Raw genomic sequence first — 72,089 nt, 5'->3', positions numbered from 1 at the left:
CGGTATAGCATTGGATCATGTCCTTTGTCAAAATCAGAAAACAATAATAGCTAAGAATGTAATGCAGCGAAAAGTGTATCTCCATCCCAAATCACAAGTGTGTCTCAATTGAGGCTCAAGTCTCAAGAAGAAGTCCTCAATTTTCTTCACCTACATCAATGATTTGTCAACACATCCGAATCAAGGGCAAGTAGTAGTATATTATGTTGATATCATTCTAATTATCACTAATACTCGCTTTTATTCGTATTAAATAGAGCAGTAGAAGAATGCAAGCCACACTATCGATGAAATGATAAGTAGGACGAACACATTTGAATTACCTTCTCCGTAGCAAGGAACAATGATTGTCGTCGCTGGAATGCAATTTTTTATTCATAAGCAGCTCATAATATGCACATACGTTGAAAATCATTGCAATTAACACAAGAACTTTTCCCTGCACATTCTCTATTTCCTTCCAACAGGTTATTCCCTCTCGTAGATTCATTTTTCACTTGCACTTACTTTACCACTCATCAGATGTCGCCAGAGTCTAACCATGGTAAGTGTGAACGCATGCTACTTCTGACGTCATCTTACGCTGGTTGAGAATAATGGTAATGTGAGCGGGGCATTAACCCCTCGGAGCATTTGACTCACGTGCCGCCACTGATCTATACATAACCGTTGATGAAATATGAATTCACCACTAAACTAAAGAGACAAAAACAAAGGAATTATGAAAACGAACACGCTGAAAAGCAGGCGACCAAGACGGTGAAATGGGACCGGCTATGACATTATAGGACGCACGTGGAATAATCTACATCGATTACAGAGAGGAGGGGAAAGCGATAGCGAGGGAGAGTATTATGCATCGTTATCGGACTGGTTTTTGATAGAAACGAAGCAAGAGCATTCTCAGGGAAAAGAGAAAAAGTTCCTCCTCCTGCAAGGCACTTTTGCACACTTATGCAGTTTCATTTGCCAAAAAAACTGCGGAATTAAAGTTCCAATTATCACAAAATTATTCACCGTATTCAGAAAAATTGGCCCTCAATGACTTTTTCCCATTTTCCAACTCTCGAAGAAATATGGCTAACTTAGCAGACAAAGGTTTATGTGTAAGGAAGCAATAGGGTAAGGAAGCAATTCTTCATCAAAGAAAACGAAAGGCATTGATTGCGATTCGTTACCCACCATTAGTGTATTCATATTACACAAATTATTTCGTTTTAGAAATACCGGTTTAGACGAATGGCAATGGTCCATTTTTATCCTTATTTGAAAAGGGTCAGATTGGCGCCCATGCGATGCCACTCCACGTGACGTCACAGGGACCTAGTTTCTATACGAGTAGATAGGAGTTATACATCGTCTGAGGTTACCAATGCATGCATGAGGCGCAGAGCTCAGGGAAACATGTCATAATAATCACTTATTAAAACTGGCTAAGGTCGGAAAGTTTTCCTCGTTTGATAAGTTATTAATAATCCTTATTTAAGCCAAGCGCTACCAGCCAGCAGGGTACAGGGTACAGCAGGGCAGCGTTGATACGACGCTAAGCCTCGCCTCAAGGTCACCTTACAGGACGGCACCGGGGACCAGAAATACGTTGTACGGAGAAATTTCCCGGCATTCATACTTACGCGTCGCGTTTTCGCGCGCTTGAAATTTTTCACTTTTCTGCGAAAAATCCACAGAGAAAAAAATCATTCGCCTTGACCGGGATTCGAACCCGGATCCCTCGATTTCCGGCCGAGTGCTTTAGCCAGTTAAGCTACCGAGGCGTCATTCATCCCTGTGGAAATTTGTGGACTATACCTTGTCCGGTATAGTCCACAAATTTCCACAGGGATGAATGACGCCTCGGTAGCTTAACTGGCTAAAGCACTCGGCCGGAAATCGAGGGATCCGGGTTCGAATCCCGGTCAAGGCGAATGATTTTTTCTCTGTGGATTTTTCGCACAATTGTGCATTGCGGGTGACTCCCGTAAAAGTTATCACCGTGGCTAGTCCAGGTATACTTAAAAATTTTTCACTTTTCATTTAATCGCGAAAAAAAGATACCGTCATTTAAAAATCTAAATGCGTGAAATGTGTACTCCAGGAATAATAATCTTTCGATTTAGGCAATAAAGAAATTATAGGAAACCACCCTATTCTTCGCCCAAAATGATGCCTTTTTTGAGGAGATCCCGAAAATATACTTTCTGTGCGGTTAAAAATGTTTTAAAAAACGCTGATAAAATTTTAGAGAGCTGAAAAGAGACAAAGTTAAAAAATTGACCGCACATAATTTGCTTTTATACCTTTTTCGAAAGACTTGTTGAAACACCCTCGAATCTATCCATGAAGAGAATTCATCGCTGTGATTCGATGGATGACCTTGCATTTCGGCTATTTCTCTATTTTCTATCTGATTATACAATGCTCCTCATCCAATGAAGTTAGAATATCTTTAGAGCTTCTTAATTAATTATCCGTGAATTATGTTCGATAGAACCTTGCCAATGTCTGTGCAAAAATTCAATCTATTCAGCAAACCGCCGAATGTATATTACTAAAACTTGCGTCATACATTACAGAATATTTCTGATTCACGTCCTTTCGGGTACATGTCGTAATCAAAATAATTAGATCGCGTTCAATTACATAGTATTCGTGAGAATTGATGAGATTTGTGAAAATAAAAGGGGAAGTGTGTCATTAAATTTGAACCAAATCAATTTTATTGCCACGAAATGCCTAAATCGAAGTAAATTAATTTTAAATCGAGATAAAAACAATTGAATGACTGGAATACGTGAGAAAAACTTCCAGCAGTAAAAAGATATGTCACTTATCGTAAGTATAGAGACTAAAGCGATAGATACCGTAGCCGGACACGTTTACACAACAACGTTAGACTACAAAAATTAAGCGATTTAAGACGCTCCCGAGGATATCGCAGTAAGAAATCAAATACGTAAGGATGTAAAAATATCTTTAAATATATATTACGTTGCATCTACATGCGTGACAGATGCTTGGTTGAAATGAGCATTGGAGAAGGAGTGGTGAGGATCCTAATGGAGGCGTCGTATTCCTTCGTTAAAACTTTCGCGGGTGCTCGTCATTATGATTAGAAACTTATGGGCTATGTCGCCGCGTCAATTCTTTGGGTGGCCCCAACGTTTCCCGACAGATGCTGATCTCTTTTTCAAGGGATTATGAAGAGATGAGAGAATTTAAAATCTTTTATACATAGGTATCTGTGTCCGTTGGTGGAGGGAGGGGAGCGGGAGGTTGGGGGTGGGGTGGGTTGCTGATTGTTTTTCCCACTACGGGTTGCCAAGTACGGCTATTATTAATGCCGGCATCCCTGTTAAAATTGTTCTTTTCTTCCTTGGATATTTCAATAGCTTCTCGGACGAGTCTCTGTTTAAAACCTTAAACTTTTGCGAGGATTTTGACTGCCGTCTGGGGCACCGGAAGGCGCTTTAGAGGGCTAACAGACTTGGGTTGGGAGACTAGCATTCTCCGAAGGCGACAAATTGTCTTCTTTCTCCGGCGGGACGCGCTAGAGACTTGGGGCGGGCGACATTTCTCGCGAAAAGCGCTTCACGAATCTCCTCTCTCCCATTTTCGGAGAAAACAGAGTTACATACTTGCCCTCCTTCTCACCGTTGCAATGTGTTGAACCTTCCTCAAAGGAGGCAGCCATGAATGACCCAACAATTCTTTACCCCCTGCGTAATATCCTCTTTTTTGACCTTGTTGGTGATTCATCATGCTTTGTTGTTTGTACATGTTTACGAATTGGTTTATGGAGAGCGTGTTCGGGTGTCGTATTAGTCTTACTTGTCTTTTGTAATTCATTCGGGGCCGTCCTTTGCTTTCGAATCCTTCCAATAGGGTGGTTTCCTTCATCAAAGAAAACGAAAGGCATTGATTGCGATTCGTTACCCACCATTAGTGTATTCATAATATACAAATTATTTCGTTTTAGAAATACCGCTTTAGACGAATGGCAATGGTCCATTTTTATCCTCATTTGAAAAGGACCAGATTGGCGCCCATGCAATGCCACTCCACGTGACGTCACAGGGACCTAGTTTCTATAGGAGAAGATAGGAGTTATACATCGTCTGAGATTACCAATGCACGCATGAGGCGCAGACCTCAGGGAAACATGTCTTAATAATCACTTATTAAAACTGGCTAATGTCGGAAAGTTTTCTTGGTTTGATAAGGTATTAATTATTCTTATTTAAGCCAAGCGCTACCAGCCAGCAGGGTACAGGGTACAGCAGGGCAGCGTTGATACGACGCTAAGCCTCGCCTCAAGGTCACCTTACAGGACGGCACCGGGGACCAGAAATACGTTGTACGGAGAAATTTCCCGGCATTCATACTTACGCGTCGCGTTTTCGCGCGCTTGAAAATTTTCACTTTTCATTTAATCGCGAAAAATAGATACCGTCATTAAAAAATCTAAAAGCGCGAAATACGTACTCCAGGAGTAATAATCTTTCGATTTAGGCAACAAAAAAATAATAGGAAACCACCCTATTGTCATTCCACAGTTGTCTTCACTGGGACATCATACCTATTGATGTGTCTGAGGGTTTTTTTAGAATATTTCTATTTTCTCCAACTTTTATTTACACCTACTCGTTACTTACTAGGTCAACATGTTGTGCCGTCATCATTCCTAAGCTGCACAATATGTCAAATGCATTTACTCCTGAATTGGTATTTGGTACATTACTATAAAACGACCGTTGTCAGCAGGCCTTTAAATACGTATGAGAGGTTAGGAAGTGGAGGCCATTGATCATCGACGGCCCTTGCCTAGAAATAGAGTTTTATTTGTCAATAAAAGAATCCGTTTCCCTACTTGAAGCACGTGATTCACGTCCATTATCCGTCTGGGTAGTAGTGTATGGAATGCACTCAAAGAAAGGAAGCCTTTCATTGCACCTCTTGCAGTGCCCGGCGATTGCATAATAAGGTTTTGCGTCGATTTCGAGGTTTGGGCCAGCTTTTTTCGATTCTAGGCCACTGTCCGTCTGGGGGCCGTTTACCATTTACATCACGCGGCACAAACCCGTGTGTCTCTTTTCAATCACCGTAATCTAAGAAAGCTTTAATCAAGAAAAAACCGGAGGCAATTTATGTTAGTCGACGTGTAATTCATCTTCCCATTGCAAATAATTATGAATCCTTATAATCATTCCATTTTCAAAGCTTTGGCGACACGTAATAATTGAAACATAATTAGTATACTGTCTTGTATGCTATGTACTAATAAGGAATACAATTTTTTCACTGTGCTTGTGAAATATTTCTTTGGGAAAATTAATGCTATTTCTATGGTCTGCAATACAATAACATAACTGTAATTAATTTATTAAATTCTAGAAGAATTGCTGTAGAAGATTTTTCCGAACAACGTTTATTTGTGGAGTGAAGAGTGGAGACTCGAATTTAATCTGAGCAAATGCATGGCGGTACATTTCTTGCGGAATTCGTCCAACTCTAACCATGTGCATGCCGTGGATGGTATTTACATGAAGGCAACAGACGAAATGAAGTACCTGGGAGTTAAGATAACCTCGAACCTCAAATGGGGAACACATATAAAGAATATCTGCGACATAGCCCTGAAGAAATTAGGATTCGTCAAGCGTATTGTGGGAAGATTTTATCGGATGAGAAAAAAAAGAAAGGTGCTATTTCGCTCTCATCCGACAGCACCTTGAATATGCAGCGATATCAAATGTTATCCGGTGCAGAAATACTTAATCCGCGAACTGAATAAAATTCAAAGGAAGGCTGCGCGGTTAGTCAAAAAAACTGCTACAGGCGTGCATACAGTGCTACCCAGATGTTAAGTAAATTAATTAATTTAAAAGATAAATGAAGAAAATAAAGTCTCTAAAAAAAACTTCAAATGGGAGGCGAAGGAGTGTTACTTAAGATGGTATAACGTCTTTTTTCAGTAACACTATAAACGAAACCAATGCATGATGACGAATTTAGCTATTTTTACACTCAATTTACACTCACTTCAAAACAATCGATTTCGAGGTTTTGGCACGCTTTTTATACGATTCTAGTCCACTGTGCGTCTGGGGGCCATTTACCATTTACATCACGCGGCACACACCCGGGTGTCTCTCTTTAATCACCGTGAGCTAAGAAGGCTTTAATCAAGAAATTACCGGAGGCAATTTATAATAGTCGACGTGTAATTCATCTCTCCCTTGGAAATAATTATGAATCCTAATTACCCAAGGTTCTTAGAGTAAAGGTTGCCTCATTCGCGACTCGGGCTCCCATTGGCTTGACGTCACTGTAGACCCAACTCCTAGCGCCATTTCAAATTCTAGCCTTTCCGGGGGCGTAACTGCTTACCGCAGCGAGTTCTTGAAGTTACCCTCTATCGAACACTATAAGCCGAATTTTAAATTGAATGCCGATTTATAAATAGAAATTATGCTCGTTTTTATTCCTCGCCGGGCTTTTAAAATACGTACATAATTATATATCTTAAGATAAAGTAAATTATGCAAAAGGACATTGAAATCCTTTGCTTCAATGGGAAGAAAAAAAATAAGCATATAGAGTGATAAGAGTTGTAAATTTACCGTTATTACCATTTTCAAATCATTCGCAATAGGAATTCAAAGTGATAAATACGTTAAACAAAAAATCATACAGATGAAATGGGACTAACTTCAATATTACGCTGAGAGAAATAAGAATTCCCAGGTAAAATAATTCTAGAAATGGAAAATGAACCACCAACAATTTGCCGTTATCAAAACAGCACCATAGTTACCCGCTTGAGTGTAGAACAGCCTTCGAATCAAAGGACTCTTCTCTATCTTAAATCCCACAGAAAGTTTCCACTGTAGCCTTTGGTCAAAACACCTAAAAGAAAAATGTTTCATTGCACCAAAAAGCACTGCAGGAAGCAAATTCGATTATTTTCAGTGACAATTGCTCAAACAAAAACTTAAACTAATGCATATCAGCTATTTGGTCGATCATAAGTCTGTTGTAGAAATTTAGCTCCACCGTCAAGGTTCGTTTTGAAGAGGGTATAAATAATAAGACTCAAGAATTTATGTAAAAGGATTCACTGAACAATTTTTAAATCTTTTTAGTGGCACTACCAAAGTTGCTCTTCTATGTTGCATTTTTTTGTTCAAACATTTTATTCTTGGCGTAAAATTTAATAATTGCTTTGTCCAAGTTGGAGACACAGCACAGAACATTGGTAATTTGTCGCATTAGTCCTAATTAGAGGGTAGTGTGTACTTCATGACAGTTCGCAGGTAAATATAAACGCGAAGGAGTGCATAAAAATATTATATGGTTTGACTCAAGTCATCATTCATGAGTTTATATAGGCTATTCTTAACCAATTTACTAGTTCGAGAGAAAATATTATGATTAAAATTAACGCAATTTTCTTTTATGTGAACTACGATTTAACACTTGATTCCTGATAAATATATTCCTGATATATTTTATACACGCTAAAACTTATCTGCCCCTAAATTAATAAACAATTTTGCGATACCGTGGCCTCGAAAATTTGTCAATAGCTGTCAAAGGCATACGAAAGGACTCAAATTTACAGACTTAGTACTAGAAATTTGTTTACCTGATATCTTGCCAATGCCACACGATGTTACTCATAGTATACGAGGTAAACGATGAATTTACAAAAAATTCCCTGCATGAATGAGTGCGCAAAATATTAAGTTCAATTTGCATTAAAAGGGAATAATTCCTGATTTTCGAATGCAATAGGGGCATCTAAGTTCTTGATTACGAAATCTTTAGCATATCCACTTAGTTTGTCTGATTGATTCACGTTCACCACTTTTTTCACATGTGTGGGGGGCGAGACACGGTCAATCATTCGATTAGTTAATACATACAATAAAAAGATTTTTCAACTTAAGCATCCGCCTGTGATATGAGACATTCCGTCCAGCTTTCTTCGTTTTCGACAAGCTGTTGGAGCACGTTGCCACAGTACAACGGGAGCCTGGCATATCCAATGATTAAAGGCGCTCTTCACCCACAAAAAGTTCGTCTTATGAGTAGTGGATTACAAAGACGATTTCCAGTGAAATTGCAGGAAATGTGTTCAGATTCGCGTTAAACACAAGGCGGCACAATGTCTCAGGAACTTGTTCTCTCTCAATTTCTAGCGTGCAAACAATGAAATGGCTAGGATCAGCTGGGATACAGGGTCTACAGTGACGTAACGGGACTTCTGCTGGCGCATGCGCAGTTACGAATGAGGCAACCTTACAGTCTAAGAACCTTGCTTATTACCTATAATTCCATTTTCAAAGCTTTGACGACACGTAATAAATGAAACATAAATAGTATATACAGCGATATCAAATGGGATCCGGATCAGAAAGACATAATCCACGAACTGAATAAAATACAAAGGAAGGCTGCGCGTTTAGTCAAAAAAACTGCTACGGGCGTACAGACAGTGTAACCCTGATGTTAAGTTAATTAATTAATTTAAATGTTGATTGATGAAAAAAATCTTCAAAAACCCTTCAAATGGGAGGTGAAGGAGTGTTAGTTAAGATGGTGTAACATCTTTTTCCAATAACACTATTAACGAAACCAATGCATGATGACGAATTTAGCTATTTTTACAATCAATTTACGCTCACTTCAAAGCAATCGATTTTGATGTTTTGGCCAGCTTTTTAAACGATTCTAGCCCACCGTGCGTCTGGGCACACACGCACATTACATCGCACGGCACACGCGTCCTTGTGACTCACTTTTAATACTCACGGTAATATCTTTTTTTTACAAATCTTAGGATAAGCCTTTATTTTATCCTAAGAAACCTTTCACAACAATTGTAAAAATTTGTGCTATTAATCTTAAAATACCGCATTTCATCAAAAGTTTTGTCGAAAATTTAATTTTAATCAGAAACAGATGAAATATTTATGCAATTGGGCGTTGAAAACATCCTTCATTGTCCTGACTTTTTCCGTCGTTTGATGGATTACAGCAATCTATTTAGTTGATTAAATTTACGAGAACATATAATAAATATTGAATACAAATTGATTTGTGAATAACTAGCATGAAATGGCAAAAAACGTTTGGCATATAACCTAATGTATTGATTAATATTGATCTTCACCGATAGGTTAAAAAATGAACTTCAAAATTACAATATCATTTTTATTTATTTCAGGGTGAACAAATACAGCCGTCTTCCAGGAGTAAAAATATCGTGCGGTTATCTGAAGCAATAAGAAAGCTGACACAATCGATATGATACAGGATGTTTCTATGACAACGGAAGGCCTGTTTGCGGATGATGGATCTCCTATCAAGTAGAGGTTTTCAGTGATGAGCAGATGGTTGCTCATTGGTGAGGTTTTTCTTTATTATAATTCAGTGATTTCTGATTCATGCTGTTAATATACTGTGTCTTTCCCAACAGAATTCATCGGAAGAAAAGCTAATTAGCACTGTCATATGTACCGCGGTATGATGGTAAAATGAAGTCTCTCTCTTTGATGAGTGTAATTGAAGAGGGAACAGCTGGTATTATGAGGTATGAGTTGAATTCAGCTCTTGGTTAAAAATAGGATCCCATGAGGTTATTATATGGTTAGAGACCCATATTGTGAATGGGTCTTCTTATGAGAATTATCGTAAACAGAAAGTTCACAAAACCACACGGCGAAAATGGTGAAATATTAAAAAGGCGCCATAAACACAAAAGGTATCAAAAGTTGCAAATAAAATAGGCCTAAAATACAAAATCTAAGTAGGCAGGCATAAAGGTATATAAAGGTTAAGCATATTTTTGCGTGTGATTATGGTGTCTTTGTTTTGTTTTGTAATGTATTTCTTGGGTGACATCGAATGTGTATTTTTTACACATTTATTCACATTTACAAAAGGCGCCAAAAATACCAAAAGGTACCAAAGTGTGAAACAAACAAGGCCTAAAATACAAAAATAATAGCATGGTATAATATAAAATAGTTGGTATATACCGCGGTATGATGGTAACATGAGGACTCTCTATCATACTTGTTATAAGAGGGAACAGCTGGTATTATGAGGTATGAGTTGAATTCAGCTCTTGGTTCAAATCGGATCCCATGAGGTTATTATGTGGTTATGGACTCATATAGTGAATGGGTCTTATTATGAGAATTCTCGTTAACAGAAAGTTCACAAAACCACATGGTGAAAAGATAAAATTTTTAAAAGGCGCCATAAATACAAAAGGTATCAAAAGTTGCAAATGAAATAGGCCTAAAGTACAAAACTTAAGTTGGGACGGATAAAGGTACCATGTTGAGCATATTTATGTGTGTGATTATGATTTATTTGTTTTGCGATGCATTTTTTGGGTGACTTTGAATTGGTTTTTTATATACCTGTGCTCTAACCATCTTTATTCCAGGATGATGTACATATCAAGGTATGAAGGTTTCAATGTGGCCTCTCATTAATATTTGTAATAAGAGGGACGAACTGGTGTGATAGGGTATGAGTTGAATTCAGCTCTTGGTAAAATCAGATCAGATGAGGTTATGTGGTGTAGACTCGTAAAATAAATGAGTCTTGTGATGAAAAATCTCGTGAACAGAAAGTTCGCAAATGAACATGGTGAAAAAATTCACAGTTACAAAAGACACCAAAAATACCGAAAGGTACCAAAGTTTAAAACAAACGAGGCCTAAAGTACAAAAATAATAGCATGGTATAATCTAATATAATTGGTATATACCGCGGTATGATGGTAACATGAGGCGTCTCTTTGATATTTGTAATAAGAGGGACCAGCTGGTATTATGAGGTATGAGTTGAATTCAGCTCTTGGTTAAAATCGGATCCGATGACATTATTATTTGGTTATGGACTCACATAGTGAATGGGTTTTTTTATGAGAATTCTCATAAACAGAAAGTTTGGAAAAATACAAGGTGAAAAAATTCACATTTACAAAAGCCGTAAAAATACCATGAGTACCGTGTTGAGTAATTTATTGTGTGTGAATATGTTTTTCTTTTTGTTTTGAGATGCATTTTTGGGTGACATGTATACTTGTACTTATACTTTCATGCGCACTAATCAGCTCTGTTACAGGATGGAAGAGAGAATACTACGTTGAGATCTCGAAGAAAAAAGCGATACGACATGCGTGCGTACATTACGTTTTATCGGAATGCGTTGCGTAATTCAGCGAAAATTGCGTTTTGATCGTACGAGCGGCGAGTGGATTGGAGTCATTCGTGTGTCCTCCACATTTAGGAGGAGAAGAAAGAAGACAACAAAAGAAGAGGACATCGAGAAGAAGAAAACGAAGGAATTAGATTGGATTTTGGGCCTTTAGGGCCGTGATCATTGCATCGAGTAAGGCTAGGATCTTTAGCTTGCGTTAATTTTAGTTTTTTTGTGTCGAACCAAGGTTGAGCATGCGCTGTAAACCATTGCAGTGTAAGGGGATGAAACTGTGTCGCTTGGATGGAAAAGTGGTAATTTCCTCCTTGTGTCACGGTGACTTCCCGTTCATTGCAGTGGGGCGTATGCGATTCCTTGGGGGAAGGGTCATTTATTTTCCTTGTATGTACTCTATCCCTCTCTCCCCAGACTCTAGGTCATCAGAACTTCACGTGAAGAGGACCCCAGCTTCAAAACTAGGTTAGCTTTTGGGCCATTATGGCTATGAATCATAGCGTCGAGTAAGGCTAGGATTTTTAGCTTGCGTTAATTTTAGTTTTTTTGTGTCGAACCAAGGTTTTGCATGCGCCGTAAGCCATTGCAGTGTGAGGGGATGAAACTGTATCACTTGGATGGAAAAGTGGTAATTTCCTCCTTGCGTCACGGTGACTTCCCGTTCATTGCAGTGGGGCGTATGCGATTCCTTGGGGGAAGGGTCATTGATTTTCCTTGTATGTATTCCCTCCCTCTCTCCCCAGGCTATAGGTCATCAGAACTTCACGTGAAGAGGACCCCAGCTTCAAAACTAGGTTAGCTTTTGGGCCATTATGGCTATGAATCATAGCGTCGAGTAAGGCTAGGACTTTTAGCTTGCGTTAATTTTAGTTTTTTTTTGTGTCGAACCAAGGTTTTGCATTCGCTGTAAACCATTGCATTACGAGGGGATGAACTGTGTCACTTGGATGGAAAAGTGGTCATTTTCTCCTTGTGTCACGGTGATTTCCCGTGCATTGTAGTGGGGCGTATGCGATTCCTTGGGGGAAGGGTCATTGCTTTTCCTTGTATGTATTCCCTCCCTCTCTCCCCAGGCTATAGGTCATCAGAACTTCACGTGAAGAGGACCCCAGCTTCAAAACTAGGTTAGCTTTTGGGCCATTATGGCTATGAATCATAGCGTCGAGTAAGGCTAGGATTTTTAGCTTGCGTTAATTTTAGTTTTTTTGTGTCGAACCAAGGTTTTGCATTCGCTGTAAACCATTGCATTACGAGGGGATGAACTGTGTCACTTGGATGGAAAAGTGGTCATTTTCTCCTTGTGTCACGGTGATTTCCCGTGCATTGTAGTGGGGCGTATGCGATTCCTTGGGGGAAGGGTCATTGCTTTTCCTTGTATGTATTCCCTCCCTCTCTCCCCAGGCTATAGGTCATCAGAACTTCACGTGAAGAGGACCCCAGCTTCAAAACTAGGTTAGCTTTTGGGCCATTATGGCTATGAATCATAGCGTCGAGTAAGGCTAGGATTTTTAGCTTGCGTTAATTTTAGTTTTTTGTGTCGAACCAAGGTTTTGCATTCGCTGTAAACCATTGCATTACGAGAGGATGAAACTGTGTCACTTGGATGGAAAAGTGGTCATTTCCTCCTTGTGTCACGGTGATTTCCCGTGCATTGTAGTGGGGCGTATGCGATTCCTTTGGGGAAGGGTCATTTATTTTCCTTGTATGTACTCTCTCCCTCTCTCCCCAGGTTCTAGGTCATCAGAACTTCACGTGAAGAGGACCCCAGCTTCAAAACTAGGTTAGCTTTTGGGCCATTATGGCTATGAATCATAGCGTCGAGTAAGGCTAGGATTTTTACCTTGCTTTAATTTTAGTTTTTTTTGTGTCGAACCAAGGATTTGCATGCGCCGTAAGCCATTGCAGTGTGAGGGGATGAAACTGTATCACTTGGATGGAAAAGTGGTAATTTCCTCCTTGTGTCACGGTGATTTCCCGTGCATTGTAGTGGGGCGTATGCGATTCCTTTGGGGAAGGGTCATTTATTTTCCTTGTATGTACTCTCTCCCTCTCTCCCCAGGTTCTAGGTCATCAGAACTTCACGTGAAGAGGACCCCAGCTTCAAAACTAGGTTAGCTTTTGGGCCATTATGGCTATGAATCATTGCGTCGAGTAAGGCTAGGATTTTTAGCTTGCGTTAAATTTAGTCTTTTTGTGTCGAACCAAGGTTTTGCATGCGCTGTAAACCATTGCATTACACGGGGATGAAACTGTGTCACTTGGATGGAAAAGTGGTCATTTCCTCCTTGTGTCACGGTGATTTCCCGTGCATTGTAGTGGGGCGTATGCGATTCCTTGGGGGAAGGGTTTTTTACTATCCTTGTATGTACTAACCCGCTCTCTTCATAGGCTGAAAATATTCCCTTGGCCGAATATATGAAGACTGTTGAAGATTGGGACTATCAGTTAACTGAAAAATGATCTGAAGATAAATTAACCAGGAATTTCTTCTCATGGAAATTGGTAAGAATAAATTTTTAAATATGTTTCTCTATTTCTCTCTTAGATTGTGTTTGGGTTTTATATTTTATCTCATCGTTAGGTTAATATTATAATGTTTTGTGTACCAGTAATTATAATAATTTCTCCCATTAACTATTAAGATCCTCAAATTTGTTAAGTAATTCACATATGTGATCTCTCTCTTTTTTTTCAATTGAGTGCCAATTAAACATGATTGCCCCAAAAATCGACGCTAACATTACAAAAAGTTATGCAGCTGTACTCAATATGATTTGTCGAAACCTTTTACAATTTTCAAGTTTTATTGCTATTTTTATTAATCTGTGCAATCTTTTATTCATATTCGTGATTTATTTCCATTCCTCATTTATGAAATCGACTCTTTCCTTAAGAAATTCCAAAAATTTTTATTTTTCGGAGTATAAATTTTTTTATTTTTGTATTTGTATTTGAATACCTTTGTATTAAATCACTTTTGCATACATCGTTTCAATTTTCAATTTTTCCACGGATATTAAATCAATTCCCGTTTCTCTCTCATCAGCTACAAGTCATCGCAGATGATTATGGAGTGAGCTGGTGGAAAAATGGCGCTAATCTGGAATGTTATACTGTAATGACATCACGCCAAAAGGTAAGAAAATCATTCTATTACGCTTTTTCTGTGTGTCCGTTAATTATTTTAAAATTGTGCTATGTGAATATCTTTAACAAAGTGAAACAAGATACTTTTATTCTCGTTAAATGCAATGATATTATTTTTCTTACGCTTGCTCGTGGTGCTATATTGCAATTGATCATCTGCCTTTGGAATGAGACTTTAAGTGCTGCTGGCAATAACGGATTTTTATTCGGAGACCTAATCATTTCCTCAATTTTTGTCGTTTCTTTTAGAGTGCATGGAGAGGAGAATTAAATAATGAAGTATCAATATTTAAAAAATTAATCATTATTCCGATCTCTCCAACTTCTTTGCAGTATCCCTTACGCTTACCGTTAACTTCAGCATTTTTCATTCAGCCAGGGTGGATGTCCGAAATTCAGCCCAACATAAGTTTGGTAATAACTCTGTCAGTTGAATCAATTGCTGATGAAAATTAGCATTGAACCATGGAACGTACGAATTTTCATTAAAATGCTCTATTTTTTTCTCAGTTTTTTCCATACTTTTTTAAAAATAAGATCAGCAGCATTTACAAATATCTCATCCAGTTCGCTGCATGCTCTTCTGATATTTTTATATTTTCCCTTCGATGTTTCATAAATTTAAAAAAAGAATAATTTTCACAAAAACACTGTTGCAAGTGATGTTATAGCCGTCCCTCCTCCGTTTTCGGCAGAAGGTTATCAAATGTTTTCCAGTCGTACGAGTATTACTTCCATCTTTGTGAAATGAGAATGACAAAAAATGTATACGTGATTGTCATTTGATCTGGAGAATTGAAGTCTTTGGAATGCCCGACCGAAAAGTCTAGTTGTTATCGGAATAGAGAATTTGAGGTGCTCATGGATAGATTTTTGCTGTGGTTGAGAAAAAATTTCGTTGTAGCCATAAATGGACATAATTTCATGTATAAAAATGGGATGTCTCTATAAATTTTTGAAATCACATTACGGGAGCAGATACGATGTAACTGTAAATAACTTATAAAATTTAATGTTATTTCACAAAATATTGGACAGGAAAATATCTAACAACGCAAAATTTGAGAGTCAAATCCTTTTTTATTTACAATTATATTCTTATTCTTTACCATTTGGTTATTTCAAGAATTATAACTTTTGCGCCGTACAAGGTGACCTTGCTTTCTCATGGATGAGTACATTGGATAATTTGTTTAATCACCAGGGGGAGAAAGGGAGGCAGCCTGCAATCTTGGACATTGAAGAAGCAGCTTTAGGATTGAAATGAACGTGGAATGCCTCTACATTGACCAATTGAAGTGATTCAGGAACTCAGCAATTATGAAGAAGGAAACGAATTGTGTAGATCGTGAACTGAAGAACTGAAGAGTCAAGAGATGAAGACAATATAGGAACATATGACCCATTTGAAGATTCAAGAGATGAAGAATGGCGGCGATCCGAAGTCTGAAGATTTAGATTATATTTTGTTTTGTATTTCGATTGTATATGTGCCTATCGTATTTCTGGATGAATTTGATTCAATTTGTGCTTCAATGAGTGAATGATATTAAGTTTGTGTGTGATAATGAGATCAAGTGTGAATGTGAGAATGGTATTTAGTATACTTGTATGAGAGTAATTGAGTCAGTGTTCGTTAGAGAACGTGCTTAATGGAGAATGAGTGCGTGTTAATAATTGTGAATGGCGTTGTTACTTTGTGTGAAGTGCATTACTTCGTGAGAATGATGTATGCTCTTTCGTGTGATTGTGGAATATTATATGTAGTGTATTTAAGGTATGCTATTTCGTGTGAATGTTGAATGTTATGAGAAGTGAATTAGGTACCTATGCCATTTCGTATGAATGAGGTATGCTAATTCAAGTGAATGAGGCATGTTATTACGTGTGAATGTGAAATATTATACGATGTGTGTTAGGTATGCTATTTCGTGTGAATGATGTATGTTAATTCGCGCGATTGAGGTATTTTTTCGTGTGAATGAGCTATGTTTTTTTGTGTGAATGAAGTATGTTTTTCGCGTGAATGTGGAATGTTATATGATGTGAATGGTGTATGCTATTTCGTGTGAATGAGGGTATATCATTTAGTCTGAATGAGTATGTTATTTCGTGTGAATGACGGATCTTATTATATGTGTGAATGAAGTATGTTTTTCGTGTGAATTTGGAATGTTACATGATGTGAATGTTGTATGCTATTTCGTGTGAATGAGGTTATATGATTTAGTATGAATGATATATGTTATTTCGTGAGATTGATGTCTATTTTTTCGAGTGTATAAGGCTATATTATGTAGTCTGAATGAGGTATTTTATTCGTGTGAATGATGGTATGATATTTAGAGTGAATGAGGTATTTTATTCGTGTGAATGATGGTATGATATTTGGTGTGAATGTTATGTTTTTTGTGTGAATGAAGTGTGTTTATCGCATGAATGTGGAATGTTATACCATGTGAATGTTGTATGCTATATCGTGTGAATGAGGTATATTTTTTCGAATGATTAAGGGTATATTATGTAGTCTGAATGGGGTATTTTATTCGTGTGAATGAGATATTAATATAAGTGTGATTTTAGTTCGTAACTTTATAGTGTGAGTGAGGTTGTTATTGAGTGTGAATGAGAGAGGATTATTTATTATAATTAAGCGTTTATTATCGATATGTGTGTGAATGATGGTGTGATGTTTATATGGCGAATGACCTTGTGTTACGTAATGTGTGAATGAAGGTTTAATATATTTGGTGTGAATGAAAGTGCCATTTATTTTTCATTGGAGGAAGCTATGTTATGGGATGGCTGAAGTAGTGCTTGTTTTTTTTTATCGTAGATCTTGGGTAGCGTAGACAGTAGATGGTAGAGTAGTGCATGTCCCCCTCAAATCCAACTGCGTCCTCAACGTGGAGAGGGGGTGTAACAGCGGACAGTCATGTTTCAACTAGGTTACCATGGTGATTCAAAACAAACTCGAAATTTTGCTTGGCAGTTTTTCCTGCTAATTTTTCTTTCGCAGAACTTGCCGAATTCTTTGATTTCTTGCAAACTACATTCATGGTTTCAAAATGTAAAACCGGTGAACTAGTTTTTATACGCATGGCTTTCCGCTGGCTAATGCAGTTGGTGACTTTTGTATCGGAGTGTGTACGCATTTATTTCTATTGTTCACAATTGTATGCGGTTCAGATTTTTATATTTCAATTTAATTTCTTTCTGTTAATAATTTCTTATTCCACTTGTTAAATTAGCCCGTCACTTAATGTACTTCAATTCAATTTCCAACCAATTTTTTTATGTAAACCTTGAAAATTCCAATAAAATATATGATTTACTATAATATTTCACTTCGAGAGTTTCTTTACTTCATTCGCTTCAGCGAAAAATTTTTTAAACTACCCATTTATACTATGTAAGGCTTACCGAAGGATTGCTTGGTTATTTTTCTGTTTGATTTTGCATCACATTATCTTCAATCAAACATAATAAAAGAGCCATAATTTATTGTAGCAACCATCCACTTAAATAATGGGTTTAATTGAGTAATAAATAATTAAAAATAGTCTACTTTTAACTGATTATGTTCGTCGACAAAAATCTATGGACTTGGTATCATTCAATAGTCAGTTTTTTCCTTGTTTTTATCAATATCTGATTTCAAAATTTGTATTTATGCATGTATAGCAAGGGAGACAATTATTTTTTAAATCAATTTTCTACATCTGCTCGGCTGAAAAATTGTATTTTTATTTTTCTGTTAATGTTTAGGTCTTGCTATTTCCAATAAAATATACATAAAATATTCTTCCACGCAAAACTTTCAAAATCTGCCTATTTTATTTGTTAGAGCGAGAAATAAGAATTCTACAGTGCACATTATATTTTACAATTTACGGAAACGTTTTTTCATTGTTTAATTTGTAGACATTGTAAACTTCATTGTATTTTAATTTTTTATCGAATAAATGGTTTTGCGTTTCTCTTTGAAATAAATTTGAAAAGTTCGTATTTTTATTTTGCACATTAGCCTAAACCAATGTAGATTTTTCTTAAGGGTTTGCTATGAATGTAAATGTGTAATGTAGTGTGAATGTATGAAAGTTTGCAACGTGACATTGTATTTGTTATTACGAATTAGAGCAATTAATTCATGGTGATGATAGTGTTGCTATGTATGAATTAGAATGTATGGTTAATTGTACATATATATTTGGTGTTAATGCGAGCACGTAACATAGTGCGATGATACTGTTTTTATTATGATATATAGTGTACATTAAAGTGGGAATGCAATTTGGAAGATGATATTATATATTTATTGGTTTGAAAGAGTGTACTTAATTTAGTGTGATGTGAGGATGTAGTTTAGTGTGGTTGATGGTATGATGTATTTAAGTGATAGGAGTAATTTTTTGTGTGTCTGAGAGTATATATTTAAGTCTGAATGAGAGTATTTAATTTAGTGTCATGAGTGCTTTTTAGTACGAACGAAACGCCATGTTGTGTTAATGAGTGTGTTAATGAGTTAATTAAGTGTGAATGATTTTTCATAAGATAGTGACTATTTTTGTGTGAATTATGGCATGTGTAACTTAGTGTGAACGAGGGAGTTGTCGTCGCTATCAACAAATGTAAGTATTTTGGTCTGGAGTACACATATTAAACGACAGAATTGTGGAGGTAAGGGAAAGAAACTAAGATTATTACGCAAAATCTTGGAAATCGTCCCATGATGCAGGTGATCTGAAACTAGTCTACCATCATAAAAGTTGTAAAATATTAATAGTCTTTACTTGACTTGTGGTTTATTTCACCTGGCCCAGCTAAGGCCACTATCCGGACCCCTCTTACCCTGCTACACGGATATTATACAGAGTACTAGTCAATTAAGTCAATTATTAGCACTCATCAGCTTCAGTATTTAGAACGCAGTTTTCAATTTCCGTTCACTTTGTAGATGTCATAGTCGAGGTACGACGACATCCAATTGAATTACTCAACCCTCCGTCCAACAAAAGGGTAGTTTTCTTCATCAAAAAAACGAAATAAAGGCATTGATTGCGATTCGTTACCCACCATCATTGTATTCATTATGTACTAATCATTTGGTTTTAGAAATCCCATTATAGACGAATGGCAATGGTCAATTTTAACCTCATTTGAAAAGGGCCAGATTGGCGCCCATGCGATGCCCTCCACGTGACGTCACAGGGACCTAGTTTCTACACGAGTGGATAGGAGTTTTACATCGTCTGAGATTACCAATGCATGCATGAGGCACAGAGCTCAGGGAAACGTTTCTTAATAATCACTTATTAAAATTGCCCATGGTCGGAAAATTTCCTTCGTTTGATAAGGTATTAATAATCCTTATTTAAGCCAAGCGCTACATGGTAGCTGGGTGCTCTGCTACCTGCTATAGCATCCTGCGTCGTATCAGCGCTCAGAGCCTCGCCCCAAGGTCACCTCACTTGCGGCAGCTGGAACCAGAATGACGTCTCACGGGCTTTTCCCAGCATTCATACTTTGCCGTCGCGTTTTCGCGCGCTTGAAATTTTTCACTTTTCATTCAATCGCGAAAAATAGTTATCGTCGTTTAAAAATCTAAAAGCGTGAAATGCGTGCTCCAGGAGTAATAATCTTTAGATTTAGGTAATAAAAAATATTAATGGGAAACCACCCTATTTCATCAGTATCATTAGGCAACCACGATTGTTGTATATGTAATAGATTTTTTATTTTCAAAATATTATTATTAATGGAGTAAATAAATAAATACGCGTAAAGTATGGCTCTGGTTAAATATGGTTAATAGCAGCCGTATGCAATGGAATTAAAACCAATGGGTTATAAAAATACTGGGGAACGTGTGCTATGCGATGGGGGGTTTTTGTGGGGATAAAACCCCCCTAGAGAGATCACAGAAACTTTTAAGTTTAATCAACTTCACTTAATTTCATAAATATTATTTGTTCAACTTTTAATGATAGTTACAAAGAGGAATAATCATTTACCGAATTAAAAAAACGCTATAATTTGTAAACATAACCGAATTCTTCTTGACTATAAAGCTTCCGCGGCTCATGGGTGACTATAGGGAGGCACACGCCGCCGGTGAATTCCGCGTTATGTCACGGAAATAGGGTGGTTTCCTATTATTTTTTAATTACCCAAATCGTAATATTACTACTCCTGGAGTACGCATTTCACGCGTTTAGATTTTAAATGACGATATCTATTTTTCGCGATTAAATGAAAAGTGAAAATTTTCAAGCGCACGAAAACGCGACGGCTAAGTATGAATGCTGGGAAAATCCCGTGTGCCGTATTTCTGGTTCCAGCTTCCGCAGTGTGAGGTCACTTGAATGCGAAGCTATGATCGCCGCTACGATGTACGCTGCTAGCAGGAAGCATAGTACCCTGATAGCAGGTAGCGCTTGGCTTAAATAAGGATTATTATTCCCCTATCAAACGAAGGAAACATTCCGACCATAGGCAATTATAACAGGTGATTACTATGGAGATGCTTCCCTGAGTTCTGTTTCTCATGCATGCATTGGTAATCTCAGACGATGTATAACTCCTATCCTATCGTGTAGAAACTAGGTCCCTGTGACGTCACGTGGAGTGGCATCGCATGGGCGCCAATCTGACCTTTTTCAAATGAGTATAAAATTGACCATTGCCATTCGTCTAAACTGGGATTTCTAAAACCAAATAATTTGTATATTGTGAATACACTTATGTTGGATCTCGAATCGCAATCAATGCCTTCCCAAGTAGCATCTATTGTCGGCCCGACTTCGGTTCGACAACGTTTTTGTGTCGTATATGTCGGCCGACATATACGACATCGGATCGAAGTAGGAATGACATCAGTTCACAGCGTACTGCAGCCGACTTAAGGCGACGTTGGACTGACCTAGGAACGACGTCGAGGTAAAACCTTGGTGAAAAAGTGTTCAGTGGCGTGGCTATGTGGGGGATGAGGGGAGATATCCCCCTCAAAGCTCAGTGAAATAATAAAATTATTTAAAAATTTTATCTATTTCCGAAATACAACCACTGCATCTACTTAAAGTTATATCTGTAGTGCCAAAACGATGTAAAATGTATTTCTAGGCATGTAATTTTTTTGCTGCTGCATGCACTGCTGTGTACACTGTACAGGGATAACTTTTACGACAGTGTGAGCCTTTTCCATTGTCTGCAAAAACATACTGTACAGAGAAAACATACTGTACAGTCATTCTGCTAATGAAAAGGAAAAATTACCCGGATATATTTCTTAAAAAATTAGAGAAGGGTGAATTTGTGGCTTGCTGCAATATAATGAGGGATGCGTTTTGAAATGGAGGGATAAAAGAGATGTGAAGATGATTTCGTCTGAGTATTGACACGATTTTTCGGGCAAGCGGGGAAGGGTTTCAACTTAGCCCTTAACTTATGGTGGACGCTTACAATAAACATATTGGAGGCAAAGACAAGACCGATCAATTGTTGTCATATTGTTTTTCGAATCAAAAATTCTCCGCAGGTACCTAAAGTTGAGAATATACTTTATTCAGATAATAATGATTCATTCTTTCATTCTATACCAAAGATTTAGTGGGAAACGTGTAAATTTGTTAGAATACCGCGAAGAATCAATAAACTCATTGCTAAATGTCCAACCTGAGGTAATGCCTTAAATAAGTTCCCCTAAACATGTTCACTCACCTCATAATTTGGAAATGAAAAAAAAGGAAGAAAGAAGTGCAGAGTATGTGCCAAAAATAGAGTGAGAAAATATGTTAGCACTTACGATCCAGATTGCCCGTAAAAAAACGGTTTTATGCTTTAGGTTTTTTTCTTAAGTCTTATATTTATTGCCGACTTAAATAGCACTCTTCATTCTAGTGTTTTTCCAATATGATTCTTGAAAGTTATCCCAAAACCACGAGTAATTTATGAGTTTGTAATTATTTACGAGAAAAATATTATTTAATTAAAAATAAATAAAATTTTATAATTTTCGAATACTCCAAATTTTTAAATATATCTATTTATTTGCAAAATAAGTTGAAATATATGGACGTTAGATGAGAATTAAGGGAGATTAAAATATTTGTATAGCGGGTTGCATAACGATGTGACACGGGTTGCACAGCTTTGACAATGCTGTGAGCGGAAGGGTGCGTCCTTCGTTTTATTTGTTTAAAACAATCATAGGATTTTTATTATTATTTTTTAAGGTATCCAGAGAGACATGTCTACTTGGTTATGCATAAAAACCGCTACCGCTCACAGCGGTATTTTTCATCAAAATGGCCAGCAGTGAAAGTGTTAATGTTCCTGTACCCCTGTTGCCTGGAGAGGGGTGGCCATCCCACCCTCCAACCCCCCCCCCCCCCCGCAAGAATATTACTTGGTACGCCACTGTGTGCATTAATTTATTGATTTCCTTGTGTTCTGCTGTAACTAATTCTAATAGAGTTATCATAATGCATTAATCATGACAGTGGAGTATTCAACATATTCTACTGATAAACAATACAATGTAAAATTTATTTGATCTGCTAGTTTGACGTAATATTTGTGCCCTCTACATAAGGTGGAGAGAATTTTTTCTAGAAATTTTAAACCTCGATTGCTGATGTTACAATATTAAGGAACTAAAATAACTGATGATATTTTGGTTGAAATGACACAATAGGGTGGTTTCCTATTATTTTTTTAGTGCCGAAGTCGAAAGATTATTACTCCTGGAGTACGTAATTCACGAATTCAGATTTTTAAATGACGGAATCTATTTTTCGCGATTAAATAAAAAGTGAAAATTTTCAAGCGCGCGAAAACGCGACGCGTAAGTATGAATGTCGGGAAATCTCTCCGTGCGACGTATTTCTGGTCCCCGCTGCCGCCCTGTGAGGTGACCTTGAGGCGAGGCTTAGCGCTGATACGACGCAGGCTGCTAGCGGGTAGCTGAGTGCCCTGCTGGCTGGTAGCGCTTGGCTTAAATAAGGATTATTAATACCTTATCAAACGAAGAAAACTTTCCGACCTTAGCCAGTTTTAATAGGTGATTATTAAGACATGTTTCCCTGAGCTCTGTGCCTCATGCATGCATTGGTAACCTCAGACGATGTATAACTCCTAACCTCTCGTGTAGAAACCAGGTCCCTGTGACGTCACGTGGAATGGAATGGCATGGGCGCCAATCTGGCCTTTTTCAAATGAGGATAAAATTTGACCCTTGCCATTCGTCTAAACCGGTATTTCAAAAACCAAATAATTTGGGTATTATGAATACACTAATGGTTGGTAACGAATCGCAATCAATGCCTTTCGTTTTCTCTGGTGAAGGAAGCTTCTCTATTCCCGTCAAACGCTATTGAAAGGTGGAAGAGATAAGCTACCCGACTGTATTGGTAATGGCCTCACTTCGAGTATGCTGCTCACTTGTGGGACCGTTATGAAGTCGATTTGACAGCTGAAATCATATCTTCTCTTCTCAGTGATTTACCTGAAGTAATTCAATAGTTTTTTATATACACTCATGGTTATTGTGTGGATTTCAAATGCTCCTGCTAGTACTCCGAAAAATTTGGTGGTATTGAAATTCAGCGTAGCCTCTTTTGGCAGTGACACAGTCTAAACATATGTTTAGTTTTTTCATGAATCATCATCATGAATTCACAAATTAAAAATCATGAATTCACAGCATATTTCTTTAACAAATTCAGTTTTTTCGATTATGAAAAGTGTTAAAATTAGTTTAAAACCCTTTACTCATAGTGCCCGGTTTTTTTGTATTTCCCCCCTGGTTTTGGACCCCCCCGAACGAAATTCCTAGCCACGCCACAGTCTTCATTTTGGGATGCGTCCCCACTGTATTGAAGACAAGCCTTGTTTCTATTCGCCACAGAAAAGGGTAGCAAACTTCGTTTTCAGCCTAGGATAACTTTTGATGCTTAAATTTTCTTAGTTGGTAAGAAGATAAATTCTGGGCGTGTTCAATGCATCTAATGCACAATTGACCAAACGTATTACGCATAATAATAAAATATACGACCACATTAATGGAAATGAAATGCTTGTCAACCGTTAGGTAATACGTATAGTAGATTCATAAAAGGTCAGAACGATGGAAAAAGTCAAATGTGCAGCGAGTCGTCTTAACGAGTGATGCCATAAATTTTATAAATCGAAACACCGTTGCTATCCATAGTAGTACGAGGAAAGAATGAAATTTTAAATCTCTCTATTTTGCAGTACCTATACCACCTATACCATGGTACCATGATGGTACCACTAAAATTTTAGAAAAAATCTAAGTGTCATTTTTAGATGATGAACGCAACGTTAAATGCGTGGTTAATATAACACTAGCGTCACCAGTGGCGATTTTTCAAAACTTATTATAGTGCGCGCAGGGAGCGGCAAATTACAGCGATTTGTTAGAATCCTCGTATGTAATATTCGTGGTGTTTTTTCAAATGAGTTTTGATAACCCGCTCTAATTGTTTACATTCCAACTCAACAGTGGAATTTTGCGGCATCAACGATTCGTGTAATCTTGCGTAATGTGGTCGATGAATCACATGTCGGTGTTATCTCCACGATCGAGCGTTGATAGTTAATGCCACTGTTCATTTTATAGCTATTTGGACCTATGATAGTCGATTTACTCCAGGGAAAATGTACCTCAAAATGTTGCGGCAGCATGCCTCTAGTGTTTTTTCCATACTCTATGCCACTTTTGCGATTTACTTCATCACAAAATATACCTCTTTCTTCGCTCTGCATCCCTTCTTGATGCTTTCAGCAGTAAGTAGCGATGCTCAGCTTCAAGTATTTACTCCATCTCTTTGACACCCATATGCTATAATTTACGTCGTTTGATAGGAAAACGTTACTTTCATTGTTTTCTTGTTTCTTTACCATTACAGTATGCACTGATGGCCAAGGGAATACTAATTTTTGACTCGACTAAGACGTGGAAGTTGTCGTGGAACAGGAAGATGAATTTGCACTGGATAATACAACTGGCTGCGGGATTAGCAGTAGCTTTAGGATTCCTATGTATATATTCAGTGAAGGTGTCTAACGGAAAAGAACATTTTACCACATGGCACGGAACTATAGGACTCTCTGCGTGCATTCTTCTCACGTTCTCAATGTTAGGAGGTGTGTTCAATTATTACAAAAGGAAATTCATGACATTCGTGAAGCCTCGTGTTGTGAAATCAATCCATAAGTATTTTGGACTGATTGCGTTTCTTATCGGGTTGGTTAGTATCGGGTTCGGTTTTACGAGCACTTGGGCTGAAAACGAAATACATGCAGTGCAAAGGTGGGCTCTCGTCGCATCGTTAATACCCTTCGCGATCTCCGTGATTGTTACGTAATTGCCATCATTTGAATGTGTTCATTGAATCGTCATTACAAGAGTGAAATCCGTTCAGATGATTTAATAATGTATATATTTTCTTACTTCTATAGAATTTTATTGTGAATCGCCTCCCTATATATATTTTCGTACTTTTATATGAGACTTTTAGAATGAATTGTTTCCTTCATAGCTGAATTTAAACTCGTTTCCAGTACTGTTGTATCTTGATGTGAACATTTCAAGGTATTATTTATTAATCAACAACTAACTGAACGATAGATCATAAAGTGCTCATATTTTGGACGGTTAAAAACGATTGTTACGGATAAATTTAATAAAAGGGATTAGCCAGAATCTCTCTATTAATGTGATGGCATTCATGTTGTAGTTCGGTATTTTTTTTACTGTCTCAGAGCTGGATGACATGAGAATGCAACAAATTTTGGAGTGAGATCTGGTTGTAAAGACAGTCATTGGAGAGATAAAAACCTTTTAGACAGAAAATTTTGGAATATTTTTGTACATGCATGTCATTAACGGAGGGAGTGTTTTGGTTGTGAAAACTACAGTTAATGGGACAGCTGGTTTTTTTCGGGTGGGATAAATTACTGCATTCCAAGGAAAGTCAGGAGATTTGAAAGGATACAATGAAAGGTGAGGGAATCTTGTCCATAATGTCAAGGAAAATTTATGTCATGATTCGTGGGGTAAAAAAACATGTAGCACTGTCAGTTCGCTGTGGGTTTTCTGTCTTTGCAAGTGGCAGACTTGGGAGAAAAAAATCATAGAAAAGATGGTAATTTTTGTGGTTAATATAAGTTTTCAGTTCACCTCCTTAAAACAGCGTAGGCAAAGATGTACCCCTTAATCCGGTAAATTAAGTGAGTCAGGAAGAAGCACCGATGGTTCTACACCTTTTTTTAGTGTAAGGGGACAACATTTAATTACACCTCCCCCCTCAAAAATTAACTGAGAAGTTGTAGGGATTAATTTAATTTAATTTTCTATTGTTACATCTTCATTTTAGCAGTTGTCATCCTTCCCACACTAAATGCTCCCTTCCCTTTTCATTTTCCATTTGAGGCCTCCGTATTTGTAATAATCCTGATGCCCTGAGTAATTTTCTTCACAACCTTCACCACTCCCTCCTCCAGAGAGGCTACCCGGAGTCCCTCCTGTACAAAAAAATTCTCAAACACAGATGCCCCCCAGAACCATGCAATAGAAACAAACCACGTGACCTTACCCTCTGCACCACTTACTTTCCTGGAATACAATCCCTGCAGTCTATCCTCAAAGACCTCTTCCCTATTCTAAAAAATAATAAGTCGACAGCCAATCTTTTTGCCAAACCCCCCACTATCACCTTCAGACTACCAGCAAACCTTTCAGATTTATTCCGCTCAACGAACCCCTTACAGAAGTCACCCACTACTCCCAATAGTACACCCTCGCCCTGCGGTCATCCTAGATGCAAGACCTGCTCAATTTTTACCCCTCCTTCTATCCCTAGTCATCTCGTCTCCAGTCTACCACCACCTCCTGCACTTCAAAAAATGTAGTTTACCTAATTCAATGCAAACACTGTCCCTCCTTTTATATAGGCAAATCCTCAACCCCCCTTAACCTTAGAATCAACAACCACAGGACATCATGCACTTCCTCTCACTCTGCGTCCTTCCCGGTGGAGAAACATGCGGCCACTCATCAGCGTCAATTCAATGATTGCTACAATGTTTCAGTTTTAGCCTCCCTTCCCCCCACAGACCACCCACTCAAACTCAATTCCATCGAATTAACATACATATGGCTATGTAAAGCATGTCTTTCTCCCGGCTTAAATATTAACCAATAATCCCTTAATTGCCTCAGCACACTCTTTTTCCCCCCCTCTTTGGACCCTCCCTCCCCAATATTTCCCCTTCCCTCAGCTATCCTTTACCTACAGTCTCCTACCTAACTCCGAGAAAGGTGGTAATGCCCCACCGAAAATTTTGTACCGTGAGTGTTTTTCATCTTTTCTTGTGTCCTGTGATTCTGCTCAGCCTGGGGTATTTTTAGGTTAAAATAGATAAAAATAATTTGGGAATAAGGGTCAAAACTTAAATATCAGAACAAACTTATTACGTGTTTGCTCTTATGTACAGAATGTGATATTTTTATGGCTTAAATCCCAGGGCTTAGTTACCCCAAATAGCTTGGTTCTCTCTACATGGCTGCGTACTTTGCTTACTACTTAAATCTGTGTCTTTGAAACAGAAAGGTGGAATCGATTTTCCCTTTGAGACACATGAATTATTATTTTTTTGGATCAATTACGTAAGCTCTGGTTAAGATACCATTTCAACATGTTAATCATAAGGACTTGTTTGACTTGTCATTATAATTTGAATATGTTATCCACTCTTTGTTTGTGAAATGATGTTCACAGCTTTCTGTTTCTATGTTCATTTTATAGAAAAATAGTTTAAAATATATTTTTAAAAAGATTGATTAACTTCATGATGACTCATTCTTCTCCATTTTTGTGAACATGTGGAGTGCGTGAAAACTTTGGGGGAACTAATTTTTGTCAATGGAGAATCATGGAATATGAATACTGGGACTTTACCAATAGGGTAGTTTCCTTGATCAAAGAAAATGAAAGGCAATGATTGCGATTCGTTACCCACCATTAGTGCATTCGTAATATACAAATTATTTGGTTTTAGAAATCCCAATTTAGACGAATGGCAATGGTCCATTTTAGCCTCATTTGAAAAGGGCCAGATTGGCGCCCATGCGATTCCACTCCACATGACGTCACAGGGACCTAGAATCTATACGTGTAGGTACGAGTTTTACATCGTCTGAGGTTACCAATGCATGCATGAGGCACAGAGCGTACGGAAACATGTCTTAATAATCACCTATTAAAACTGCCCAAGGTCGGAAAGTTTTCTTTGTTTGGTAAGGCATTAATAATCCTTATTTAAGCCAAGCGCTACCTGCTAGCATCCTGTGTCGTATCAGCGCTCAAAGCCTCTCCCCAAGGTCACCTCACTTGCGGCAGCAGGAACCAGAACGACGTCACACAGAGTTTTCCCAGAATTCATACTTACCCATCGCGTTTTTGCTCACTTGAAAATTTTTACTTTTCATTTAATCGCGAAAAATAGATATCGTAATTTAAAAATCAAAAAACGTGAAATACGTACTCCAGGAGTAATAATATTTCGATTTAGGCGATAAAAAAATAATAGGAAACTACCCTATTAAGCCCTTCAGGGTAAATATGGGGGATAGTTTCTCATCTGGGAAAAGAACTTGATCTCAAACTGGCTCCAAAAAGGATAATATTCTGCAAGATCCCTAAAGATGAAATTTTTTTTCCAAAAACCAGGTGGGTTTTCAAAGCAAACATTTTTGCCATGGTGGCAGAATAGTTTTATTAAAAATATAACTAGAAAGCAGAATAGTTTTATTGATAGATTTTTGTCGGATTGTCGCCAAATTTAGAATGTATCACTTATTTATCATTCTAAACAATATGGACAAAAGCACTGAGACTGCAATCTGAAACTTGCTCCAAATAGGATGATATTCTAACAGCAGCTGAATTATGATAAATACTTCTGCAAGATCCCTAAAGATGAAATTTGTTTTCCAAAAACCAGGTGGGTTTTCAAAGCAAACATTTTTGCCGTGGTGGTAGAATAGTTTTATTAAAAATATAACTAGAAAGCAGAATATTTTTATTAATAGATTTTTGTCGGATTGTCGCCAAATTTAGAATGTATCACTTATTTATCATTCTAAACAATATGGACAAAAGCACTGAGACTGCAATCTGAAACTTGCTCCAAATAGGATGATATTCTAACAGCAGCTGAATTATGATAAATACTTCTGCAAGATCCCTAAAGATGAAATTTTTTTCCAAAAACCAGGTGGGTTTTCAAAGCAAACATTTTTGCCGTGGTGGCAGAATAGTTTTATTAAAAATATAACTAGAAAGCAGAATAGTTTTATTAATAGATTTTTGTCGGATTGTCGCCAAATTTAGAATGCATCACTTATTTATCATTCTAAACAATATGGACAAAAGCACTGAGACTGCAATTAAATTATTTTCTTTCATCTTGCTGATCCACTTTTTGATTCCATTGCCTACTATGGAAGCCATGTGATGTATCTTCCATGTGTACCATTCACCTATTGACATACGTATGCCATTAACTTAATTGTCATTGCAGCCTTTTTTCTACATTATTCTTTAAATTATATTGTATAAAAAACCTGATAGAGCAATTCCACGTAAATGTCATACTGACTGGTTAAATAAAAAAAGTGGTTGAAGGCTCTGTTATGGATCAAAATTTGTGCTATTGAGTCTAGACTTTCATTATTAAGTGCTGACACTAGCATGAGTCATGTGTGTCTCTGATAAGAGAAATTTTTTATGTGCTCACCACAGTTTTTAGCCACATACTAAATTTAATGAGTCATCTACGCGCAAAAAACATCTGTTTCGCTAATTGATTTTTATGGCCACTGTATTAATAATTTTTTTCTATTTTGAGGTTCGTTCATTATTTTGAATGATTTTAAGGGTTTTTGCACAAATTTGTTTTGTTTATTTTGAACTAAAGAAGTTATTTTGTAAAATTTTTTGGCAGTGAATAAATTTATACCAGAAGGGAATCACAAAAGTCAGTCCGTGACATTTCTGGTCAGTCCGTGACGATGCTTTTCAAGAAGAATTACTCCTCTGTAAAATCAGTTATTGTAATGGGTTTTGCAGCATTATGAATTTTGCATCTGGTGTTCCGAGATGTATTTTACTGAAACTCTGATCACTCTTTGTTTCAGAGCAAACCTTAGAGGTTTTACTCTGAGCTGAAAGTTCGTTTCATTTTTGTCAGTCCGCGACAGTGAATTTTAAGTCACGTTAGTCCTGTATTTTTAAAGACAAAGTAGTGTATCAACCAAAGTTAAACTTCACACCATTGCGCTGCAATTTGGAAGTTGAAAAAGTTCTGTATGTCAGTCCGTTCGCGTTACGTGTGTTCTTAAAAGTTCAAAAACGCATTGTGACGGTCAGTCCGTGACGCGTGGAATCGCCCGATAGTACCTTTTTCACGTATATATACTGTGTATCGTTTTAATCTCTATATTTTATATTGTTCACACTTTTTCTTACATAGCCCTGAAGATGATTTAAAAAATAAATCGAAACCTTGGCGGAAACTTGCAAAGTTTTCAGAGGTATGTCAAAATTTAACTAGGATTGTTTTGAAAGTGAAAAATCTGAAATTTGGTGATAATCCGGGAAAAATTTGCCATTCGATAAAAGTAAACTCACCACAAACGTAAATAGATACCACACCATTATTACTATGGCCTTCAGGGTGAGAAAAAATAATTACTAAAATAAGTTAATTTGTGGCATCATGCAAACAAATTTTATTGCTTCATGTACAATTTTCTGATGCGTGTGAATTGACAATTATCAGTGTAGGCAGCCTAATAGGGTAGTTTCCTTCATCAAAGAAAACAAAAGGCATTGATGGCGATTCGTTACCCACTATTAGTGTATTCATAATACACAAATTATTTGGTTTTTGAAATACCGGTTTAGACGAATGGCAACGGTCAAATTTTATCCTCATTTGAAAAAGGCCAGATTGGCGCCCATGCGATTCCACTCCACGTGACGTCACAGGGACCTAGTTTCTACACGAGAGGATAGGAGTTATGCATCGTCAGAGGCTACCAATGCATGCATGAGGCGCAGAGCTCAGGGAAATATGTCTTAATAATCACCTATTAAAACTGGCTAAGGTCGGAAAGTTTTCTTCGCTTGATAAGGTATTAATAAACCTTTTTTAAGCCATGCGCTACCAGACAGGAAGGTACTCAGCTATCCGCTAGCATCCTGCGTCCTATCAGCGCTCAGAGCCTCGATCAAGGTCACCTACCAGGCGGGAGGGGGAACCAGAAATATGGCACACAGTGAGATTTCCCGGCATTCATACTTACGCGTCGCGTTTTCGCGCGCTTGAAATTTTTCACTTTTCATTTGATCGCGAAAAATAGATATTGTAATTAAAAAATCTAAAAGCGTGAATTATGTATTCCAGGAGTAATAACCTTTCGATTTAGAAAATAAAAAAATAATAGGAAACCACCCTATTTGTACTTAATTTCTGCCCAAACCTAATATCTGGCTAATTGTCTATGGAAAACGATGACCATGTTATCAAAATGATATTCTGATCACTATTTATTCAGTTCCCAATACATATATGACGACAGGGGCACAGCTATGAATTAAGTCTAGGGGGTTTTAGGTGCAACTATAAGGGGGGGGTATGGAATACCCGCCAGGGTAAGGAGGAGGTGTGCGGGCCCTCCCCCAGCAATTTTCAATTACAATGGTTCAAAATGGTGAGTTTTACGGCTGTGTGAACAGTTCCATTTTTTGTTTGTGAGTCTTCTGTCCTCCTAATATTAGTCACAAAATTTGTCACATTAAAATATTTTAATAAAAAAAATTCTTTGAGCTCTGGGGGGGGGGTTATCCCCCCAAATTCCCCTCTCCTCACTGTGTGACACAGTCTAAAAATTTGGATATGTGTCGCTAATTGGGAATAATTCTATGCGATAATAATTCAAGACTTTTAAGTCCTGAATCAGAGTCCGATTTTAATATTTCCCTACCCCATCTCTCTTGATCCAGTGCATTTGTTGCGTTTAAGAGACTCTTTTGGCTCTTGAGAGCCAGTTAAAATTTTGCGGAGAATGAAAACTTATAGTTACCTCATTAACGCATTCAATGCGGGACTTATTTTCATGCTCGTCGTCAGAATCGACCGATAAAATGAGAAAGAAAATATGGAGTTGTTTTTGTGCCATAACTTCCGTTCAAATGCTGCTATTTACAAACGGAGCACACCGGTCAAAAGAGGGAAACTTGCTGAAGGCCATGCAAACGATCGGAAGACTCGGAATAAGATGGATATTAGTCATATACGAAGGTGGAGAAAGGCCCGACCGTCTGTCCAGCAAAACACGTCAATAGGGTGGTTTCCTATTATTTTTTTATTGCCTAAATCGAAAGATTATTACTCCTGGAGTACGTATTTCACGCTCTTAGATTTTTAAATGACGATATCTATTTTTCGCGATCAAATGAAAAGTGAAAAATTTCAAGCGCGCGAAAACGCGACGCGTAAGTAGGAATGAAGGGAAAAAGTCCGTGCGACGCATTTCTGGTTCCCCCTCCCGCCTTGTGAGGTGACCTTGATCGAGGCTCTGAGCGCTGATAGGACGCAGGATGCTAACGGGTAGCTGAGTACCTTCCTGTCTGGTAGCGCATGGCTTAAAAAAGGTTTATTAATACCTTATCAAGCGAAGAAAACTTTCCGACCTTAGCCAGTTTTAATAGGTGATTATTAAGACATGTTTCCCTGAGCTCTGTGCCTCATGCATGCATTGGTAGCCTCTGACGATGCATAACTCCTATCCTCTCGTGTAGAAACTAGGTCCCTGTGACGTCACGTGGAGTAGAATCGCATGGGCGCCTTTTTCGAATGAGGATAAAATTTGACCGTTGCCATTCGTCTAAACCGGTATTTCAAAAACCAAATAATTTGTGTATTATGAATACACTAATGGTGGGTAACGAATCGCCATCAATGCCTTTTGTTTTCTTTGATGAAGGAAATTACCCTATTGACGTGCTCTGCACTGAATGCATTAATCCATAAGTTTCAGCTCATGAGTTCAACAAAAAGATATTCTGAACTACTTGGATCCTTACTGTAACTTACTAACATTCTCCAGCATACGTTTTGGCTGTACCATGCTATGATTTAATGTTAACCAGACATGAAGCCGTTCCCAAAAATTATGTTGATGTTACTTTATAGGTACAAGAACGACATTCATCTACGTCTACATATTACCCCGCAATCCATCAAAAGGCATGTGGCGGGGTTGTTAGGACACCAGCCGTTTACAGTTAAAAAAAATTAAGTGCTCTAACGAAGTTGGGACTAGCGTTTATTAAAGTCCTTTATGCTTCGGGGAAAAATCAGGAATAGGGTAGTTTACTTCATCAAAGAAAACGAAAGGAATTGATTTCGATTCATTACCCACCATTAGAGTATTCATAATATACAAATTATTTGGTTTTAGAAATCCCAGTTTAGACGAATGTTAATGGTCAATTTTAACCTCATTTGAAAAAGGCCCAGATTGGCGCCAATGCGATTCCACTCCACGTGACGTCACAGGGACCTAGTTTCTATACGAGAAGATAGGAGTTATACATCATCTGAGATTACCAATCCATGCATGAGGCACAGAGCTCAGGAAAACATGTCTTAATAATCACCTATTAAAACTGGCTAAGGTCGGAAAGTTTTCTTCGTTTGATAAGGCATTAATAATTCTTATTTGAGCCAAGCGCTACCAGCTAGCAGGGTACTCTACTACCTTCTAGCATCCTGCATGATATCTGCGCTCAAAGCCTCTCCCCAAGGTCACCTCACTTGCGGCAGCAGGAACCAGAACGACGCCACAGATTTTTTCCCAGCATTCATACTTATCCGGCGCGTTTTTTCATGTGATTGAAAATTTTTACTTTTCATTTAATCGCGAAAAATAGATATCGTCATTTAAAAAATCTAAAAGCGTGAAATACGTACTCCAAGAGTAATAATCTTTCCATTTAGGCAATAAAAAAATAATGGGAAACCAACCTATTACAATGTTTTACTATATAACTAAAATAGCAACTATAGACCCCTCTGTACATAGTCTCATCAGGAAAACAATAGTCAAATATGGATAAAATAATAGCCTTGGAAATACCTAAAAACAATGTGATCACCCAATGCTTCTTAACATTGGGTGATCTACCACAAGAAGGCATTGGATCACCACATGAATATACTTAAAAGACAGTTGATTTGGATGATGTAAGTGCACCGCATACTTTCACATCCCACATATATAGCATTTTAGCTTATGTCAAGCTTGATTTTGCCTTGTCATGTCAAGGTTAAAATGATTTCCAATCAGAAAACTGTCTGGTCAGAATATGAATCTTTCAGCAGTAATAAGGATCCCAAACATACAATCAACATAGAAGTACACAGAATGTTATGTCATGTTCAGGGATCCCGCTTACAAAAAATATTGGGGGCCTCAAACCGGGGATCTTGCCCCAGGGAAATTTTATAAGTAATGAGTGTTTACTTTTATAAGCATTTTAGAAGAGTCATACGATCAACATTAGAACCCTGATAACTCGAATCTCGGTATCTGGACACTCCAGGGGAAAATCGACAAGCCCAACACATTTTTTCCTCACACCCTTAACGAATTTTTGCCCCCTCAAGCCCAATGGAGTCGGCGCCACTGGTCATGTTAGCGATTATGAAATGGTGTTGACCGTTGAACGAATGAATAAATAAATGGAATTTAGTCAAAGTGCCATATAACTCCTTCGAAGGAGTTATATTGGTGATCACCTCCTCTTCCATTTATGCCTATTTATGACTACCATCCCGATCGTCTCACAGATGACCTATCTGACCGTCTCGCTCTTAAATTCCCTGTAATTAAACTCGCAGCCACTCAAATCCTCCACTCTGTGATACACTGCATTGGAAAAATAATCTGACAGCATACGTTTATTTTGAAAAATATGTAGGTACTAGTTTTACATCTATGGACGATGAAATCTTTTCATAATGCATGCGCGATATCGTGCTTGAACCTTAAAAAAATAATAAACAAGCCGTAGAATAAGGCATAAATATTGTAATACCGTACAATAATATAAACGGTGTGGTATAAGGATTGAGCCTTCGATTTCTCTCATCAATCTTCCCGGGTCCGTCGGCAAGGGAGTCGTTTTTTCTAGACAAATGAAAGGCGAATTGCCGCGAGTCGACATGCGGATTGTAAATATTGGCGGTCTCTGTCGACTAAAAATTGGTTTTATCTTCGAGTCCTGAACAGCAACTGTGTTTAAGTTTTTGTGTCGACGATTGATAAACCATTAAATCAGTATGACACGTAAAGGAAATCGCCTGAAGTGCGCAGTATGGGGCTGCAACGATAAGACGGAACGCATTCAGAGGTGATGTGAATTCTTAGTTTATATTGACCTCACCCATTTAGATCGGTACGAAGCCAAGGACCTTGGGAGGTCCATTACTTAAATTTGGAAGGTTTTTAATTCCATATGTGCGGATGATGCTTTAAAATGCATCAATGCCTTGCATTAAAACTTACTATCAAGCTCTGCTCACTTTCACGGCGCTTTGTATTTTATGTTCGTTTTTATTTGCTTGAAAATCCTTAAAGCTTAATAAATTTGTGTCAACAGCGTCTCGTGTGTAAATGTTTAATCTCGCTGATCTCTCAATAAATAAATGAATGTATGGCAATGTCAGTGTCGCATTCATTCATGGATTTTTATTGTTAATGCTCTTATAGGTTTCCTCATCCGAGATCGGATGGGTACAAACGCTTTTGGTCGTGGCTCGCCCTCTGTGGTAACGAAAATCTCCTCTCACAACATCCCCTGGATATCTACGATAGAAGAAGATTGTGCACAAACCACTTTGCAGACAGTGACTACGCCGTGTGCAGCAACCGGAAGAAATTGAAGAAGAACGCCATGCCTTCTATAAATTTGCCTCGTAAGTTTCCTAGTGCCTGTAATCTGTTTATTAATTATCGTTTTAGCTAGACTCTGTGCATTTTATCTTTTGCGTGTGAGCTGGTGTGGCTAAAGCAAGTGGGGGTGAGGAGAGGGAAAGTTTCTCATCACGTGACTTTCCATTAAGCCCATTTTTTGCAGAGTTCGTCCAACTTTAACTATGTTTATGCTGTGGATGCTATTCACATAAAGGCAACAGACGAATTGAAGGACCTGGAATATTTGGGGCAACGTGGTAAAAGTTACATCAGGTGTTCCACAAGGAAGCGTAATCAGCCCCCTTTTGTTCATAATATACATTATTGACCTCTGCTCCTGAATTAGCAGTAAAATATGTTTATTTGCTGACGACGCAGTCATCTATCTAAATGGCCATTTCCCGGTGGTCGACAGTCACGTTTTTAGCAAAGTTAACAAAATCGTTACTTTTCATCGCAGAAACACGGCTCAAAGACGGACTTGATTGCTTGATTGGCAGGAGTGCGATGCAAACAATCATTTTTTGACAATCAGATTGATTGATTTTCATATTGCAGTCAAAGTGTCCTTTTTGGGAGGGAGGGCCCCTGCTTGGAAGGTCGAACAGAGGGGTCAGCGAGGGTGAACTCGTCGTGGAAAGGGTCCAGGATTAGCGACCCTTGGGAGGTCGTACCACGCCCATCCTGGAAGTACCTGATCCATTGCCTCACGAAATGCATATTTTAACCTTTTCGCTACATGTGAGGAGATGGTTTTTGGAGATTGCTGATAGGGGAGGGGTAGGAGAGAGAGAGAGGATGAGCTAACCTAACGTTGCCAAATCAGGGTTTGCAGTCTAACTAAATTATAAAATTCACGCTTTTTTCCAGGTTTTTGACGGTCTAAATTGCATCAAATTCATGGTCTGTAGGTAAGCCATTTTAGGAAGAAATATAGATCACATCACATAACAATCACTGGCCGCACGCTAACTAAAAATATAGCAAATGCGATGAACGCCGGGAATACCAGGGTTCCCACTCAACCGTGAAAACCTTAAAACCGTGGATAAGCCGTGAATTTCGTCAACCGTTAAATAACCTGGAAAAAGCCGTGAATTTCGTCATAAAACCTTTAAAAAAATCTCTCAAACTTTATTGTAGAACTACGATAGACAGATTAAAAGAAAATCGATGTTTCGATCATGTTGCAAGGCCGAGTCACGTGCAGATGCTGTCCACTCATTTACCTGCACACGTGTATTCGAAGCGCAATTATTAATTGGTCCGTGTGCCATGACAACACATTGACCTTAATCCTGCGATTGGAAGACATTAGCCCTGGCAAAAAATCAGGCACTATGTACTTCACTTCCATGCTCTCTCCATCTTCCCACTCACACCCTTTTATCTGGACATGAATTTTGCTTACGATATGTGACACCATAAGAGATAGCACTTTGATTGCTGCGTTTGCATTCAAGGCATCTGTTGCGTTTGTTACATTTTTAGTTAACGTGCAGCCGATGATTGTTACTTGATCAATATTTCTGCCTAAAATGCCTTATCTACAAACCGTGAATTTGTTGGTATTTAGACCGTGAAAACCTGGAAAAAACCGTGAATTTTATAATTTAGTTAGAGTGGGAACCCTGGAATACAAACGCAGCAATGAAAGTGCTCTTGTGACCAGAGATGGGCAATATCGAAAATACTTGTATTTGAAATACGTATTTTAACCTCATTTATTTAACCACATTATTTAACCACAATTTATTGTCCCATAGGTGGCAGGCAAATACAGACTCATTCCAGATCCCTGCCATCTCGTCGCCCGCTCTTTTTACTTATGCACAAAAAGCATTACATGTATTTTGATTTTGAATGTACATATTTTAAAAATACAAACTACTCTTTAGATGTATTTTCGTTACAAAATACTCTCAGAAAATGTATTTCCGATACAAATTACAAACTACAAAAGTATCGAAAATACGTATTTCAAATACAAGTATTTTCGATACTGCCCATCTCTGCCAATAGTGAACAATAGGGTGGTTTCCTATTATTTTTTTATTGCCTAAATCGAAAGATTGTTACTCCTGGAGTATGTATTTCACGCTTTTAGATTTTTAAATGACGATAACTATTTTTCGCGATGAAATGAAAAGCGAAAATTTTCAAGCGCACGAAAACGCAACGGGTAAGTATGAATGCTGGGAAAAACTCCGCGTGATGTCTTTCTGCTTCCCGCTGCCGCGAGTGAGAATAACCAATAACACAAGTGAGAATCGTATAGAAACTAGGTCCCTGTGACGTCAGGTGGAGTGGCACCGCATGGGCGCCAGCCTGGCCTTTTTCAAATGCGGTTAAAAATGGCCATTAATATTCATCTGAACCGGTATTTCTCAAACATCAATGCCTTTCGTTTACTTTGATGAAGGAAACTGCCCTATTGATAAAAAAAAATTTTGTTCGGAATATCTTATTCTGTAACATCCATGGTTGTGTTTCAGTGAATTTCTGACCAGCTTGTATAAATGTTTTGCAAACATAGGCTTTATTATTTAGTTTTCGTTTTCCTTGCGTTGCAGCTCCATTGCTCACGCCTCATCCGCAGCAGGGAGAGTTTTGCGCTCCATCAATGGCAACGGCCATCAAAGTGGAAGGTGAGTACCCTGCGTGCAGCATGTGATAAAGCAAGATCGTCATGTGGAAACCATGAGGTCATGAGGACATTTTATTTTTTATAAATAATTCCTTTGAAGTTACTCCCATTATGGTAATAAATAAAACGAGTATCCTTCCTAAAAATGCCAAGAATGCAATATACAGGGTGTCCCATTTATCTTGACCACCCGAAATAACTTTTTGTCCAGATGCTAATTCAAAAATTTGTCAATCAAATGTTCATTAGCCGTCAGGGGGACATTAATCAGCATGATTGCCTTCCTAGTAGCTTTGTTATTTACAAGGATATGAACATCGGTATGTCTTTTTAAAATGGCACCCTATATTTTTTATTTGGCAGTTCATTTCCTCTCCTAAAGACTTATTCAAAAATGTAGCACAGTGGACCATTAACATAAACACAGTGTTATGAAAAATGTCTGACTCAATAGCACTTAGTGCAGGTAGGCGGGTATTGGAACTACTCCACCAGTCATTCATAAAAAATATAGGGTGTCATTTAAAAAAGACATACCACTCTTCAAATCTTTGTAGAAACAAAGATACAAGGAAGGCAGTCATGCTGATTAATGTCCCCCTGAGGGCTTATGAACATTTGCTTGACACATTTTTGAACTTCCATCTGAACAAAAAGTTATTTCGGGTGGTCAAGATAAATGGGACACCCTGTAGTGGAGCTGGCTCAGACTGTGATGGTCAAGGAAATGACCTCACCTGGCGGTTTGGTCGCTATACAGGCGGTCCTCGACTTTCGTACAATTCGCACTTTCGTACGTTCAAAATTGACACCTTTTACTTGACTTCCGTACGCTAAATTCGGACTTTCGGACGTTAGTCTGTATTTTTTTTAAATTCCCGCAGTGTTTATTGCGCACCCCAACATTCAATTGTTTCAAATGGCAGTATATGCGAACAATACGAACGTTTACAATGAAGGGAATTGTTGGTAGTTGACTCTAATCTAAGTGATTTATTTGGGAGAGAAGACTGCCTGCTATAGGCTCCTTTATCAAGAGAAGAAGAAAGCCTTCATTGGAAAGATTTTTCAAAAAAGTTGGCTAGACATCATCAAATAGCTTTCAATAAAACTAGTAAGATCTTCTTTCGAATTGTGTTTTTTCGTGTGAGTGCTGTTTAATTCAAGTACACCTTCAGCAACGATATTGCACGAAATATCACCCGAATTCCGTTTGTCTTTTTTGAATAACATGCGGAATATACGCGATCACGAATGTCACCTGCCAAATATCGAATTTTGGTGTAAAAATTAAAAGGTATCCAGAGTGCGGCTTCAACGAATACATTTTGTTATGCTACTTGATATGTCCTTTTATTTATAGTGGACGTAATAAGTGGAATGTCAACTTAAACGCCAAGAGGAAGTTTCACTCGATAGCCAACGGAGTTCTTGTTTTTTAAACTTTTATTTGCATTTTCTGCGTATTTTCAAAATAAATTAGATGATTTGAGGAGTTTTATTAATATATTATTAAAATTAAGTCAATTGAAATGAATTCCGTGAAAAAAAAGGTTTTAGTACGTAAATTCCGCTCTTTTGGAACGTAACCCCTAATTAGTACGGAAGTCAATGGTTCGACTTTCGTACATTCGACTTTCGTACAAGTTTTCGGGAACGCATTGTGTGCGAAAGTCGGGGACCGCCTGTAATTCCATCACAAGTTGAATTGCCCAACTACATTGCAGATAAGAATTGGCTTACGCTCGTATTTAACTCTTCCTTTGCTTCTTTTTAGGTGGTGGTAATCCTGTGGTTGACATACCAGAGCCGAGTTCGGGTGTCCATTTGATGGAGAATCAGACTAGTGTAACTACGGGACAATTACTTGGCTTGGGGGACAACGTGATTGCCGAATCATCGACGACCTCGGCCCAGCTGTATGCATCACTTTTCGGCAGCATCCCCAAGGTCTTTCCCAACAACGAATCCGCAATGCCCACGTTCGGCAAGGAACCAGTTCTCGTTGCCCCTGTGTGCGAAATGAGTGGGCCGCATCGGTCTCTGACTGAACCCATGGCCATCGACATTGTTGTGCCTGCCCCTGCGAAGAATGTTGTCCCAGAAATTCCTCCAAATGTGCCTTCATGTGCCTCTGTTTCACCCGCCCAGCGTGGTCGTAATGTTCCAGGTAGTGAAACCAGTGGTTCTACTGCCACCGTCTCTACCTGTGCTTCGGACAGTGCTGTGATCCGTGACAGTGGTGTGAATTGTCCCGATAAAATCAACCGAGGTACCATGGTGCGTCCTTGTGGGACCCCAGCTGAGAAAACTGTTGAAAGTTCCAGCTTGGCAAAGTGGAGGGAGGATATTCGTGATGCTGTCGCTAATTCGGCTGACGATCACCATTTGTTTTCAATACCAGGCAGCGATTTTGCCCACGATGCTCAGGTTGAAGGTGGGGAAAGTGTGGTGGACCGGGACAGTACCCCTGATGAACACGTGGGCATTACAGAGCCCGATGCTGGCGACGATGATTCGAGTCGGGACTCTATATTCAGCCATTACATAGCGGGGGCTTCTCCGCCGCCTGAGAAAACAAGGACAATCGATGGGGTAGCCGTGGAACTGCTGGCCAAGACGTTGTTGGCAGGGTACGCAGATGTTTCGGTTGTGCCAGTCTCGGATCCATACTACCGGTATAAATTGTGCCGGCTGTGCTTCAGAGCTGGAAAGGAGATGACGATGATATTTGGAGGTGTGTTCACGGACTACAGCCTCAAGGATGCCATAGAAGACATGATCCGATTCCAGGTGAGGTGTCTTCTGTATACATTCGAGTATATTTGGGTTTTAACTCCTTTAAAATGTGTTTAGAAATACAACAGACTCTCGATTATCCGGCTCCAGGTTATCCGGTTTTCAGATTATCCGTGCATGATTTTCAATCTCGCTCAATTTTTCCCGCGATCTTTATGGAAAAATAAAATTGTACACAAAATTATCGAAATTACTGCATTAACGCTAGAATACAACCCACCTATCATTTCTGTCATAATTCCCTACGTAAAACAGAAGCGATCGCGCGCTACCTGCATTTGCGGGAACACCGTGTTAGTGTTTACCAAGCCTCGCAGTGCACAACCCCACTCCGTGGTCAACTTGTGCGAGACGCGACTACGTGGCGTAGTGCCTGAAAATCTAGTTTCCGACGTCGGACAGTGGTTATGAAGCATTCGTGTGAACCACATTTCTGTATCCGTGATCAAAAAGCCACGGTTGTGTGGTATTCGAAATCAGGCCTTTCATGGAGCATTAATAATAAGATTAAAACAATGTTATCGCCGCTAAAAAGATCGCGAACTGGCAAAGAAAGCTCTCAACGAGACCGGGAAGCACTCTAAATTAGCAGAATGATGTCAAAAATAATAATATCTTGTGTAATATTTCTAATCCTGCGGCATAAACGGCAGTGAACTATACAAGAATTGCCATGAGAAAAAATTCCCCTGGACCGGGAATCGAACCACGGACCTTTGGCTTTCCGGGCTACTGCGCAGACCACTATGCTATCCAGGTTCTTTAATTCCCATGGCAATTATACCGAGGCTCATGGTACGAGGTGGCTTCTTGGAAGTCCTTTCTCCCTCGCATTGCGATCCTTGATGGACTACAAGGGCCTAATACCGAGTACTATGAACCATAATCGGTATAATTGCCATGAGAATTAAAGACCCTGGATAGCGTAGTGGTCTGCGCAGTGATCCGGAAAGGCAAAGGTCCGTGGTTCAATTCCCAGTTGAAGGGAATTTTTTCTCATGGGAATTCTTGCATAATGATATGTATCTTGTTTGTTTTATGTAAATTATAAGCATTTCAAGACTTTGAAGTGAAAGTTTTGATTATCCGCGTTTTGCAATAGGGTAGTTTCCTTCATCAAAGAAAACGATAGGCATTGATTGCGATTCGTTACCCACCATTAGTGTATTCATAATACACAAATTATTTGGTTTTTGAAATACAGGTTTAGACGAATGGCAAGGGTCAAATTTTATCCTCATTTGAAAAAGGCCAGATTGGCGCCCATGCGATGCCACTCCACGTGACGTCACAGGGACCTAGTTTCTACACGAGAGGATAGGAGTTATACATCGTCTGAGGTTACCAATGCATGCATGAGGCACAGAGCTCAGGGAAACATGTCTTTATAATCACCTATTAAAACTGGCTAAGGTCGGAAAGTTTTCTTCGTTTGATAAGGTATTAATAAACCTTTTTTAAGCCAAGCGCTACCATTCAGCAAGGTACTCAGCTATCCGCTAGCACCCTGCGTCCTATCAGCGCTCAGAGTCTCGATCAAGGTCACTTCACACGGAGAGAGGGGGAACCAGAAATGCGTCGCACGGACTTTCCTACTTACGCGTCACGTTTTTGCGCGCTTGAAATTCTTCACTTTTCATTTAATCGCGAAAAATAGATATCGTCATTTAAAAATCTAAAAGCGTGAAATGCGTACTCCAGGAGTAATAATCTTTCGATTTAGGCAGTAAAAAATAATAGGAAACCACCCTATTATTCGTGCCGTTCATCCCCATCGTTAGCCGGGATAATTGGGAGTTTACTGTAATGAATATTTTGACTGGAAGATGGTTGATTCGAATCTCCAGCCACACTTCTTCGGTGCACTGTTTTATTAAAAAAATTCTTCATCTCCTGTTTGTGCATTTTTTCCTTTGGAAATTTTCCACTATTAACGAAAGAGTGTGAGGATTAATGATGGTGGCGCAATACCTAAATATTTTGATCCATAAAAAATTCTTAAAGTTTGAATTGGCAACATTTTTCGGTCAAAAAAATTGTTAAATATGAATCCCAAAATCACTGAAAGGCTATGCACCATTTGTGATATATTTTTTTGTCATTATTATCTTAAAGGTATATACTTCAGTCGTCTGGAGTTAAAATAATGACTTTTTCCTCCTTTCTGTAAATATTTTGGGAGTTCAATAACTAATACAGCAGTTTTTTTCTAAAACAGGGCTTGTTTTAAACATAACTCAAATACACCATGTTAATCCCAGATTTTGCTCGCCAGGCTTAGATTGCTTAAACAATTGAGAATGGATATCTTGAAGAGCAAAACGGAGAATATAATATTAGAGCCACACTATATTTCCAGGTTCGATAGAAGCGATAAATTAAGAGAGATGAAAGATTATTACTCCTGGAGTACATATTTCATGCTTTAAGATTTTTAAATGACAATATCTATTTTTTGCGATTAAATGAAAAGTGAAAATTTTCAAGCGCGCAAAAACATGACAGCTAAGTAGGAATGATGGGAAAAGTCCGTGTGACTTATTTCTGGTTTCCGCTGCCGTAGGTGAGGTGACCTTGGGGCGAGGCTTGAGCGCTGATACGACGCAGGCTGCTTGCAGGTAGCTGAGTACCCTGCTGGCTGGTAGCGCTTGGCTTAAATAAGGATTATTAATACCTTATCAAACGAAGAAAGCTTTCCGACCTTAGCCGGTTTTAATAGTTGATTATTAAGACATGTTTCCCTGAGCTCTGTGCCTCATGCATTGGTAATCTCAGACGATGTATAACTCCTATCCTCTCGTATAGAAACTAGGTCCATGTGATGTCATGTGAAGTGGCATCACATGGGCGCCATTGGGCTTTTTTCAAATGCGGGTAAAATTAAAAATGCCATTCGTCTAAACTGGGATTTGTAAAACCAAACAATTTGTATATAATGAATACACTAATGGTGGGTAACAAATCGCAATCAATGCCTTTTGTTTTCTTTGATGAAGGAAACTACCCTATTCGTTTTTACTCCAAACCGTAAAGGAATTTACTAAATGCTGGTCGTAATTTCCTTTGAGCACTTCCTTTTATTTGTAAACGGCTGGTGTCCTAACACCCCCTGCCACATGCCTTTTAGGCAGCTTGGGGTGTATTATGGAGATGTAGAATATTTTAGCTGCAAAACTCTATTTCTCAATGTAATCTTCAGGGTCATGTAGGATGTAATAGTGTACCATGGATCATGCAGTTTTTTAAATTAAAACTCCCTCTGCTCGAATAGTTCAGATAGCACAAAATTAGCAGTACGTTGGGGAGTACATACACGTGATTGCTTATGTGTTTCCTACTCTAAGAGCCAGTAAGATACGCTATAGTGAGATAGCGCATGCTCCAATATTGTTTAATCATGAATATAAGCTTATATCTCCTCTAAATTGTGTAATATCTATGTGCCTTGAAAAAAAGCCATTTTTTCCTGTGCCTATTTATGAGTATTTTATTTACTGAAAGGAACGTCGGACTCACGATTTTTTTTATTAGGATCTTTGCTCATACATGATTCAGTGGCGGATACAGAAAACTCTCAAGGGGGGGGCGCAAAAGATATATTGAGTTGCTTTTACTTTTATCATGATAAAAAATAATCATGTCACAGGTAGAGTAAAATAAAATTTTAATTAAAGTAATTATACACATATTTAAGGCAATGCCATCTTATGATATAAGAAAGTCACAATTGTGGTTCTGCAATGTTTGGCAATACGGCCGGACCCGCAAGGGAGGGGCGCGCGCCCCCTGCGCCGCCCATCTGTATCCGCCACTGACATGATTACTTTAAACTGAACCATGAGTCTGTATTCGCATGGCCTTTCCCTATGGATGCTGACAATGAAAAATGGTTTAAGCAAGATTTTTTCCAAACTTTAATTTTTTGCAGCTGAATTACTTCATGCAGTGAATTTTTAATGATAATCTCGGGTTCATTATGGACCACTTAGCTTTAGGAAAAATAATTATGCCTTTTCATAGTACAGGAATGGAGTTATGGATGAAAATAAAAATCACCATGTGTTGCACGTTGCGGCACTTTAGGGGTCACGCCCAAATTTCAATTGCTCATATTTCATTAACAATCGAAAGTTGGAGGCTAAAATTGAACACAATTTCTAACTTTACCAGAATGTATGACCATGGCAAGTTTCATGATAATCCGAGTGGGTAGGTGTCATTTGCTCAAAATATTAGTTGATTAGACATGGAATGACCCTGCAGTAATTTCTGTTGAATTCTTAGTTATCGAAATCGGCCGATAAAGTTAGAAAGAAAAATAGAGCCGATGATGAAACACGCGTTGACCAACGACCGCAAAGCCGCCGTGCAAAGTGGTATGCGTAATATTTCTCCCTTGCGTTGCCATCCTTGATGGACCGCAAGGGCCAAACATCCAGTACCATGAGCCTCGGTATAATAAGATGATAGGAAGGTTTTCGCACAGTAACTTCCGTTCAAATACTGCTTTTTAAAAACGGCGCACACTGGTCAAAAGAGGGAAGCCTGCTGAAGGTCATATACACGATCGGAAGGCTCGGAAGTGGATATTAGTTACATACAGAGGCGGAGAAAGGCAGACCAAGTCCGACCGGCAGTGAACGTCAATTGACGTGCTCCGCACTGAATGTTTTAAGGAAATTTTGACACCAATTTATTAGTTTTTATTATTATTTGCTTGAAAAAATAATGATTTTTTTTTAGTTCCATGTCTTTTTCTAATATGAAAAGGAAAATTTGTTCATAGCTTTTGTTCTGAACTACATTTACTTTTGATTCTAGAGGGGGGCAGTTAGCTGGATAAGCCCACCTCGTCATGAGTCAGCAGTCCTAAGATTGATTTGACACAGCTCTGCAATCCACTCGCTTATCTGCATTTTAGTATCCCCCTCATATATATATATTACATCTCTTTTAAATTCTAAATTACCTGTTCCATGCAACTCATTTGAATAAATATTAAACCCTTCCACTTGGATTTATTTTCCGAATATCCTACTCCTCTTCTCTATTTTGTTTTTCTGTGGTTCTTTTTCAAATGGTAGGTAGCATAATCTTCTGGGGCTCTATAAAAAAAAGGTGCCAAATACCATCAAATTGAATCATTGCACCATTTTCCTTTCCATTTTCCAAATTCCTTTTCATGTGCAAATGGCTGGTGTCCTAACACCCCCTTCCACTCGCTTTTAAGCGGCTTGCGGGTTAGTGTGTAGATTTAGATGTAGATGAATTAATCGTCCAATGAACGCATTCAGCGCAAAAAAATATTTTGTGGAAACAGCGCTGAAAAAATACTGAGATTTACAACAAAGTAATAAGTTTTAAAAATTTTAATGCAAATTTTGTAAACCCAGTACCCCTATTGTTTAAACATGTAACACAACCTTTGTAATGAATGTATGTATTTTCATTACTTGATTTGCAATCGACTACTACACACGGTTTAATTCATGATTCTTTATAATAATTGTTATTAACTTATGACGATGGAAATAATATTTAATAATGTTAAATAGTGTTTTTAATGAACTGATTCAACAATTAATGCGATTAAACTGAATACTTGTTGAAAATTAGGCGTTTTATTCCAAAATACATTTTAAGGGGTCAAATGACCCCTAGCCGTCCTTCTAGGTAGCGCGAAACTCCCGTCCTCCTAGTGTTAATCGAAAGATTATTACTCCTGGAGAACGTATTTCACGCTTTCAGATTTTTAAAATACGATATCTATTTTTCGCGATGAAATGAAAGGTGAAAATTTTCAAGCACGCGTTCGGATTTAAAAAAATGAGAATATGTTGGAGCATGCATGGCTGTATCGCCCAGTTCAACAGTTGCCATACTGTTGACTCGAATCGATACTCGCGAGTAGTTTCCAACTAGACTCGAAGTAAAAAAGTACCACTTGCACATCCCCAATCCACAGTAAAGGATTTTTCCCTATGCATCACTGTCTATTATTCCACAAATCATCTTTATTTAACCCTTTCGAGACGGCGGAGTTTTCGTCTTAGCATGACTGCTGTACTGGGCCCCAAGAGACTCTTCTTTCTCGTGTTACGGAGCATTTTTGGAGGACATTCGCTGAGAAGGGTCTCGATGAACCTTTTTCGACCCCTCCACGCAGGGACTTCGCATTATTTCGGACTCCGAGAGTAGTTGTGCTCCCTCCTTTCCGGGTTTACGACCACACCTGCGGCATTGGTTCGCGGTCAACTCATGTATTGCTTATACGTATTTAGCAAATGCTTAATTGTTGCTTGCACGTAAATTACAGACTTTGAATTGAATTCCTCATTTTTTTCAGAGCATTGTCAAATTTTAAACAAAGTTCTAAGGTCAATATCAACGAATTTAATGCGGAAAAAATTTCCATGTTGATGTTTATACATAACTCGAATATAAGTTAATATTTAATGTAGAATTTCGTTTAAAAATTTTAAACGCTGCTCAAAAGACAAATAATTCCATTCTTAGTTTATTTTTTATAAGAAATGAACAAATATTTATTTCGAAAACTGACTGGATAAACAATTGTACGACCTCTGTCCCTTACCGCTGAGAGGGGTTATACCTGCTCCCGGAGGCCGAGGGTAAATCCTAAACCCTGCAGGTTTGGGTCCCGAGACAAAGACGACGTAAACCCACAACCGCCCCAAAAGGGGGAGAGCTAGAAAATGTATATAAACATCTTTCGATCTCCTGGCCGGGAAAATCTCACACGTAAATATGTGCCCGTCGTCTCCCGGGTCAGGAAACGTCCACATGTATATATGCGTGTATAGTAGGGAAAAGGTTAAAGCAACAAGTCCGTAAAAATTTACCATTGTCCCTTCCTTTTCATCGAATGGCTGTTGTGGGAAGGATTTTAGCCAATGTTGCCATGATTACATAATTTAATTGATCTTCTTTCTCTGTGTGTTTCAGGTCTCGGCCTCCGATGACTACCCCCAGGGAGTCTGCGAGCATTGCCTCTCGAAGCTAACAAAATTCAAGCGCTTCAAAGAGCAATTCCGGGAGGCCAAAGAGTTTTTTGATCAGGAACTCAGGAGAAATAACAAAACAGTCGATGAAGGTGGTGGCTTATCGTCAAATAAGGTGAGTTTCGTACAGGGTGGGGCAACATCACTTCCTTTTTTTAAAACTTAATAAAACGCATCGTATGAATCAGAAAATTTTTATTTGGTTTTTAAAATGTAGGTGCATATCTTAAGGTTTTTTTAATAGTCTTGAAAATCAAATCATGTAGGTGACGTCCTCCATTCTTGATACTTTGAGTGTACCAATTTCTGGTGTTTGTCATGACCTTCTCAAGCATAGCAGGCATTATGTTGGCAATTTCTTCCTGGATGTTGTTCTTTAAATGTTGTACGGTCATTGGATGGTTCACATAAACATGGGATTTCAGAAAACCCCATGGAAAAAATCACAAGGGGAGAAATTGGGAGATCAGTCTGGCCACTGGGAATTGCCCGTGATTGGGATGAGGTGTTGTGGGAACTGTTCCCTCAAAGCAGCCATCGATGCTCTCGCAGTGTGTGCTGTTGCAACATCTTGTTGGAACCAAATGTCCCCCTAGTCCAGGGGTCGGCAACCTTTTGAGTCGGAAGAGCCAAAAATTACAATTTACAAAATTTCTAAGTTTTAAAGAGCCACAAAACTTTTTCTTGCCAACAATAAATAGCACCCGCATAAATATTTTTTTATAAAAAACGAATCTATTTACTCATAAGAAAAATATCTATTTATTCTTATATAAGTAGTGTTTTTTACAACAAATTAGGTAATATATCAGGTGTGTGTAAAAGTCTTTACCGGATTTTTCGCAAAATAAAACACGTTAATGCAAGTATTTACTTAAAATTTATTTAATCAAAGTATTGACCATTCGATTCTATACATCTTACCATCTCTGGAGTAATTTATGGATAACATTCTAAAAGAATTGTAACTCCTGTGAGTTAAACCATTAATTAACCCATTTTTTAACTTCTTTGAAATTGGCAAAGTGTTGCTCTGCAAGCACATGTCCTATCGATGTGAAAATAAAAACAAACAATAACATACATTTCAAAAATTTAAACTTTATGAAACAATGTAACTTGTACTTAAAAATAAAAACAAACAAATTCAATGGGAGCGTTGGCTTTGCATGGTTTTAGAAAGTTCATATGAATTTGGCTCATAACTTGTTGTTTTAAGTTTCATACACGACTCCAAATTTTCATTTGTTAGTTGGCTTCTTACTTTACTTTTAATTATATTCATGCTAGAGAACGCTTGCTCGCACGAATATGTCGATCCGAAGATTGTCAGTACTCCAAATGCCAACTTCTTCACCTCACTGTAGCAATCTGGAAGACTATTCCGTGCGTCGAATATAAGTGCCTCAACTCGCGGCATTTCTTTTAAAGCTGTCCACTTTTGTTGCGTTACGTACATATATTTCTGGACCTCCAACTCTTCCAACTTGCTTTTCAACTCTGTAAATTTTCCACTCCACAATGCTTTACTTTTTAAATGGATCAATTGCATTTCTAAAGATCCAGTATCAACTCCAAATGGCTCAATGTGGATTTCGTCACTATTTGTGTTGAGAGGATTTACTATGAATGCTAGAGTGGTTTTGTTGGTTTTAAATTGCTGGAATCTGTCAGCAAATTCATCTTTAATTTTTTTAATAACTGTGGTGAAGTAAATCGTGTCAGCAGTTGCTCTGGTTTTATCGCGATATTGCTTTAGAAATTGAAAATGAAGCAATTTACCGCTCTGAATATCTTCTGCAAAAATAGTTAATTTTTCTTCGAAACAAACCAATTCTTCTACCAAAACATAGACTGGGTTTCCCTTTCCTTGCAGTTTTAGATTCAGCTCGTTTAATTTTGCCGTGAAATCTACCATGAAATAAAATTTTTGCAACCTTTGCCATTCTCTGATTCAGGGTGATTAATGCCTTTTTCATTGAGGAATGTATTTATTTCATTTAAGCACAAAGCAAAATGTTTCAACACCTCACCTTTGGAAAGCCATCGCACTTTATTGTGAAGAAGGAGGTCGGAATACTGAGTCTCCAATTCATTTAAGAATTCTTTAAACTGACGATGGTAGAGTGGTTTTGACAAGATGCTGTTAACAATCTTGATTACCAAATTCATGACCTCAACTATTTCGGTTTACAACTAATGTTTGGACACAAAGCGCTTCTTGGTGTATTATGCAGTGAAACGTAAGAATTTCGTGATTTATTTTGCTCTGAAGAATCGTTGTTGTCCCTTTATTTTTTCCTGTCATACTTTTGGCTCCATCAGTTGCTATTGAAACGATTTTATTTAAATCAATCTTATTATCTTCGAAGCATTTTTCCACGGCATTTGATATATCCTCCCCTCTAGTTTGTCCCGAGAGCGGTAGCAATCCTAAAAGTTCTTCTTTTGGTCCTTGGGAAGACATGTACCTGATAAAAAGGGCAACTTGTGCCATGTCTTTTATGTCGCAAAACTCATCTATAGCAAGTGATAAGGCAGACGCCAGTTGAATGTCTTCCACCTGCAAATATGTCACATTTGAAGACATTTTAGCTATTCTATCTTGGACTGTTTTATCAGATAGTGGCAAATCTTTGATTTTTTCAAGATTTCTGGCTTGTTTTTGAAATCACCAAACAGTTCTTCAGATGCACGTATGAAACAATCTTTGACATACTGACCATCTGTGAATGGTTTGCCTTTTTTTGCAATTTCTTGTGATACCACGAAGCTTGCTAGATTAACATTACTTGTATATTGCGTCCACTTACTTAACATGGAACTTGATTGTTGCGTTTTTTTTTGGAGCTCGTCGACAGCTTCTTTTCGTTCTTCGCCAGCTGGATATTTACTAGCAAACTGAGGATGTTTTGTAGTAAAGTGTCTCTCTAAATTTGATTTTTTATTGTGTGCGAGTTTTTCGTGGCAAATGAGACAAGTTGGAAGGCCAGCTGAGTTGCATATGAAAGCGAACGACGCCGTCCAATCCCGATTGAATTCTCGATGCTCTTCTTCAATTCTTCTTCTTTTTGTAGATGCCATGCTTGCGGTGATGCTGTAATAAAATGGACGGTGTTCGTAGGTCTTTACTTTTGCCGAAAGCGTTGATCCGTGGGCGTAGCGAGTGTCTGATCGGTTGGCGATACGCGGGTCCGTATTGCTGACTTGGAGCGAAGTCGTTGGGAAGGCGAAGGTCGGAATGAGTAGTGACGGACGATGAGAGCGACATACGTCGTGAACCGTGGTTTGCGCCGGACTGGCCCCCACTTCTTTTGCACATCCACAGCACAGCGGCGATGGCGTCATTCGAGAGCTTGCTTCTACCATACTGACGACAGTGACAACGCGTGTCACAGGGAAGAGGTGTAGTGAAAAGCGAGTACAATGGGCTGAGAGAGAGAAATGGTGCCCAATCCTCGTTAGTCGATTCAAAATCGTTTCTAAATTTTTTTAAATAAGTAATATTTGCGTATGGATCTAAAGAGCCGCAATTTCATATCCAAAGAGCCGCAATTTCATATCCAAAGAGCCGCATGTGGCTCGCGAGCCACAGGTTGCCGACCCCTGCCCTAGTCCAACCCATTTAGCCGTGGGGGAAAGAATTCCTGTAACATTCCTGCTTGGTTGCGATCACAGACCATCCGCTCAAAAAGTAGTCCTCAATCTCAAACACACGCTACTCACTATTCCAACGCATCTTGATGACTGAACTGTGCCTCGATAAAACTTTATAGCACTGCCTGTCGAAGAAGACCACAAGCGCTGTGCTACGACACCAAACGACGGAATGCCGTGCATTACAAAAAAGGAAGTTATGCTGCCCCACACTAAATTAGTGTAATTGATTCGGTGCAGCTATTCAAGAATCTAATATCTAATGGGGGATGTGTCAGGTTTACATATGAGGCATATCTTTTCTCAGAGGAAACATTTATTTACATGCATAGTTAATTTATTTTCACCCTCTTTAACCCTTTCACTGCTGTGGACGTACCTAGTACGTCCGCACGGTAGACTGCGGTGGACGTACTTTTTCTTCCTCCCTGCCATGCGTTCAGCACTTTCACCGAAGCACTTCGAAGGGTCGCTAATCCGCGACCCTATCCTCGACCAGCTCACCCACGCAGGACCGTCTCATTGGCCCTACGAGCAGGCAGCCTACCTCCCGAAAAGTGACCGCTCTGACTGAAATGTGAATATCAATCAATCAATCCGATCATCAAAAAATGATTGTTTTCATCGCACTCCTGCCAATGAAGCAATCAAGTACGTCTTTGAACCCTTTTTCTGCGATGAAAAATAACGATTTTGTTAACTTTGATACAATGGCCGTTTTCTGGTGGTCCGCAGCCACGTTTTGTTGCAAAGTTAACGAAATCGTTATTTTTTATCGCAGAGACACGGTTCAAAGACGTACTTGATTGCTTGATTGGCAGGAGAGCGATGAGAACAATCATATTGTAATGATCGGATTGATTGGTTGATTTTCAAAATGCAGTCAGAGCGGTCACTTTTCGGGAGGTAGGGCCCCCGCTGGTTGGGCCGATGAGACGGTCCTGCGCGGGTGAGTTCGTCGAGGAAAGGGTCGTGGATTAGTGACCCTTCGGAGGGTGTACCACACCCATCCTGGAAGTACCTGCTCCATGGGCCCAGGAAACGCATTTTAACATTTTCGCCGCATGTGAGGAGAAGGTTTCCGGAGATTGATCAGCAGCGAAAGGGTTAAAACAATATCCTGCACATCTTTTATCCATGTTTAATCCAAAATCAGCCTCTTGATTCTAGAACCAAGGGCAGTGGGTTCAGGAGGTGTTTGGACAATTATCAGAGGCTGATTCATAAACAAACTTCATTCATTCATTTCTTTTCCATCATCATCATCATCACTGGTCAACAATCCTAATTTTGGTTTGACGCAGCTCTCCACTCAGTTCTCCTATCAGCTAATCTTTTCACACCTACGTATTTCTTCTCTTTCACATCTCTCTTTACTTGTTCCATATATTTTGCTCGAGGTCTTCCTTTTCCATTCTTGCCTTCCACTTGTCCTTCGATGATTGTCTCCATCAGGCCGTCATGTCTCAAGATGTGGCCTATAAGGTTGTTCTGTGTTCTTGTTAAGGTTTTCATGAGGCTTATCTTCTCTCCTACTCTTAGATTGCTTGAACAATTGAGAATGGGTATCTTTAAGAGCAACACAGAAAACATAATATTAGAGCCACACTATATTTCCAGGTCCGATAGAAGCGATAAATTAAGAGAGATGTTTTGCCGAACGGATAGATATGGGAATTCGTTTTTCCCCCGAACCATAAAGGATTTTAATAAACGCTAGTCCCAACCTCGTTAGAACCCTTCATTTTTTTTTATTAGCTGTAAATGGCTGGTGTCCTAACACCCCCTGCCACACGCCTTTTAGGTGGTTTGCGGGATATTATGTAGATGTACTCTTCTTAGGACTTCCTCGTTACTAACTTGGTCGATCCATTTGATTTTCATCATTCTTCTGTAGCACCACATTTCAAAGGCCTCTATCCTGGCTTTCTCCGCTGCGGTCATTGTCCATGCCTCACTTCCTAATAGGAGCATACTCCAAATGTAGGTTCTTATAAATTGTTTCTTTACTTCCATACATGGGTGCCGACTTACATAAAATATTGGGGGGCCCAAACAGAGTATCTTGCACCGTGAAATTTTATAACTAGTGAGTTTTAAGTTTTTTAAACATTTTAGAAGAGTCATACGATCAGCATTAGAACCCTGATATCTCGAATCTCGATATCTGGACACTCTGGGGAAAATTGACAAGCCTGACGCATTTTTTCCTCACACCCATAACGAATTATTGAGGGGGCTCGGGCCCCCTCAGGCCCCATGGAGTCTGCGCCTCTGCTTCCATATTTAAGTTTCCCGCTGTAAGCAGGTCTTTCTTTTGGTGGAATGCTCTCTTCGCCGGGGCTATTCTGCTGATAATTTCTTTCTTGCTTCTCACGTCGCTAGTTATCTTGCTTCCCAAATAACTGAATTCCTCCATCTCTTATCAGTTTTTGTTTCCCTATTTTAATATCAGTCTTGACTTCTTCTCTTCTGCTGCACACCAAAATCTTGGTTTTCTTCGTGCTTGTTTTCAGTTGATCTTTTCCCTTTACCCCTCCCATATTACCGTATAAGCATGTGTAAGAGGCACACCCCTATTTTGAGCATCGAAGCTATGAAGAAAAAAATTTTGCGGCATTTTTTTATCCTATCGTGCGGTGCTGCAGACGTATGCCTGGAATTTCGACAGTTATCGAAATTTCTTCTGTCAATGCTGCAAACCACAGGTTTTGACACCAATATAATTTTCAGTTGCAAAAATCCTCATTTCAGCGCCTGAAGATGACTTTTGAAAAATCAGGTCCTCAGCATAATGGAAATTGCTCGGCAAGACAGATGTTGACTATTAACCAGGTATGTCCTTCAAAACTACGAGCTTCTCTACGTTTGATAAGCAATTACTATATGCAGTGTAAATGCCGCGGGAGGCCCACTCGTGGCAGTAAATTTAGCACGCGCTCTGGAGCGAATCACCCTGTGCGATCTTTTCCATGTTCACCTCTGGGCTACCGACGTGACGGCGCGATGCTTACAATAAATGCAAACAGGAGCATTTTAAAAATATGTCACTAAGGGAGAAACTCCCCTGCCTGCTGCTTGTTTTTGACCTTGGTTTTTAGATGACTGACTCATGCTGAAAACCAAGGTCACTCAGCTCCCCTTGGACTTGCGACCGGTGAAGGGAAGGGGGGAGAGATAAGAAGTTTGTGTAAGATACGCACCCTCATTTTCGGCTGCAATTTCTGGGAAAAAAGGTGTGCTCTTACACGCGCTTGCACGGTAACCTGAATATTCCTTTTCCATCATAATATTAAAATTGAGGCATTATTTTACAAAATTCACGAAATAATCTTTGACTCTTATCAACGTGTTGATTCACTCTCGTTACAGGTGGTGATGGGGCAACCAGTGGTGACCTCTGTTGATGGAGAGACGGGCGTGCTTTCGGATCGCAAGCATTCTGTGCCAGTGGATGTTCCGACTACGTCAAGAAAAGATGAACATCAGTGGCAAGTCAACGCTGAAGGGGAACAGCCGGACCATGATATGTCTGCACACGAAGATTTTAACGATGATGTGAGTTTATGAAATTTCCTTAAAAGTCATAAAGTTTCCCTTCAAGAGTTATTCACAATAGCAATGATAGAATATTATTACTTGTCTGGAAATATGCATGTTACATGAGACACAAAAACTTAGATGGAGGGCATGTAATTGAAGATAAGTAATGCATGTGATTCAAAACAATGTATGTACTTGACGTAATGAATAGTGAAAATACCTAATAGTGGGGCAAAGACGAAGCAATGTGATATGTGCAGATTGCGTTGCCTGAAGTTTCCAGTCAATTTCGTCTTGTTTGAACGTGCTTATGCTACACTTGTTTCTTCCAAAATTGTGCTGTTTGCACTGTGTTGAATATTCGTAGCTTTTTTGCAACTATAAAGCTTTGTGTCAATCATTTAGAGTTTGTAAAACTCAAATGCTGTCTGATATGCGTCGCATTAGGTCTCATTCTTTTTTGAACCTCGTGCGCGTCATACTGAAAGCTACTGAGATATCTTTGGTCTCAGCAGGTGACTCACCTATCATTTGGTCTCCAGAAACTGGGAGAATTGAAGCTGTAAGACCAGAAAAGGTCTGTCAGTGAGATAGGGTAAAGTTGAAACTCATTTCCATTAATCCCATGTAATGTAACCTTTCAATTAAGTCAATTAATAGGGTAGTTACCTTCATCAAAGAAAACGAAAGGTATTGATTGCGATTCGTCACCCACCATTATTGTATTCATAATATACAAATTATTTGGTTTTTGAAATACTGGTTTAGACGAATGGCAAGGGTCAAATTTTATCCTCATTTAAAAAAGGCCAGATTGGCGCCCATGCGATTCCACTCCACGTGACGTCACAGGGACCTAGTTTCTATAGGAGAAGATAGGAGTTATACATCGTCTGAGGTTACCAATGCATGCATGAGGCACAGAGCTCAGGGAAACATGTCTTAATAATCACCTATTAAAACTGGCTAAGGTCGGAAAGTTTTCTTCGTTTGATTAGGTATTAATAATCCTTTTTTGAGCCAAGCGCTACCAGCCAGCAAGGTACTCAGCTACCCGCTAGCATCCTGCGTCCTATCAGCGCTCAGAGCCTCGATCAAGGTCATCTCACAAGGCGGGAAGGGGAACCAGAAATGCGTCGCACGGACTTTCCTACTTACGCGTCGCGTTTTCGCGCGCTTGAAATTTTTCACTTTTCATTTAATCGCAAAAAATAGATATAGTCATTTAAAAATCTAAAAGCGTGAAATACGTACTCCAGGAGTAATAATCTTTCGATTTAGGCAATAAAAAATTAATGGGAAACCACCCTATTGATATTTTCCTTATATGACAATCAGTTATGGTCTCCGAAAGGAAAATAACATTATCTTGTTAGAGGCATGGGCTATTGGGGGTGAAGTTTGGTTCTGTGAAATCTACGACGTCGTTGTTATCCTACGGCACTGAGATTCCCCCGACTGCAGTTCAATCTCTTGCGAAGATTCACGCTATGTGCCTGTCATGTTTTGCCACAAAATTTTCCACGGCTGAAATTATTTCATGTATCTCAATTATTCCTCTTAATTATACACGATGTTGTTGTCTCTTTTAGCTTATTTATTCAACAGCATTTGTAACTAGTCAACAACTTTTTCTTGCCCTTGACAACCCCTTGCTTATTTATAAATTTCAACACTTGATGTTGCTAATTTTAAAAAACATTCCGTTGAAATAATTACTATTAACTTCAACACACTACTGATTATCGAGGCTAAAGATGGAGAGAGACGGCACGAATAATTAGAAAGAAAGGATAACTCAAACTTTCACTTTAATGTCTTGCAATGTTCATAATTTACCTAAAACAAACAATATATTATTATTGCTGCAGGTACTCCATTATTTTAGAGTGCTTCCCATATTCAATGAGAGCTTTCTTTGCCAGTTCGCGATATTTTTAGCGGCGATAACGTGGTTCTACTCGTATTATTAATGCTTCATATAAGGTCTGGTTTTGAAAACCACACATCCGTGGCTGTGTGATCGCAGGTGTGGAAAAGTGGTACAAAATACGTTGGAAACTACACTGTCAGGCGCCATGCTGCTTAGTTGTGTCTCTCTCAAGTTGCCCTGGTTGCAACTGCTGTGGGACTAATATTTTTAATTTAAACTAGCCTCTGACATCAGACAATTAATATTTTTATTTATAAGTACAGTACACTCTTCATTATCCTATTGGCTAATGATGGGCAGAGACGGCACGAATAATCGGAAAACATGGATAACACAAACTTTCACTTAAATGTCTTGTATCGTTCATAATTTACGTAAAACAAACAATATATTATTATTATGCAGTTATTCTGTTATTTCAGAGTGCTTTCCGGACACAATGAGAGATTTCTTTGCCAGTTCGCGATCTTTTTAGCGGCGATAACATGGTTGTACTCGTTATATCAATGCTCCATATAAGGCCTGGTTTCGAAAACTAAACATCCGTGGCTTTGTGTTCACGGATACAGAATAGAGGTTTGCACGAATGCTTCAAAACCTCTGCTCCACCTCTAAACCACGGCACCACGCCAAGTAGTCCCCTCTCGCACAAGTTGCCTGGGTTGCAAATGCTTCGGGACGTGTATCCATGATCAATGAGCGCGGTTGTGCATTGCGAGGCTTGGAAAACAGGAACGCGGTGCTCCCGTGAATTCAGCTAGCGTGCTATCGCTTCCGTTTTACGAAGGGGATTCTAACGGAAATAATAACCCCAATGTTTCCTGGGATTAATGTAGTAATTCCAATGATTTTGCATCCGATTTTATATTTTTTTAAAGGAAAAAATTGATCGAGAGTGAAATTCATGCACGGATAATCTGCAAACTGAATAAACCGCAGCGGGATAATTGGGAGTCTGCTGTGTTACTACTGCCCATGCCTAAATAATAATAATTACAACATTTATTTGCCTGGAGATCTTGGTACATACATGTTCCATGATATACAGCACGTCAATGTTTAGTTACTAAAAAATAAATTAATAAAATAATACCCATACAGAACATATTTTCACTGTCAAATATTCATCAATAGAATAAAGTAAAGGTACCTTAGAGAACTCCTTCGCCTTAAATTTAAAACTAGACATTTTTCATCTTAGATCTAGTTATTTTTTAGCTGTTACACTGCATGCTTTGTTTTAACTATCAATCATTTCGGTATTTATGATGGGAGCACTTCGTGTTTTATATCATTATTCTTAGCATTTTTAGTACTTTAGAAATATGGTGTTTAGATTGAGATATTATCAGAAAGTAAAAAAAATTATAATAATTCTATTAGAGGTGCTAGTTGCCTTGCTTGGGGGAGGAAAGCGACGGGCAAACGGACCCGCCACCTACCTGTGTCAAACCCATACAGTTTTTTTGTCGCTCCTTCTCCCCCTCCTTTGCTTGCAGCTCAGGTACTTTGCAGGCCTGTGCGCCAACTTACGGTAAACAGACTACAGTGAGTCCTCGTTCTACGTCACCCTGTTTAACGTCATTTCGCGATAACATCGCGAAAATTCTGAGATCGTCATTCGTTTATCGCACCCTTGCTTCGCGATAACGTCAAGTCTTTTAAATTTCGCGCGAGATAAAAGGCGAAGTGGAAGGCGTTGCAGGTTGTTCGTTTTGTGGGCGGTAGTACAGTCAGTCTAACGAAAGTGTAAAACGGTGTGTTTATTGTTAATTGCGATTACGGTTTTAGCAATTTTTCTGCTAAATGAATTCTTAGGTAGGTGCGCTAGGCTCTACTTGGCATAATGGATTTCAGGAACCTAAAAAGTGATTTCAAGGCATTTTTCCATGTGGAACTCGGAGTTTTTGTCGTCACTTTTTTTGCCGTGTTCACAATAATTTTGGTTCCTGTAAATGTGACGAAGTTTCAGCGATGATGATGCCCAGGCGACGCTCGCCCGGAAGCCGAAAAGCAAATGCAGGAAGATACAAAAATGGAGAAGGATTTATGTCACTGCAGCTATTGAAGACAGGAACTCATATTTATATCATAGTTTGGTATTCCCATCGTAAAAAATGCACCAGATATGATACGCTAAATTTTTTTCGCATAAGAATTGTGAGGTCTAGGAGCCGATATTCACTTTGTACATTGTTTCTTACGGGATATTATGCTTCGATTAACGTCATTTTGTTTATCGTCACATTTTTCAGGAACGGTAAGTGACGTTAAACGAGGATTCACTGTATAACATAGCCAAATCCACATAGCTGCAAGAGTTTGTCACTAAAAACATTTGCACCGAGGCAATACACCTAACTTACAGTGCACACACTGTAAATAGTCACAACAAAGAGGATTGCCTATTGATTTACATGTCAATCTAATGGGACCGCAGGGGTGTTTATTAAGTATGGAGATTTATGATGCAAACACCATCAGTTGCATTATAGATACTTCGTTTTTTTTTTTTGCATTTAAGTAATTACCATTGTGAAGTGAAGCAGTTTATATTACTTTATTTGCATTTTGTTATAATTATTGAATTATGAGTTCACAGAACTTGAATGAGGATAAAATTAAATATTATTTTACATTTTCATGAAAAATACAAGTTTTTTCCTAAAAATACGCAAAAATATGAAATATAATTCGCTAACTCTGGCTTTACTTTGTGGTATTCCATTATAAATTTTCCTGGGATATCACACAATTACTTATACCACTTATTTTTTATATCAGAGCGTGACCCAGGTTTCAATGAATTATCATCATCTTCAGGTGCAAATTATGATAGTCATAATCTTCTATATTATTTCTACTGTAAAGATACCTCAACTTATACGCAACCAAACTCTACAAATGAGGTACCAAAATGCACAGAATTTATCAGAGAACATGCGACGGCATATCTTACTTCCTAAATATTGCTATTGTTTCCTAAAATTGGTTTTTAAATAATTAAAAAAAAAAACGGTGAATATTCCTGATGTTAACGTCGCGCAAACTGATACATTTGTTCATTTGCAACAATATCTCGCATTCTTTGAATAACTTTTATCAAAATGCGGCTGATTCCACATTCAAGTCTCCTGTTGATACGTAAGTATGAGTGATCATGTGCGTTTAACAGGGGATAGTGTAATTACTTCCAATGTTGTGTCTCAATTTGTAAATGAACATTCCAATTAAATTTGTGCATAAGACCCTGCCTTTTTTCCTACATTTTAAAATTAGAAACGCGCCTATCCATCTGTGGACCTGCATTGAAAAGAGCGGGGGAAGCCCGCGCTGGGAGCTGGCGCAGCACGCTCGTATGTCTATAAATTGTAAGTGTGCCCAATGACTCGGAACCTTTCCTCCCACTCCACATGCCACCTCCCCCCTTCCTTGCTTCCCCCTCCACCCTTCTACCTAGCCGCCGAGGAGTTGCGAACGCATATGCAGCGGTAAAACGCAACGTTGTTTCCCTGTCACCTATGCATCTACATCTATATGATACCCCGCAAGCCGCCTAAAAGGCGTGTGGCAGGGGGTGTTAGGACACCAGCCGTTTACAGCTAGATAAAAAAAAATGAAGGGCTCTAACGAGGTTGGGACTAGCGTTTATTAAAGTCCTTTATAGTTCGGGGAAAAAATTAATTCCCATATCTATCCATTCGGCAAAACACCTCTCTTAATATATAGCTTCTATCGGACCTGGAAATATAGTGTGGCTCTAATATTATGTTCTCTGTGTCGCTCTTGAAGATATCCATTCTCAATTGTTCAAGCAATCTAAGCCTAGCGTGCAGCCTCCGAGTCTCCAATGGCTCTCACCCTAATTCGCTTTAACATCTGGGTAACACTGTCTGAACGCCCAAAGCTGTTTCTTTTACGAAACGCGCAGCCTTCCTTTGAATTTTATTCAGTTCGCGGATTAAGTCTTTCTGCACTGGATCCCATACACTCGCTGCATATTCAAGGTGCGGTCGGACGAGAGCGAAATAGCACCTTTCTTTTGTTTTATCATCCGAAAATCTTCCCACAATACGCTTGACGAATCCTAATTTCTTCAGGGCTATGCCGCAAATATTCTTTATATGTGTACCCCACGTGAGGTTTGAGTTTATCGTAACTCCCAGGTATTTCACTTCGTCTGTTGCCTTCATGTTAATACCATCCACTGCATAAACATGGTTTGATTGCATGAGGTGACTAGGAGGCAACGAATAGGGAATCGCCAACGAGGAGTCACGTGGTGACGCCGAGCGGCTGTGGAGCGCGCTCTGGAACGAGTTGAGGAGCCTGGGTGCGGAGAGTGTATTGACTGATCAAATAAAGTGAGAGTTGTGACCCTTGTGTTGGCGTCTTAATTGGTTCCCTGATGACCCCTCGACGGACCCTGCTGTTCTAGAGACTTACAAAATTAACTTTATTTTTTTAGGCATGATATTACAAATCACGGTGGAAATTTTTGTCTGATTGTTCTCTCCTCCTTATCATATTTTCTAATTACAGAGAACTCACCGAAAACAAATTTCAGGGGACCATTAGTAATAATAGTAATGATAATATTAACAACAATGTTGAGTCTACGGAAAGAGAGAAAACACAAAAATATCAGAATTTGTCCGGTGAAATAAAAAAATATTTGGAAGTTGAAAGACGTCAGCATACACCCACTGATAATCTCTGCGGAGGGAATCTTGTCTAAAAGATTCAAAAAAGAAGTCGAAGACCTGGGAATTAAAAAAACAACTGATTACCCTCAGGCAAAAAGCTGTTTTACTTCAGACCTGCCAGATCGTGAGAAGATTCCTGGGTAGGGCATGATCGGACAGTGTAGGATAGGGTGAATTCTCTTCCTTAGCATCCGAGCCTAATCCTAAATTGATCTTGGGATAGGTGAATATTTCCAGCTGGTTTTAATCAGCTGAGAAAGTGCATAAACTCAAATAATAATAATAATATTTATTGTTCTTGGACAAATTGTCCATTAAGACCATAAAATGAATATTAAATACAAAAGAGATCACAAAATAAACTTGTTCAAAATATATGAGATATTTCCGAATGGAATTCAGCACAACTAACACATCAGGGCACAGAAATGAAATCTTGAAGTTAACTTAAACAATCATAGCAAAAAATACCTAAGAATGCACATATACCCATCACAACATTTAGGGTAGAACATGAGATAATAATTAAATAGCTAAATAAGTAGAACATGAATAATGATAAATCATTTACTCCAACAAATATGATATTTGATTTCAAACAGACCTGAGGTAAATATTATAAAACATTAATTATGAATAGTTGAAATCTCAATGAGGAATAAATAAATGCATACTTAAAAAGTTTGAAAACCAGTAAATACATTCCAATAGCATGGACATAAATGTTTATACATGCTAATGGTATTGCAACTGCGATATATTATGTATTTCACATTATTGACCATTGTCCTATTTTGATATGAAGGGCGCAGCACTCTCGTGATTATCATAATTTGCGCATGAAGTTTGTGTCAGTCTATCTCACCCTTGTCAAGTGCAAACATTGTGCATCAAGTGATTTGTGATGTGTGACGCAAGGCTCTTCCTCTCTTCCAGACTGACCTGAGCAGCGAAGAGGATTTCGGGAAGACTGAGGGTGAGGATTTCACGGTGCACGAAGAGATGGAGAGACCACAGGTTAAGCCGCCAAGAAGGATGCCTTCAGATGAGGACAAGTTTGCGTGCAGGACATGCGGGGCAGAGTTTATGTACAAGAACCACTGGAAGGATCACGTGAGGGAGCACGAGAAGGGATATCCATTCCCATGCACTTACTGCGACAGAAGGTGAGGCACAAGTGGCGTTCATCCCTCCAAAACCAAAATCCCAATGCTAATGGGGTGGTTTCCTATAATTTTTTTAATTGCCTAAATCGAAAGAAATTTGCCCTATTACTCCTGGGGGACGTATTTCATGCTTTTAGTTTTTTAAATTACAATATCTATTTTTGTCAAGATTAAATTTTCAAGCGCGCGAAAATGTTAAGGCTAAGTATGAATGCTTGGAAAAGCCTGTGTGATGTCATTCTGGTTCCGTCCACCGCCGTATAATGGCGCAAGGCCATGAGCACTGGCACGATGCACAAGCAAAGCTAGCAGGTAGCAGAGTACTCTGCTAGCTGGTAGAGCCGATATTCACTTTTTACATTGTTTCCTATGGGATATTATGTTTCGATTAACGTCATTTAATTTATCGTCACATTTTTCAGGAACGGTAAGTGACGTCAAACGAGGACCCACCGTACATTATGGTACGCATTGTCTTTTCCGCAGGTACAAGGACCTGCAGACATTGAACTCGCACATAATCACGCATTCGGACTACAAGCCGTACGAGTGTGAGCTGTGCTCCAAGCGCTTCCGTCGTCCCCAAGATCTTCTGTTTCACAAGAACAATCACATCGGCTTGCGGCAGCACCTGTGCGCAGACTGTGGCAAGGCCTTCGCGGGCCTAGCGGGCTTGCGTCGCCACGAGAGAATGCACAGGAAGAAGCGTCACTTCATCTGCAATGTGTGCCACAGAGAGTTTTCTACGGTAATTATTTGTTTAATTGTTGTCTCAGTTATAATATTGGTGATAGAGAACTTATTGTTATTAAACCTTAACCTTTTCCCTACTGTACACGTATATACAGTGCTACCTCGATATAACGACACCCCACGGTGCACTAATAAAATCTCGCTATAGCGAATTGTCGCTTTACCGGAGGTGGAGCAAATAATAGCCAATATTCCTGTTGCTAACAGATATACAGGAACAGGAGTGGTGCGGCGACAGATAAACATCTATCCGATAAACGTAAGCATAAATCCAGACAAAAGGCGATGTTTTTTTGCATCACTAAATTTCCTTACTCGAATAACGACTAACTATTCAAACAATTTATAAGCGCCGCACTGAATTAAAATCATGCAAAGCATTGTTTCGTCAATCATTATGTTTATCGAACGACAGTTTACCACATAAATTTGAGACTGAGCACTCCATTAACTTCAATTCTAACAGATCGCTAGCAGTTACAGAGGTTAATGAGTCTTGATGAAAGTCTTCCGGCGGTGAAACCCTCGCTATGGCGAGAGCCAACACCGAAAGGGTCTCGTAAAAACGAATTTTTTAACACGCTTATTATAGGGTCAATTGACGGTGCATCGGCTATCTCTCGTAATAGCGGGGGTGTCGCTATAGCCCGTACTCGCTTTAACGAGGTTCCACTGTATACGTGTGGACGTTTCCTGACCCGGGAGACGACGGCCGTATATTTACGTGTGAGATTTTCCTGGCCAGGAGAACGAAAGCCGTATATATTAGTTTTGTAGCTCTCCCCCTTTTGGGACGGTCGTGGGTTTACGACGTCTTTGTCTCGGAACCCATCGCTTCGGGGTTTAGGATTAACCCTCGGGATCCGGGAGCAGGTACCCGGACCCTTCGTCTTTTTTCACCCCTCTCAGTGGTACAGGACAGTGGTCATTCAGTTGTTTATACAGTCAATTTTCTAAATAAATATTCGTTCATTTCTCAAGAAAAATATACTAAGAATTGAATTATTTGTCTTTTGAGCAGCGTTTACGATTTTTAAACGAAATTCTACGATAAATATTAACTTATATCTCGAGTTATGTATAAAAATCAACATGGAAATCGTTGCTGCATTAAGTGCGTTAATATTGGCCTTAGAACTTCGTTTAAAATTTGACAATGCTCAGATAAAAATGAGGAATTCAATTCAAAGTCTGCAATTTACGTGCAAGCAACAATTATCCATGTGCTAAATACATATAAGCAATAATTAAGTTGACCGTGAACCAATGCCGCAGGTATGGTCGTAAACCCGGAAAGGAGGGAGCACTACTACTCTCGGAGTCGGAGATAATGCGGAGTCCCTGCGTGGAGGGGTCGAAAAAGGTTCAGCGAGACCCATCTTAACGAATGCCCTCCAAAACTGCTCCGTACCATGAGAAAGAAGAGTATCTTTGGGCTCAGTACAGCAGTCATGCTAAGACGAAAACTCCGCCGTCTCGAAAGGGTTCAAAGCAATAGGGTGGTCTCCTACTATTTTTTTATTGCCTATATCGAAAGATTATAAACTCCTGGAGTATGCATTTCACGCTTTTGGATTTTTAACCATTTGGTGCACGCGCCTGCGAGTATAGCGCCAGTGCACTCTTGCAACTTTTTTGCCGCACTGTTACATTTTTGATTTTCCCAAAGTTGAGGGTGTTTTAACGTTTTTGGGTAATTTCTAATAAATAAAAGCACTTTAAATATTTTTCCCATTCATTTATAAACAAAAATATTACATAATCATGTGCAAATTTCTTGATCAATACATTGAATAATTTTTCTAAAGCAGGGGTTCCCAAACTTTTTTGTACCATGCCCCCCCCCCCCCTACACATATCTGCTTTCCATTTTGCAATACCTTATTTCCACGGAGCCGTACATACCAACTCCTACTTGCACAAGTACTTGTACTCGTACTGCTTGATACAGTGAGTAGGTAGATTTTTTTGTTCACTGTTTAATGTGGGAAACGCAGAATGGAAAGATTACAATAGGGTGGTTTCCTATTATTTTTTTATTGCCTATATCAGAAGATTATTACTCCTGGAGAACGTATTTTACGCTTTTAGATTTTTAAATGACGATATCTATTTTTCGTGATTAAATGAAAAGTGAAAATTTTCAAGCGCGCGAAAACGCGACGGGTAAGGAAATCTCTCCGTGTGACGTATTTCTGGTCCCCCTCCCGCCTTGTGAGGTGACCTTGATCAAGGTTCTGAGCGCTGATAGGACGCAGGATGCTAGCGGGTAGCTGAGTACCTTGCTGTCTGGTAGCGCTTGGCTTAAAAAAGGTTTATTAATACCTTATCAAACGAGGAAAACTTTCCGACCTTAGCCAGTTTTAATAGGTGATTATTAAGACATGTTTCCCTGAGCTCTGCGCCTCATGCATGCATTGGTAACATCAGACGATGTATAACTCCTATCCTCTCGTGTAGAAACTAGGTCCCTGTGACATCGCGTGGAGTGGCATCGCATGGGCGCCAATCTGGCCCTTTTCAAATGAGGATAAAATTGACCATTGCCATTTGTCTAACCCGGTATTTCTAAAACCAAATAATTTGAATATTATGAATACACTAATGGTGGGTAACGAATCGCAATCAACGCCTTTCGTTTTCTTTGATGAAGGAAAATACCCTGTTCACCGCTGTATATAATCCATAAATAGTGCCCCTTCTTATGTTTAAACATTTTGTTTTCTGTTAGTTTTTATTTGTTTGTGCTATTGTTTGTTATCTTTTAGACATTATTGATTTAGGAACAGCTAATTTAGAGACCTTTGTGCCGTTTTTGGTGATGAAATAAATAAACAAGTGAATGCTTCCCAGAAATACATCTCGCATCTCGTTTGACGCAGATTCTCGGAATGAAGACGAACAGTTCAGATATGGTCCTTACTCTGTGGCTCAACTTTTCGTAAAGTTGTGGGCATAAAAAACACATAAAAAGCTGACCGAAGACAGCCTGATCACAAGACGTAAGGCGATATAGTGGCAAGCCACAATTAATTCCAGTCCTTATGAATAAAAACTTGGAAAGAATTTATTTCAAAGATACGAGGAAATTATTTTTGTAATTTTTTTATTTATTTCATTTGGGTGTCACGCCCCCCCCCCCCCCCCCCCCTGGACTTTCTCCACGCCCCCCAGTTTGGGAATCCCTGTTCTAAAGGAATTGCAGATGATAATCTGGACACTATAAAGTCAAAAAAATCACACACAAAAAAGGAAATGGATATGCCAAATTGTTAATGCAATCATTAAAATTTGAAAAATAACAAACTACGGTGGAACTTGGTTGTAACGTCATCAAAGGGACCAGAAGATTTTTAACGTTATATCCGAGTGACGTTATAAAAAAAGCAGCCTTAAAATCAGAGTGAAAGGACAAAGTAAAAACGCAAATGTTCTGCAATACACAACACTGTTTATTGAAATCTAATCGTACATTGGAATATCTATAATAAAAAACGTTAATAAAAAATGATATTCCCAATTAAATATGCATTGTATAGCCTAGTAAAAATCTTACTTTACTCTCAAAAAAAATCTGTGATCTTCTTTTGAACGGTCCTTTTGTAGGGGTGGGAAGGGATAAGACCCAGGTATGCGGGACAGCCCCCGCTCCCTCCAGACACCAATTAAACAAAAGAGTTGCATCCCGTCACCAGCTCAACGTCAAGCTTGTGACCTGTTTTTGCTTTTGATGTTTCCACACATGGTTTCTATGAACTTTGGGACATAATACAATCACGCTACCACTTTTGCAACCTAAGAATCGCAAAATTTTTGACACTATACCCGAGCGTCGCAATATTTGCTGACGATAAGAGTTTATGTACAAGAACCACTTGAAAGATCACATGAGACAACACGAAAAAGGGAAGGGAATTATAATAGGGTAGTTTCCTTCATCAAAGAAAACCAAAGGCATTGATTGCGATTTGTTATCCACCATTACTGTATTCATAATATACAAATTATTTCGTTTTAGAAATACCGGTTTAGACGAATGTTAATGGTCCATTTTTATACTCATTTGAAAAGGGCCAGATTGGCGCCCATGCGATGCCAGTCCACGTGACGTCACAGGGACCTAGTTTCTATACGAGAGGATAGGAGTTTTATGTCGTATGAGGTTACCAATGCATGCATGAGGCTCAGAGCTCAGGGAAACATGTCTTAATAATCACTTATTAAAACTGGCTAAGGTCGGAAAGTTTTCTTCGTTTGATAAGGTATTAATAAACCTTTTTTAAGCCAAGTGCTACCAGCCAGCAAGGTACTCAGCTACCCGCTAGCATCCTGCGTCCTATCAGCGCTCAGAGCCTCGATCAAGGTCACCTCACAAGGCGGGAGGGGGAACCAGAAATGCGTTCATACTTACGCGTCGCATTTTCGCGCGCTTGAAAATTTTCACTTTTCATTTAATCGCGAAAAATAGATATGGTCATTTAAAAATCTAAAAGCGTGAAATACGTACTCCAGGAGTAATAATCTTTCGATTTAGGCAGTAAAAAAATAATGGGAAACCACCCTATTCCTGGAGCCCTGCTGAGCGAGTCCTTAAGTTCCACTCCCCATGCAATCAAGCACGACCCTCCCACTCATTTATGACCACCCTCACCGCAGGAATCCCTTGCGAGGTGGTTACATTGTCAAGAGATTTTTCAATTATGTAATTTGTTCATACTGCAATTTTTTTAATACCTTGAAACGAAGTCTTCGTTATGTTCTGTGCATAAGCAATTTTTAAATGAAATTTTATCATTCAAAATAAAGGACTTCCGGAATTATATTCTTAATACCTCATGATTACTAACTTTGTTGTTAATAGCGGTAGAAACCCGTTTAAAATTCCAAACTGCTTAAAAAAATGTTAGTGAGACGTTAAACCCGAGTTGACGATACAGCCGATGCCGTTACAACCAAGTTCCACTGTACACCAGCAAAATTAATTTTTAAATTTTTTCATCCATCACTGCCTCTGAAATGACATTTTTTGACGCAGGTGGAATGATTATTGCATATAAATAGAAAAAATTCGTACATTTGCCGTCTTATAATTTTAATATTTTCCCCATGCAAAACTATGACTCGCCCTACATTGAGGCTCATGGGCAGCAGCAGATAATTCAGGAATTTTCCCAAGTCTCATCGCTAGAAAAGCCTTCGTGTCTGCTGGAAGATTAACTTTTTTCACCCTTGCGTTGAGATGTTCATCTACAAGGCAAAACGCGAGAGCTTCCATGAACTCCATTCTTGGTCTTCGATGGATTTTTTTCAATATTCTTAGCTACAAAAATCTATGATCTACCAGATCAGAAAATTTTAGCTCAATCTGCCACCCTAAGGTCGTGTAGTCTTGGTAGTCACACCATTCACAGTAAAACCTCTACGTTGTGAACCTCTTTACATCGTAAACCACCATACTTCATACCACCCTTACGGTCCCGTCTGATTTACATGTAAATTTATAGGCAAACCTTTTTGTAGTGAACCTCTTTATATCGTAAAACCTCCACTTATCATACCAAGGAGACACCCCCGAGACGGCCTATCTACCTCCACAAATTGTACCGAGACAACAAAAGACCTTTCATGCTGGCACGATTACGTAAATGGAATGACATTTTCAGCAATAAATGTTTCACTCATTTTTTTCTTATATACCCTCTTATGCAGTCATTTTCAAGTTAATCATTAGTTCTGGCCATTTTGTTCCATATGAGAGCATACATAACAGTAAATAAGAAAAAAGGTATATGTACTTAATTATCCTAATCATTTTAAGTGACTGTTGAATTAAGAGAGATCACAGTGATTTCTCTCGAATCATTGTAAAAATCATACAATAGCGCTCACTTTCTGTAATTATTAAATAATAAATATATATGTTCACTAATGCATGCATGTTTGTTTAAACACATGAATATAATGGTTTAAAAGACTGTAGTGCCTTTCATTTCCAAAGGATATTGTTGGGTATTCCCCCCCCCCCCCCTCCTTCGGCGAGTGTCGTCGCCCTCTGACCTTTCCAAGGCGCAGCCAAGTCCCTTTCGGCTCCTTTCTCATGATCTCCGCCAAAGGGACTTGACTCTCACCCTTTTGAAGTGAGGGAGTGCCATTACTCGAGGGTCAGTAACCCTTTTACCCTAGCATCCATGCTTATGCCGACTGCGTGGGTGTTTGTCAGTGTTCAACCAAAGCCGGGAGCGTGTGGACGCGGAGTTTCGGCGTGTGCTTCTCCGCAAGTTGCGTGCGAAATAAACTGAATTCGATTGAAGGTGTCCTTGCCTTTCATTTCATCATAACCCGGGGCACACGTCCCCACGCGCACTTCTTCTGAGCCACCTTCGGACCGGATTGCACGAACAGATATGAAAAAATGGTGCCTATCACTGAAACCTCTCTATATTTTGGTCCCCTCCATTACGATGTAAAGAGGTTTTACGGTATCACTACGAGAACAACCGGAACCAGTGGTGACCCAACCAGTATATTTTCAACGTCCTTGAATACACCCGCCTTTACTATTCTAAGATGGTCTTCTGACTTCCTCTCCGCCTTTTCTTCCTCCACAGAACCACGGTTTGAAGTCTCACATGGAGGTGCATCAGAAGGACGAGATGTTTACGTGCGAGCTTTGCAGCAAACAGTACGCTTCGCGCAGGAAATTGGTCAAACACCTCAACTACATGCACGGACCGAAGAGAGAATTCCCGTGCGACGTCTGCAGCAAAGTGTTTGCGTGCAAGGAAAACCTATCGCACCACAGGAGGCGACACTTTGGCCTGCCGCCTCGCATTCGGAAACCTCGTGTCCCTGTCAAATAAAAGAATCATGAAAACAATTTTTTGTGAAGGAATTCATTATCCATCTAGTATAGAATAGAATGTCTCTATTTGCCGAGCGATCTAGTGTATGAAGCATGAACAAAATATTATTATAATAATAATAGTAATTTATTTTCTCCTACATTTTATTTTCACATCTGAATAGAAAAATAACAAAGAGGAGGATATTCAGGTGGTCTCCAAGGTGATAGGACCAGAATTGAGCCACCAACAAATAACAAAATGCATGCCAATAAAAAATAATGATAATGCAGTAAATGATACAGGAGTGTTTTAAATAAATAATTTCAAAATAAATTTTCTGTTAATTCTTTTGAGGAAAGCCAGTCTGTAGCAAGTCTTAACATGACATTTGATGAAATAACTTTGGCCCCATGTTAAGCAAACAGTGTTTATATAATGTTAACTTAGGTCTGTTTGCTACTAGAAATGACTCGCTTCCTAACCTTTTCCCGACGGAAGGCGTGTTTTCACGGCTTGAATTTTCCGATGCTGAAGGACGAAGGCCGTGTTTTCACGGTTTTGCAGTCA

The 72,089-nt window shown here is 38.9% G+C and overlaps 1 protein-coding gene and 1 long non-coding RNA gene across 2 annotated transcripts; both read left to right on the top strand.

Moving 5' to 3' along the window:
* The first annotated feature begins 24,867 nt into the window (after nt 1–24,867).
* LOC124170111 lies at nt 24,868–26,454 on the top strand. The gene is made up of 2 exons (XR_006867317.1): nt 24,868–25,188; nt 25,311–26,454. It is a non-coding gene; the product is annotated as an uncharacterized LOC124170111 (long non-coding RNA).
* Nucleotides 26,455–35,661: 9,207 nt separating this feature from the next.
* Nucleotides 35,662–71,554, top strand: LOC124170223. Its single transcript, XM_046548929.1, has 9 exons — nt 35,662–35,888; nt 36,248–36,453; nt 39,025–39,099; nt 40,876–41,891; nt 48,864–49,034; nt 55,949–56,134; nt 63,695–63,924; nt 64,411–64,672; nt 71,286–71,554. The coding sequence occupies exons 1-9, from the start codon at nt 35,818–35,820 to the stop codon at nt 71,535–71,537; spliced, it is 2,469 nt and encodes an 822-aa protein (XP_046404885.1). The 5' UTR covers nt 35,662–35,817; the 3' UTR covers nt 71,538–71,554.
* The last annotated feature ends 535 nt before the right edge of the window (nt 71,555–72,089 follow it).

Source organism: Ischnura elegans, chromosome 13 (assembly GCF_921293095.1).
Source record: "Ischnura elegans chromosome 13, ioIscEleg1.1, whole genome shotgun sequence".
Lineage (NCBI taxonomy): Eukaryota > Metazoa > Arthropoda > Insecta > Odonata > Coenagrionidae > Ischnura > Ischnura elegans.
The sequence above is the reverse complement of the archived record's forward strand: the minus strand, read 5'-3'. Positions and strand labels throughout refer to the sequence as shown.

Bases quoted from the DNA above. Each gene is read 5' to 3' on its own strand.
- LOC124170223 (XM_046548929.1), top strand. From the start codon at position 35,818: ATGACACGTAAAGGAAATCGCCTGAAGTGCGCAGTATGGGGCTGCAAC. The intron at 35,889-36,247 runs GTGATGTGAATT...ATGCTCTTATAG, and splicing joins AAGACGGAACGCATTCAGAG to GTTTCCTCATCCGAGATCGG. The intron at 39,100-40,875 runs GTGAGTACCCTG...GCTTCTTTTTAG, and splicing joins AACGGCCATCAAAGTGGAAG to GTGGTGGTAATCCTGTGGTT.